The sequence below is a fragment of the Hibiscus syriacus genome, unplaced genomic scaffold (assembly GCF_006381635.1).
Source record: "Hibiscus syriacus cultivar Baekdansim isolate YM2019G1 unplaced genomic scaffold, ASM638163v2 tig00005712_pilon, whole genome shotgun sequence".
NCBI classification, from domain to species: Eukaryota; Viridiplantae; Streptophyta; class Magnoliopsida; order Malvales; family Malvaceae; genus Hibiscus; species Hibiscus syriacus.
Window position 1 is genome coordinate 299041 of NW_024062065.1, and position 65186 is coordinate 364226.

The 65186-nt window shown below is 34.1% G+C and overlaps 2 protein-coding genes and 1 pseudogene across 2 annotated transcripts; 2 read left to right on the top strand and 1 right to left on the bottom strand.

Annotated features, from left to right (window-relative positions):
- The first annotated feature begins 1367 nt into the window (after positions 1 to 1367).
- On the top strand, positions 1368 to 2117 carry LOC120199900 (pathogenesis-related leaf protein 4-like). The gene has a single exon (XM_039200875.1). It carries the CDS (start codon positions 1373 to 1375, stop codon positions 1841 to 1843), a length of 471 nt encoding a protein of 156 aa, XP_039056806.1. The 5' UTR covers positions 1368 to 1372; the 3' UTR covers positions 1844 to 2117.
- A 10016-nt stretch (positions 2118 to 12133) lies between these two features.
- Positions 12134 to 39136, top strand: LOC120199923 (plastid division protein PDV2-like). Its single transcript, XM_039200891.1, has 4 exons — positions 12134 to 12137; positions 14970 to 14979; positions 37880 to 38182; positions 38498 to 39136. Exons 2-4 carry the CDS (start codon positions 14977 to 14979, stop codon positions 39086 to 39088), a joined length of 897 nt encoding a protein of 298 aa, XP_039056822.1. The 5' UTR covers positions 12134 to 12137; positions 14970 to 14976; the 3' UTR covers positions 39089 to 39136.
- A 2032-nt stretch (positions 39137 to 41168) lies between these two features.
- On the bottom strand, positions 41169 to 42733 carry LOC120199922 (annotated as a pseudogene).
- Positions 42734 to 65186: the final 22453 nt, after the last annotated feature.

Here is a 65186-nt window from a genome sequence, read left to right on the forward strand (position 1 = left end):
GCATCAAACTGCGGCATCACATGATTGATTCTCTACTTACATATAGTCAAAAGTAACTTTATCAGCCTTTGATTTAATTTACATTTTTAATATAAATCTCGAGTATTGTATAAAAATCAAGCAGTTGAAAATTGTCGCATCAGATCAAAAACAGAATTCAGTGTATCTCCCTAAACCAATGCTAGCACGTCAAAATGCGGCTGCTGTGCCTGTGTATGCTCCATAATCTGCTCATCACATGCTCTACTAATTGCATATTCATCTTTATTATACGCACCGATAGTGATGTTGTTATTAAAAAATATAGTATTATATAGCAACCGCAATTGCCAAACACCACTTGTTTATGTGTGTTGGAGAACGACGTAATCTCATTATCTTCATCCCGTGACAAGTCGTGTTTGTCTGAATTAATCACTATGGCTTTTCTTTTTTTCTTTATGTATATGTAATTTGTGTTCACGTGATTACATTTCTGTTCGAAGCACAGAGTTAACTTACTGTTATAATCGTATTTTTGGTTATATTTTGTTTATCGTAATTACGGACATAACGTATATCATTGAGATCAATACAAGTATTGCAATCGTGTATATATAATAATTATTATTCTGATAATAAACTATTATTTAAATTCCTGATTTGAAGAATCATGTTGAGGAAGGAAGCCTAAGATTTTCGACCAAGTATCACACATGTCATACAGAAGCATATCATTGTCATTTCACACGTGGGCGTTGGAGTTTCATAAAAGGGTAAACTATGTATTTAGTACTTGAATTAAAAGTTTTGGCCCGTTTTAGTACTTAAATTTTTAGGTTTTTCAAAATCATATCTAAAGTTTAGTTTTTTTTTCATTTTAGTACCTCTCCGTTAAAAACTTAACGCATTTAGTACCTAAACTATCAATTTTGGTATGTTTTAGTACTTAAACTTTTAATTTTTTTCTCGAAAGTTAACGTTAAATTTTAAACGGATACTAAAATGTTAATTTTCACCGAGTTTAATTTTCTTAGATTACTAATTAGCAAGTAGATTGAAAAGAAAGCATACCATATATATGGCTTCATTTTGTTTTTAAATTGCAAAATTTTGAGTGAAGCAACTCATTTTGAAGCCGACAAAATGTTAATTGTTATTATACAATGCATGTGAATCCTAATGCATATTTTATTCTTTTTTTAAAAAATATGTTCAGTTGCTTCTTTTTCCTCTCTTTCATAGATTAATCTTGCTCTACTCTTGGAAGTATTTATAAATAAATATTCATTTTTTATTTCTTAACTTCCCTTTAAGCCATTTCTTCCTTGAGCTATTGCCTATATAAACCCTAAACCACAAGCCATCACACATAAAAGAAAGACCAGCGACAATGTGGTTCATCAAGCTTCTCTTAGCTACATGCTTCATGACCCTATGCCTAGCTCAAAATTCCCCTCGAGACTTTGTGAGCGCTCATAACACGATCCGTGCCACCGTCGGGGTCGGTCCGCTAGTTTGGAACCACACCTTGGCTTCCTACGCTCAGAATTATGCCGACGAGAGGATAGGAGACTGCAAGTTGGAGCATTCCTATGGACCCTACGGTGAAAACCTTGCTGAAGGCTATGGCAACCTGGACGGCGTCAACGCCGTGAAAATGTGGGCTAGCGAGAAGCCTGATTACGACCACGGTTCCAACCGGTGCAAGAGTGGCGGCGACGACTGCCTGCACTATACTCAAGTTGTTTGGAGCCAGTCGGTTCACCTCGGGTGCGCGAGATCCGAGTGTGCCAACGGATGGATTTTCGTTATTTGCAGCTATGATCCTGTTGGAAACGTTGAGGGTGAACGTCCTTATTAAGTACCTTTATAAAAAAAAATAGGCATTCATAAATATAATTTTTCGAATCACCTATCTCATGGGATTCAATATAATTTTATGCTTGTAACACGCACGAGGGGGAGAAAACAGACAAAATTGGGAGAGATCAGCAATTCACGGGGTCTCTTAGCGGTCTCAATATGCATGATAAAAAAGTATGTATGATTGATGCGGTTATTGAATATATAACGACATAAATATGAAGGATGGTTGGTAAAGGAGACATGAAACCTAGTTATCTGTTTTTCTTTGTCTCGTGATTATGAGGTAGTATATGTTTAGAATTTCTTAGTCTAACACACACCTTGCAGACGCAACTACTTAATTCGGGTCATTAAAACGAACATATGGTTCATTCGTTTTCTCCTAGATGCTACAACATTGAGCCCCCTCTATTCGGGTTTGATTTTCTACTCAACTCGAATATGAATAGAGTTTTTAATGAGACCCTTCTCCTTTCAAAAAAATGAATTTTTTTTGGGTAGTTATCCGTTCATGGTCTCTGTAAAGGGAGATGTAAAATTTGATTTTAATTTGGGTCGTTTTAGAGGACAAACATGGTTGCTATTTATTATATATATGTATCTTCAGTCAAAGGAGAACTTACTTTCTGGGATAAGACCAAGGAAACAATGCAAAAATGAAAATGTTCCCCATTTCATGCAATAAACTGCGGCATCACATGTTAAAATCTTTATTTACCTTCAAGTCAAAAAGTAAAACTTCACTTTGAAATTTGAATCATCGTTTAAAAACTGCAATTAACAGTGGTATTTTCGAGAGATAGGGAAAAAGTAAGTCCTTGTAGGAGTGTAAAGAGTTCAAAAAATTGTTGAGAAGAAAGAATTTATAAAAATAAAAATATACAGCCAGAAGATCAAATTGAATAAAATACAAAATTATAGGACTAATTTAAAAAAGGATAAATTTATAGTTAAAAGTAGGCTTAAATATACAAAAGGTGTTCAACGTATGTTCATTTTCCAGTTCAGTGTCTAATGTTTTTTTTGTTCCAGTTCAGTGCCTAACGTTTTTTTGGTTTCAGTTTGGTGTCTAACGTTTCATTCCGTAACTCAAAATGAGTCACACCGTGACAAACCGTTAATTTTAGCCGTTAACCCATTAAAAATGCCTCGTGACATATTTTTCAATATTAAAAAATAATTTTGCAAATAAAATATAAAATAAAATGAAAAAAATAAACATTTTAATGGGGAAAACCAATTACCTAGGCTCCCCCGATTTTCTGTGTGTATCCCCAAACGCCGCTAATGGCCTCAGCAACGACTGGCGACCCAACCCTGGAACTTCAATCGCCTGATTTGGCCATCATCGCGTCTTAATCGCAAGGAGAGCTTTCTTTTTTGAAATGGTTTCGCTTCATTTTATCAGTTTTGGAATTGGTTCGCTTCATTTTGTTGAAATTTATGTTGCTTTAAATGCTTTTGTTCTAATTGATAACTTTCTTAGGGGATTTCTTGAAGATTTCATTGGAAATTGAAAATTAACTTTGCTTTATTTTGTTCAAAACTGTTATGCTATCGGAACATGTGGCCATGACCTCCGTGTACCGAAAAATCTAAAAGGACCATGTTCGGATACATTCCTATATCCTGTCGCAATCGAGTCCAAGGAACTTAGTGTGGAAAGGACTAATTTGTTTGCTTAATATGGATGTTTTTCGTAATGGTCTTGATTTGTGGATTATCTTTTCTCTTCTCTTGGTTTCAAATGGATGATCAAGTCTTTAACTATGTTATAAAACCTTATTGTTTATGGTTCATCAATGGTCTTTTTATTTACTACTTCAAATGGTTCTTTGTATCATATGTTTGGAGTCTAGCATTAAGAAGCATGTAGTATGAAATTCTACGAGACTCGGACTCAAGTCTGAGTGTTGGTCACATCCGTGTACGAGAAGGGGATTTTCGTTTTCTAAAGGTTTTCATGTATTTGGGGGTTCGAGTATTGGACATTGTTGCTTCTATTGAACTAGGAGCAAATATAGATGCATTATACCCCTTTATTTGATTTGAAAACCTTCAATGTTCCTCTTTATCTTTTATAAAGTTAAATCATCTTATGCATTACTCACATCGTTTCATTTCATTTTCTTAATCCGATTTCCGGTGTTTTTTTTTGCTTTATTTTTCAATGTGGATCGACGATTCGCAGCCGAAATTAAGACGCGAAGACATCCAAATCAGGTGATTAGAGTGTCAGGGTTGCGAATTTCCTATAGCTCTGCTATCATATTTTATTGAACTGCTAATCTCTGGAGATGATCCAAGAAAACCTCAAGGCTTACATCATCTGTAAAGATTGTCTCATCCTGGGCGAGGACCATCTGAGTTATATGTCGATGAAGGATTCAACTTTGCAAGAAGAAAACTAGCATGACAACAAAACATACTTAACAACTATGCAAGAGGAGGAGGAAGAGAAGAAGAAGAAGCTAAGATTATGCGGAATGTTGTTCACTATATGTTTTCCTCCATTCTTTTTTGCACTATGATTCAACATGCATATTGAATAATCCATCCACCCATCATCTTTTGTTTCTTTAGCATATATACTAACAATTCTAGTCACAAAAAATACTTGTAGGTGTGCAAGGAATTTAAAATGCAAATAGGGGAGCAGTAATTTTGTTTCAAAGCTAAAACCCTTTCATCTCATTTCAAAAACCCATATACCGGCGATTCCAGCACCGACGATTCAACTATATCGATCAGATACAGGCGAAATGGTAACTGTAGACACCTAATTTCGTCCCTTTATAATATATAGTATATTAAACATATATTATACATATAATATATTTTATTACTTATTTTGGGTTTTATTACATATTTCAGGCCTAAAAAATAAGGCCCAATACACGTAAACCCAGCTGCCAACAACAGTGGATCCAAGCAGCCCAACACGCACCATTGAAACCTGAACATATTTGAGAAAAATGATTATGATATTTCTCTAACAACATATTACATCTTTTAAAGTAAGAATTAGTGCAAAAAATAGGAAAGAATCCCTAAAAATTAGGAACTACAATTAGAGACATATTTACACTAAGTTAACTCCTAAAAATAAGGAAGAAGATTCAGTCCCTTAATTCTAGTATTTCCAACACTCCCCCTCAAGCTGGTGTGTAGATATTTATCAATCCCAACTTGCCAATAAAATCTTCAAACACATTCTTACTCAGACTTTTAGTTAGCAAGTCTGCAACTTGTTGCTTAGTAGGAAGATAGGTGATACAAACTTCTCCTGAATTTACCATCTCTCTGATTAAATGAAGATCTATCTCCACATGTTTAGTACGATCGTGATGAACTGGGTTATGTGCTATACTGACAGCAGCTTGATTATCACAATATACCTTCATAGGTTTAACATAGGATACTTTAAGTTCCTTCATTAATCTTTGTAACTAAATTCCTTCACATATACCATGAGATAAAGCTCGATATTCTGCCTCTGCATTGCTACGAGCCACAACAGATTTTTTTTACTTCTCCATGTCACAAGATTGCCCCACACATAACTACAATAACCATTTGTAGATCGTCTGTCACTCATTGATCCTGCCCAATCAGCATCAGTGTAAAGTTCTATTTCACGACTGGTGTTTTTCTTGAAATGAAGACCTTTACCCGGTGTTCCTTTCAAATACCTTAGTATCCTGTAAACCGCCTCCAAATGTTTTTCCTTTGGAGCATGCATATACTGACTGGTGACACTCACACCGAATGCAATATCAGGTCAGGTGTGAGATAGATAAATTAGTTTTCCCACAAGTCGCTGGTATCTCCCCCTGTCTACTTCTTCCCCATCATCATCATTGCCTAGCTTAGAATTGAACTCCATTGGGGCCTCGGCATGTTTACAACCTAGCATGCCAGTTTCAGCCAATAAATCAAGAACATACTCTGGTTGGGAAATAGAAATGCTTGTCCGACTTCCATGCCAAGGAAGTATTTGAGATTCCCTAAATCTTTAAGCTCAAATTATGTGCTGAGGAAGTCTTTTAGTTTCAACAGGTCACTCGAATCATCCCCTGTTAGAATAATATCATCAACATAGACGATAAGAATAGAGTATTTCCCATTTCCCGAGTGTTTGTAAAATAGTGTATGATCTGCTTGCCCCTGGGTGTAATTCCTGCTGGTCATAGCCTTGGCAAACTGGCTGAACCAAGCTCTTGGGGATTGTTTTAGTCCGTATAATGACTTCTTTAATCTACATACACGCCTTTTTTCTTCTTCAAAGCCTGGTGGAAAGTCCATGTATACTTCTTCGCTCAAGTCTCCATTGAGGAATGCATTTTTGCATCAAGTTATGTTAAGGGCCAATCAAGGTTGACAACTAAGGAAAGTAGCACTCGAACAGTATCCAGCTTTGCAACGGGGGCAAACGTCTCATCATAGTCGAGACCATAGGTTTGAGTAAAGCCTCTTGCCACAAGCCGGGCCTTGTACCGATCAATACTCCCATCAGGCTTGACTTTTGTGGTGAAAATCCATTTACAACCCATGGTTTTCTTCCCTTCTGGCAGATCTGAAACTTCCCATGTCCCATTATTTTTGAGAGCATTCATTTCTTCAAAAATAACATGTCTCCATTCGATTGATTCCAAAGCCTCTTTCACATTTCTTGGAGTCTTTACACTGTCAATATTAGTTACAAAAGTTTTGTAAGCTTTAGATAAATTTCCATAGGATACAAACGAGAGATTGGATGTTGAGTACAAGCTCTTGTGCCTTTACGAACAGCAATAAGAAGATCCATATCCGACGAACCAGGAGACTGATCTGAAACAGGACAGTCCTCGGAGTTGGATGCATTTGGTACTGATGCTGTGTCGTTTTTAGGAGGAAAATGTTTCCGAGAATAAACAATGATTTTTGGATGCCGTAGCTGGGGTTTCTCAGAAGGATTAGGTTGTTGAAGCTTACTTCCAATGGGGATTTCATCGTTGGAAAATTCATTTCTCTCCAGTGGAACACTCAAATATGGTGTTATGAGGATAAGGTCACCCTTAGAATTTTTTGTGATAGTGGTGTTAAGGATAGGCTCAGGGGGTATAATAAGAAGAGTATGAAGAGTCTCATCTTCACTAAGAGTCTCCCCATGAAGATGAGTGGCAGAAAAATACAGGTCGGTTTCAAAAAATGTGACATCACGAGAGACAAATATGTGACGTAAGGTGGGTGAGTAACATTTGTATCCTTTTTGTGTGGATGAGTAGCCAACAAAGACGCATAGGTGTGCTCGGGGATCAAGTTTGGATTGATTAGGTTGGTGATTATGTACAAAGGCTTTACAACCAAATATCTTGGCTGGTAGGATAGGAACATGAAACATGGGAAAGTTTTTTTGTAGGACATATAAAGGAGTTTGGAGATTAAGAACTCTAGAGGGCACACGGTATTAAATAACATGCAGTAATGACAACCTCCCCCAGTAGGTATTTTGGAACTTTCATGGTAAACATTAAGGCTCGAGAAATAGCTAGTATATGTCTATTTTTTCTTTCTGAGATCCCGTTTTGTTGAGGTGTGTCTGGACAAGAGCTTTGATGAATAATGCCTTGTTCAAAGAGATAAGGGCTTAAAACAGAATTGAAATACTCCCTTCCATTATCAGTGCGGAGCGTGTGTATGTTTGAGTCAAATTGGGTTCGGATCATGGAGTGGAAATTCTGGAATACCTTTGGTGTTTCTGTTTTTTCTTTTAGAATGTAAACCCAACATACTCTAGTATGGTCATCATTAAATGTTATGAACCATCTAGCCCTCGTGATTTTTTTAACACGACTTGACCCCCATAGGTCACTATGAATCAAAGAGAAAGGTTTGGATTGTATATAAGGCTTCAAAGGATAAGGAACATGGGTATGTTTTGACAATTGACAGATTTCATATTTCAGGGAATTGATTTTTTTATTCTGACATAACATAGGGAGCAAATGCTTCAAATACAAGAAATTTGGATGTCCTAACCTACGATGACACATCATGATAGTGTCCTCGTTTGAAGCAGAGAGAGCAAATACTCCTTTTTTATTCTTATCCTTGTAGTCATCCCAAATATAGAGTCCATCATCAACCTTAGCAGTGCCAATCATCCTCTCTGATTTCTGTTCCTGTATAATACAACCATCAGCAGAAAATTCAGCACAAACATCATTGTCTTCAGTAAGTTTACTTACTGACAGTAAATTACAAGATAAATTTGGGACATGAAGAACTTTCTCGAGTGAGAAGTCCTTAGTGAGTCGAACAGCCCCAATTCCAGTAATAGATGAGTATGAACCATCAGCTATCCGAATTTGAGATTGGTTGTGGCATGGGGCATACGCATGGAATAATGATAAATTACCTGTCATGTGATCGATGCTCCCGAATCTAGAATCCAGGATGGATGGTTACTAGATTCAGAAGTAATATTAAAAGCAATACCTTGAATAGCCAATGAACCATGGCTTATTGGTGCACTGAGTAACTTGTGAAGAGTTTCAAGTTGGGACTTTGTTAGGCGAACATCCTGAACGGCTTCAGTAGGTACAGGGGTCGTAGTGGATGAGCTGCCCAATGATAAAAGAGCCTTATTTTCCTTTTGAAATTTTGTTGTATCGGGATAACCGTGGAGCTTGAAACATTTTTCCTTTGTGTGGCCGGTACGGTTACAATAGCTACACCACAGTCGATCTCCTGAGCGACTTAGTTTCGAATCATTCCCTGCTCAAATTTTTTGAGATTGAGGGCCCCTTGAGACCAGGGCAGATGATTCAGTAGGACTATGACCATAATTGGTCACATGTTTTTGTTCCTTGGAATCTCCCATCATTACTCGACGACGATTTTCTTCTCTCCGAACCTCTGCAAATGTTTCTCCAATGGTTGGAAGAGAGGTCCTACCCAGAATACGACCACAAACTTCGTCCAAGTCTTGGTTCAGCCTTACTAGGAACTCATAGAGTCGTTCTTTATTGAGATGTGACATGAACTTGGTGTGCTCCAAGCCTTCACCCCAGTCCACTTCATAGTACATATCGAGTTCCTGCCATAAGACTTTTAAGTTGTTGTAGTACTGCATAACTTCAAGAGTTCCTTGCTGAATGTCTTTTAATTTTAGCTTGATTTCAAAAACTTGAGAAGCATTTCCTAGATTAGAATAGTTCTCCTTGACTGCATCCCACATTTCTTTTATAGTCTTGAACAAGAGGTAGGTTTAACTTATGTGACTCTCCATGGAGTTGACCAGCCAGGCCATGACAATAGAATTATTGAGTTCCCATGTAGCATATGTAGGATCAGTAAGGTGAGGACGTGGAATTTCTCCACTGATATATCCTAGTTTCACACGACCTCGAATCACCATGAGTACCGATTGGGACCACTGTAAAATATTCTTCCCATCTAATCGATGATTAGTGATTGTGAGGGACAAATTAACATCACTATGAGATATTGCTTGGTTGACATTCTGAGTTACTTGTGAAGTCTCAGAATCAGAAATATTTCCAGTGTTTTCCATGATAGAAAAACAAGACACGGGAGAAAAATAAAGAAGTATAATGGATCAGAAATATCCCTACAGCTCTGACACCATGAACAGATTTGAGAAAAATGATTCTGATATTTCTCTAACAGCATATTACATCTTTTAAAGTAAGAATTAGTGCAAAAAATAGAAAAGAATCTCTAAAAATTAGGAACTATAATTAGAGACATATTTACATTAAGTTAACTCCTAAAAATAAGGAAGAAGATTCATTCTTTTAATTCTAGGATTTCCAACAAAACCCATTGGAGCTGCAACCCGGGCAGACCCGCGAACCGACCCAAGTCTCAAATCAGGTAGGGTTCCAGAACCTCAAGCACCTTCTGCACCAGCTGCCAAGCATCTCGACCGTTGAATCAAGGTGTGATCCAATAGTCCATGATAAACCCATTTAGGGTTTCATCTCTTTCGAGCCCTAGCCCATTCCAGTGTTGTTTGTGAAGATTTCATCCAGTCGCATATCTCAGTCAACCCCTTAATTGTCCGAAGATTTCCTTGGCAACAAACACAACCACAACGTTAGTGTTGTATATGGAGTTAAACTCCTAAAAATAGGACTTTGTTTTGCTATAAATCAAACACGACCCACACAGATTAGAGGGGATTACGAGAGGCAAAAATCACACACAATAGACACTACGCACGCACAATAATCATTGGAAATAGGCAGAAATATCCAAACAACCCAATCGTTTGTAAGGTTTTTCGAAAGAGAAATAAAGGCAAGGGTAACATTTTTTTACCTTTTTTTGACTCGTTCTTGGCTTGCATGCGTGTTTTCTTCATCATTTTGGTTCGAATAGAACCCAAAAGAAGCGTTTTTGGCCAATGAACGGGGGTGTTTTCGAGATCTATTTTCGTAGATCTAGCCCCCGAGGCTTATATTTTTAGGAAACTACTTGGATTTTCGGAACAAGGGTTCAAAGATCTTTCAGAAAAATGGAAATTTTTTTGATTTCGCCGCCGATGACAGACGACCGGCGCCTGTCAACAGCGGCCGACGAGGCGGTGCCACCGCCAAAATCTGGAAATACCGGCCTTTGTTCTTCGTAGGGAAGAACATTTCAGATAAATGTTTAAAAGATGGGGGTTTTCGGTTTTAAGAAAAGAGAAATGGGATTTTTTAAAAAAATGTTGGCTTTTATACACAACTCATACCCGACCTGGCTACCTGTGCCTGGACCCGACTCATTGGGTCCGTGTGTTTCCAAAATAAAAAGGGGGAAACCCGTTTTTGGTCCTTTTTACTTTACAAGCTTCTATTTTGTCCCTAAATCAACCTTTAAACCCTAATTTTCTTTTAATTTGGCCACTCAATTCATTTTTCCTTTCAATTTAGTCCCTGTAAAATTCAATTTGTGTTTTAATTTTTTTTAATTTTTTATTTAATATGTTACATTTTTTATTATATATCTTATTATTATATATATATATATAAATTATTTTCATTTGTTTTTTTATATTTTGACATTATATATATATATACACTTTTAATTCTTTTTTACGTCTATCATTACTATATATTTTAATTATTTTAATTATTTTAATATATGTATTTTAATTATTTTTATTTGACCATTTTTATTACATCATATTATATATATATATATATGTATCTTTTGTTTTTTTTTTCTTTTTTCCTTTGTTTATTTTTAATTTTATGTTTTATTATTTTCTTTGTTTTTGGCTTTATCTTTGTCTCCTTTATGTTCATTTTTTTTGTTTTTTTATTGATTGTATATAGATTGTTATTATTATTTTTATATTTATTTATTTTTTCCTTTTTTTTATTCCTTTTTATTCTCTTTATCTTTTTCTCTCTTCGTGTAATTTTCTTTATTTCCTTTGTTTTTTCCTATTTTATTTACTTTCATCTTTTCTCTAACACATTTCTTGATTTTCTAAGGGTACACCTTTAAAATTATCAGAGGTAAGCAATTCAGATCGTTATGTTACCTTTTTAATTAAACTTACAATTTTCTTAATTTAAGACAACTGGAAATTACGTAGTACCAAAAGGGCGGTTCAAGGGTCCTAACCCTTCCTTGACTGTAATCGACTCCCGAATCCAACACATCTTTGGTAAGACACAGATCAGGTAAGAAATAAGGTATCCGATCAACCCATTTGTGTTAAAATAAATGATCGGTAGCGACTCTTAATCCATTTTCCTAAGTCGAAGCCCAATTCTGGGTCCAACCGAAAGACGGCCGCGACAGTAACAAACTCAAAATCAAGCCTCAACGAGCTGTTGAAGTTGCTGTTGAGTGCAAGAAGGTTTTTACGTGCAAGATTGACAATTTTCTTCAAACAACTTAAGAATGGTTCTGCAAAGACAAAAAGATGGTGCAAACAACCAAACACTCCCCTTTAAGTTGTACAAAAAACAGTTGCAATTGTGAATTGTGATGATATAGGCAGCGTTCCACCATCATTTCTTGCATCAATAAACTTCTAGTGGTCATTTTTTATCTATCTCTTCTTCTCAACCTCCTCTTCAAAGAATTATTGTATATGTATGAAGAAAGAAGGAAGAAGATGATTCTAATTGTTTGGTGTCGTCTTTTAAATTCTGAGGAAAGAAAATGACTTCTCGAGAAATGAATATTTGGAGAAGGGGAGAGCGAGACGATCATTGTGGAGGGGAGAGAAAGATGGTTAACCATCTTATATTGTAAAAATTGTGTCATATCAGTCAGTTAACGTGCCACATCAGCTTTCCGTTATTCCGTTACTCACGTCAACGGTTGTTAACGTCAAGTGATCATTTTATAACAAATTGATAACATTAATGACCATTTTGTAAGTTTTGAAAATTCAGTGAGTAAAATGAAAAGTTACTCAAACTTTAGTGACTATTCCTATAATTTACCCTAAAATAAAGGGTAAATTAAAAATTTTATTATTTAATTTGTTTATTTTGATCATTATTTTAATTTAATCACTTAATTTTAATATTCTATTACTTTTATCAACCAATTGTTAAATAATAAACGATATGATAATATGAGACAGTTTAAATATAATTTTCATTTTATCGAAAATACCCTAAATCCATGAATGTAATTTATATTTAATTGAAAAATACCCTAAATCCATGAATATAATCTTATTTAGTTGTATTTTTTATAAAACAAATCTCTTAACTTCCCTTTTAAAACTTCCTTTTCAACCTAATATATGGTTGATATTTTTGTGATTTGTTGTTGGATTCATAAATTTCTTGTGGTATACATTTGTTTTTAATTGGTCTATTGTTTCTTGTGTTTAATATCTTTTTTATTAGTTATCAATAATTTTTATCTTCTAATAAGGGTGAAAGTTTGAGGTTTGAGTATTAAGATTTAAAGATTTTTAATTGATGATTTTTTATGTTTTTATTATAATTTAAGATTCATTTTGTTGTTATTCATTGAAGTCAAAGGTTAAATTATTAAGAATGTCAGATAAATGACTGTTCAATGTCAAATGATTGAGAGTGTTATTTGAACTTATACCATTGTACACTAACCCCATATTAATAAAAAATGGTAAACTACACAAATTTCATTTGAGTTCTCAACTTCCTCTTCAAAGAGTTATTGTATATATACGAAGAAAGAAGGAAGAAGTTGATTCTAAGGTGGTGTTTGTTTTTACTGTGTAAGGTCTGCAAAGCTCTTATGTCTACGCCGCGCAGACCACGTGCAGATATTGGGCTTCGCAGACCATTTGTTTTTTAGAAGACAGAAGTTCTTCTAACGTCTGCGCGGCGCAAACGTGACCTTATGTCTCCAGACGTCTTCTAACCTCTTCAAAGAGGTTTTATATTTAATTTTATATTATATTTGATTTTAATTTTAATATTAATTTTTTAAATAAATTAAATATTAATTTTTTAATATTATATTATAGATATTATTTTTAATATTATTTTTTAAATAAATTAAATATTAATTTTTTAATATTATATTATAGAAATTTAATTTTATATCATATAAATTATTTTATATATTATTAAAATTTTATATTTATTTTAATTATTTTGATTTGAGTTTAAATATAATAATTTTTTGGATTTGTTATTTTTAAATTATATTTAAACTTTTTATACAAAATGTAAGTATTTAAACCACATTGCTTAATAAAAAAACAATTTCATTGTTTGATAATTAAGATTTTAAAATATAAATTATGTTTTTAAAATTTTAAAATATAATCACAATTAAATAAGAAATAATCATAAAATAATTTTATAAATTAAAAAATATTTTCTAAAAATATCATATAATTATAAAAATAAATTATGAATATATATTTAAAAAATTAAAAGTATTACATAATTGCATATTTAAAAAATCATATAATTTAATGATCATTTATAAATTTTATTCTATAAAACTTATAAAACTAATAATACATGTGATTATGTGAGACTTATAATAGAATTAATAAGGTAGTGTTTCTTTTTCTAAAAAAATTATTATTGTAGTTGTATGAATTATTTAAATTTCAGTATTGTAAAACTAAAATTATTTAAATCTCAGTATTGCAAAACTCTTTTAAATTTAAAAAATCAGTTTATTTATATTTCAGTTTATTTTATCAGTCTGCAGACGTTAAAAAACAAACAATCTTCTTCTTGCAGACTGCAAACTTTTGGTCCATCTCTTTTGCTGCAGATGCCTGCAGATGTGGTCCGCATATTGCAGACCTTTTACCTCTGCAAAAACAAACACCACCTAATTGTTTGGTATGGTCTTTTAAATTCTGGAAGGAAAATGACTTCTTGAGAAATGAATATTTGGAGACGACTAATGTAGAGGGGGAGAGCGAGACGATCATTGTGGAGGGGAGAGAAGGATGGTCAACCATCTTATATGGTAAAAATAGTGTCAGATCAGTCCGTTACTCACACCAACGGTTGTTAACGTCAAGTGATCATTTTATAACAAATTGATAACATTAGTGACCATTTTGTAAGTTTTGAAAATTCAGTGAGTAAAATGAAAAGTTACTCAAACTTTACTGACTATTCCTATAATTTACCCTAAAATAAAGGGTAAATTAAAAATTTTATTTTTAATTTGTTTATTTTGATCATTATTTTAATTTAATCACTTAATTTTAATATTCTATTACTTTTATCAACCATTTGTTAAATAATAAACGATATGATAATATGAGACAGTTTGATGACCTATAAAATAGTACCATTTTAATTTTTTTTATAAAAGTTAAACTGTCACACCTCAATATGGGGTTAGATTTCTTTCAATTTAAATATGTGAAATAATATGAAGTTGGTTTTCAATTAATTATTTTATCATATCATTATATTATTAAACAAATTGAGAATGATATAGTAGGTAGAAGTGGACAAATTGTTGGGTTGGCATTCCATGATTGAAAAAAAATATATTATACAAAATCAAACATGAAGACAAAAGTATGTGGAGTCTGACAAAGAAAGCAACCAAATGAAGTGAAGACTTTGTATCATATACGTGTAGCTTGTTGTGTTAATTATCTAAGGGTAAAAAGGGGCACGTAGAAGAGGAAAAATGATAAAGAAACCAAACCAATGATAATGGAACAGATGAATCCAAGCAAAGCTATGAGTGATGTGAATTTGTTTATTATTATTATTTTTATAATATGGAAAAATGGAGACCACGAGTGAGGGAAATCAATCAACCACTCATTGCCTATTCGATATCTTCTTTCTGTACAAATAAAAAAATGGCTTCAACTGAGAACGTTAGTTGCAGGCAATCAAATACCTCTCGGCTACAAGATTTGGTGCCAAGTTGCTTGGTGTATTTGGAAATGGGATGGTACAATCTTTTATACATGCACGTGTATTAACTCCATCAAACATGAGAAAGCTAAAGTTGGCTTCTTAAATCGTTAAGCAACTTCGAAGGTTTCATCGAGTGGAAATTCTAGGTTCTAAAGAATCTCAACTATGAGTTGACCTCTTTAAGTTCTTTGAGAAAGGAATATAGGTTCTTGGATGGGATGAGCAACAGGTACGTTTAATTTTGATGGAGAAGATGATGAATTTTTACAGAACATGAGTTCTCCGAGACTGAGCAATTCATTTGAAAAGAAAGCCGATGCCAACTGGGAAAGAAGAAATATGTTAATCCTATATCATGAAACATGCATCAGAAAAAGAAGCTATGGAGGGTTTCTAGCCAACGTCAATCTGTCGTAGCTAAGTCTACCGCCTTTGGAGCTTCCTCAATTCAGAATCGGTCAAAGGGTCCAAACGATGCATCAATCACCAGAAGAATAAAAGAAAAAAATAGAAATTGTGAAGGTTGCGTGAAATGGAGAAGTGGTTTCATAATTACATTTGAAAATCACGTGTGTGTGGGGTGTTGAGATAGTAAGATGAATAAATTATAGTTTCAACCCTCTATGTTTGGTAAGGTTCTAACTTGTCCATCAGTTTTAATAAAATTTCAACCAAGTTATGATAGTTTAAATTAATTCAATCTAGTACCTGATTTTAGTTGTTATATATTTTAACGACTATGAAAGTTTTAGTTTTATCATTTGGTTCCCGAACTATTAAATTAGTTTCTATTAATCATTTTTTTATTATGAGGGGAATTATATTGGATTCAAGTTCGCGTATTTGATGGTCCGGGTTCGTGAGAGAAAAATTGGAATCTCGACCTTCTACCTCCCGATCCATCCGTATGCTTTGCTATGTATTCGAGACATTATGGATCGTGGAATTAAAGTTCGAGAACAAGAGAATGGAGTTTAAATGGTCGATCAGAATGACACAGAAATTGAGGTAATACTTTACTACCTCTTTATGCTTTATGGAACATGTTGATATCGGTAAATGCATGAATAAGATAATGTTGATCACTTTTGTGGATTTGAATAATTTATACACTTGATATGAATGTGGTAGAAATTCTGCAACTGAATACGGATCGAATGACTAATATAAGAGATTGATAATTGTTAGAATTAAATTACAAGTTTGTGATTGGTGATAAAGAAATCAGCTCTGGATTTGTAACTTATATTTTATATCATCAAGGGTTAAATGTTAAAGGTACTTGGATGGAAAATTATGAGAATACTCCGATATGGTAAAATTACGAAATTACCCTTATGTTGGAAAATGATCAGAATTGTCCCTGGAAGTTGATTAGTAAATCTAAAAAGACATATTGATCTGATAAAACTACTTATGTGCATAAGAAATGCTAGTTTTGTATAGGAAATGCGAATAACCGGTTTTTAAAACCAAGAGGGTTTGTGCAAGATACTAGAAGTCTGTTAAGGAATCATTTTGAGATAAGAGAATGTTAGGGAAAGAAATTAACCATAGGATCTCTAAATCATAGTTACTTTCGTTAAGAGTTATAACGAAATTATTTGGGTTAAGAAATTACGAAAATGCCCTTAAAAGGTAAAAATAGTCCGAGTTGACCCTGAATAAGAAAGTACTTTGAGGATTCGTACTTAACTCGATTAAGTACGGATTTGATTGTTAAGATCCTGACTTAGTGCAAAAAATTCCTGATAACATGTTTGTAACTTCTGAGAAGGCAATTGACCTGAAAATCTCCGAGTTAAGAATAAATTATCGAGGGTGCTCTTCTGTCAGAATTGTCCGTATAGAATGGAATAGATGATAAGTCTGAATTAAATAATAAGATCGGACAGAATGAATTGATTAAACTACGTGGGGTCTATAAAATGACCAAAATACCCTTGTGATGGAAATGACTCAAGAGTATCACCAAGTTCAGGAATGAATAGATATCCTCAAGCTTTGAAATGAATGGAAAAACATTGAGCACCAAAATGACCAAAATGCCCTTATGGACTATTCTAAGTAAATCTCTTGGATTAATTAAGAAATTTTAATAAACATGAATGTTGTACTACTTTTTAATGTTATTAAACGCAATTTAAGCCTGTCAAACAATGATAGTTCTATATCATTACTTGAATGGCATAGGTACCACTTGAATGCCAGTTCGTCTCCTCAAGTTTGGATTGATGATAATTATGGAAGTACTCAGCTCAGCTCAACGCTAGAGCGCATTCGATATTAAGAAGTGGATATTTGTGAGATAAATCAATTACGAATACCAAAATGATTTTAGTATATGACCAAAGTGAAATGAACGGAAGTAAAACATATATCTGAAACTCAGAAGTGTCTGAATTAATCTGGAAAACTCTGAAGTAACCGGGATAGACTTGCGTGCTAAAAGAACTAAGTAACCTCAATAACTGAGGATTTAATAGGTGATTGAATGAGTTTAGAAACACTGATAAATATACATGATGAATTGTCTTTATGGGTCATGAACCATGAATTAAGCACGTTTGTATTTTCTGATATCGTTGAAACGTGGAAATGAAATAAAGACCATAGGAAGATCTATTCAACAATGATTACGAAGATGATTTATGGACAAGAATTGTTGGTATTAAAGAGTGAATACTTGGAAAGTCAATAAATTGACGGGTCGACACGCATTAGTTCTAAGAGTTGTTCAGTTTGAATAGTTCGATAAACCGATCGATCAACATGAATTGTAATGTATAGAATCTATGTTTCTATTTTATTAGCTCAAATCACTCCGGTTATTCCTGAATGCTTTCCTGATGCACATGAATCATAGTGGGATTCTACAGTATCAACTTTAAGTGTTCGATTAGATCGGTTAATAATCGATTCTCTCCAATATAACCTCGTTCCTGTAATCTGATCAAATTGCACGAGTTTCGTGTTACCTTACCGATAATTACAAAAGGCCTCTGAAAAATACTTGGATCCTCTAGTGTGTTCCCTATGTACTACATAATTATTTTATCTGTTTTGAAATGTGGTACACTAAAATCTATGGTTATTATTTTATGATGCACCGACTTACCGGTGATGTTTTATAGACTATGACTGATATATGATTATTGGTTTTCACTGATATATGATAACAATGATTACGGACCTAATGTGACTCTTGAGTAGGCTCACGGGCCCCAAGATGCTCCATTAGGTTGGCTCCCTTTTGCCGTATGCTTAGGGTAAGCCCTATGGACTTACGAGCCTAAGGATACAGGCCCAAAGCCTATCCTTAGGTGGCTTCCTTTTTGCTGTGTGCTTAAGGTAAGCCCTACGGACGTAGTTCTGAGGAAATGAGGATGGTGTACATAGGCCTGTAAACGAACCGAACGCACACGAACGGAGGTATGTTCATGTTCGTTCATTTAATAAATAGACGAACATAAACGGACACGAACATAAACGAACAAAATTTTTTTTGTTCATGTTCGTTTATTAAGGAATATAATATGTTCATGTTCGTTCATTTAATAAATAAACGAACATAAACGAACACGAACATAAACGAACACGAACATAAATGAACACGAACATAAACGAACATAAACGTTGGAGACCCTACCTTCCATTGTTCTTTCATGAAAAATAGTCGACAATGCAAATAACCAAATCTACAGTGATAAATAGCGTAAGAGTTTATTAGCAGTGATGAAATGTTTGAAGATATTAAATATTTTGATCGATCTTTTAAAGATATTAAATGATTCACACAACTTTAATTTAACGCTATAACATTTATCTTAGTGGTCCATGATTACATATGAACAATAATTTTTCGCTATTACACTCTTTTCAGAAATTGCATAGAAACCTTTGTTTTGTTTTCTGGCAAATTCTATATATTTTTCTCTTTATTGATGTTCATATACTTTCGATTGTTACCTTTATCTTCCCATATATTTCTAGAAAGAAGTATGATGTTTTCTTGAGTTTTAGATGTGAAGATACCTGCAATAACTTTACATATCAACTATTAAGCCAAATAAAACAGAGAAAGAGATGAAAACATACCTGTAAAACTTCATATTGCACTATAATATAATTTGTTTTGAAGCTTTCAACGATCGTCTCCACTCTCTAGTGAACACTAGGGTTTGGGGAAAAAGGGGGAAATGAATATAGGTGCGATGTGCCTCACAGGTTAACATATTGGATTTAATCTCCAAATAAAATTGGGTTAATTATGGAGTTGGTCATCAGAATATCAGATTAATTAATATTTTTAAGATACTTACAAATTGGTCACCAAAATTGATTTAAGAAGATTGAGTTAAACATAAATGAATGAACATAAACGAACATAATCGAACGAACATAAACAAACATAACCGAACGAACATAATCGAACGTTCACGAACGTAAATGAACGAACGAGACCTATGTTCATGTTCGTTCATTTAATTAAACGAACAAAAAAATGTTGTTCATGTTCGTTCATTTAATAAATAAACGCACATAAACGAACTTCCCGCCGCACGGTTCACGAACGGTTCGCTGAACGTTCAGTTCATTTACAGGCCTAGGTGTACATGAAAAGGATTTAAACTACAAGTTTCAAAAGTGAAACTTCATTATGATTTTATGATGATTTACTGAACTATTACTCGTTTATTGTACCTACTATGATTTTATCGCACTGTTGGAACACACTAGAAATTCTATTCGATCTCATGAAAACGTGATACTATGAATGCTTCCTATGAACTGTGATCTTCATGGTTTATACTCGATGAACTACTAATGAAACCTCAGATTAGTCTGCAATTAGTATACGTTTGATTCAATACGGAAATTATGGCTTCCCATTTATCTGCATGACATGTAGCATCATCTGGTAGTTCTGTATTACTGAGCTTTCCGAAGCTCACTCTATTACTCACCATTGCAGGTTAAAAGAATTGTACTAGTGAATCTATCGAATTCAGTAAGGGAGCTCTTCTGGCATTATTTGCAGAGTATGGTACATGTGTTTAGGGGGCATGTAGATTGTATTTTGTTTTATATACGAGTCTGAAAATATGTTTTATTTCGGAATGCTGATAAAACAATTATGAGTTACATGTTTTAATAAAAGTTTTAAATTTTCTGCTATTTTTACAATGGGTCGCTCCGGTGACCCTAATGTGACACTCCAGATCGGATCGGGATATCCGCATCGGACTGAGAGGGTTACATAAACCTAATTCAAAATTATCTCGTATGAATTCATATAAAAATATTATTTTTATTTTTTCTTAATTTTTCTTTTTTTTTCGTACTTATTTTTCGTTCTCTCATTTTATCCTCATCGAACGATTAATTCAAATTCTCTTGAACATGAATATAATTTTCATTTAATCGAAAATACCCTAAATCCATGAATATAATTTATATTTAATTGAAAAATACCCTAAATCCATGAATATAATCTTATTTAGTTGTATTTTTTATAAAAAAAATCTCTTTACTTGCCTTTTAAAACTTCCTTTTCAACCCAATATATGGTTGATATTTTTGTGATTTGTTGTTGGATTCATAAATTTCTTGTAGTATACATTTGTTTTTAATTGGTCTATTGTTTCTTGTGTTTAATATCTTTTTTATTAGTTATCAATAATTTTTATCTTCTAATAAGGATGAAAGTTTGAGGTTTGAGTATTAAGATTTAAAGATTTTTAATTGATGAATTTTTTATGTTTTTATTATAATTTAAGATTCATTTTGTTGCTATTCATTGAAGTCAAAGGTTCAATTATTAAGAATGTCAGATAAATGACCGTTCAATGTCAAATGATTGAGAGTGTTATTTGAACTTATACCACTGTACACTAACCCCGTATTAATAAAAAAGAGTAAACTACACAAATTTCATTTGAGTTCTCAACCTCCTCTTCAAAGAGTTATTTTATATGTACGAAGAGAAAATGAAGAAGTTGATTCTAAGGTGGTGTTTGTTTTTACTGTGTAAGGTCTGCAAAGCTCTTATGTCTGCGCCGCGCAAACCACGCGCAGACATTGGGCTTCGCAGACCGTTTGTTTTTTAGAAGACAGAAGTTCTTCTAACGTCTGCGCGTGGTCTGCGCGGCGCAAACGTGGCCTTATGTATGCAGACGTCTTCTAACCTCTTCAAAGAGGTTGTATATTTAATTTTATATTATATTTGATTTTAATTTTAATATTACTTTTTTAAATAAATTAAATATTAATTTTTTAATATTATATTATAGATATTAATTTTAATATTAATTTTTAGATAAATTAAATATTAATTTTTTAATATTATATTATAGATCATATAAAATATTTTATATATTATTAAAATTTTATATTTATTTTAATTATTTTGATTTAAGTTTAAATATAATATTTTTTTTGGATTTGTTATTTTTAAATTATATTTAAACTTTTTTATACAAAATGTAAGTATTTAAACCACATTGCTTAATAAAAAAATAATTTCATTGTTTGATAATTAAGATTTTAAAATATAAAAAATTATAAATTATGTTTTTAAAATTTTAAAATATAATCACAATTAAATAAGAAATAATCATAAAATAATTTTATAAATTAAAAAATATTTTCTAAAAAATATCATATAATTATAAAAATAAATTATGAATATATATTAAAAAAATTAAAAGTATTACATAATTACATATTTAAAAAATCATATAATTTATTGATCATTTATAAATTTTATTCTATAAACTTATAAAACTAATAATACATATGATTATGTGAGACTTATAATAGAATTAATAAGGTAGTGTTTGTTTTTCTAAAAAATTACTATTGTAGTTGTATGAATTATTTAAATTTCAGTATTGTAAAACTAAAATTATTTAAATCTCAGTATTGCAAAACTCTTTTAAGTTTAAAAAATCAGTTTATTTATATTTCAGTTTATTTTATCAGTCTGCAGACGTTAAAAAACAAACAGTCTTCTTTTTGTAGACTGCAGACTTTTGGTCCACCTCTTCTGCTGCAAATGCCTGCAGATGTGGTCCGCAGACTGCAGACCTTTTACATCTGCAAAAACAAACACCACCTAATTGTTTGCTATGGTCTTTTAAATTCCGAAAAGAAAATGACTTCTTGAGAAATGAATATTTGGAGACGGCTAATGTAGAGGGGGAGAGCGAGACAATCATTGTGGAGGGGAGAGAAGGATGGTCAACCATCTTATATGGTAAAAATAGTGTCAGATCAATCCGTTACTCACACCAACGGTTGTTAACGTCAAGTGATCATTTTATAACAAATTGATAACATTAGTGATCATTTTGTAAGTTTTGAAAATTCAGTGAGTAAAATGAAAAGTTACTCAAACTTTACTGACTATTCCTATAATTTACCCTAAAATGAAGGGTAAATTACAAAATTTACTATTTAATTTGTTTATTTTGATAATTATTTTAATTTAATCACTTAATTTCAATATTCTATTACTTTTATCAACCAACCGTTAAATAATAAACGATATGATAATATGAGACAGTTTAATGAACCATAAAATAATACCATTTTAAATTTTTTTATAAAAAGTTAAACCTAATTCAAAATTATCTCGTATGAATTCATATAAAAATATTATTTTTATTTTTTCTTAATTTTTCTTTTTTCCTACTTATTTTTCGTTCTCTCATTTTCTCCTCATCGAACGATTAATTCAAATTCTCTTGAACATGAATATAATTTTCATTTAATCGAAAATACCCTAAATCCATGAATATAATTTATATTTAATTGAAAAATACCCTAAATCCATGAATATAATCTTATTTAGTTGGTTTTTTTTATAAAAAAAAAACTCCTAACTTCCCTTTTAAAACTTCCTTTTCAACTTAATATATGGTTGGTATTTTTGTGATTTGTTGTTGGATTCATAAATTTCTTGTGGTATACATTTGTTTTTAATTGGTCTATTGTTTCTTGTTTATTAATATCTTTTTTATTAGTTATCAATAATTTTTATCTTCTAATAAGGGTGAAAGTTTGAGGTTTGAGTATTAAGATTTAATTGATGAATTTTTTTTATGTTTTTATTATAATTTAAGATTCATTTTGTTGTTATTCATTGAAGTCAAATGTTCGATTATTAAGAATGTCAGATAAATGGTAGTTCAATGTCAAATGATTGAGAGTGTTATTTGAACTTATACCATTGTACAATAACCCCATATTAATAAAAAAAAAAAGGTGAACTACACAAATTTCATTTGAGTTCTCTAAACTTATGGTCACTAGATTCAAAAAACATAACATATGATCACTTTTATTTCGTTTTAATTAAGATATGATCATTGTGATGTTAACTTCCGTTAGTTTGATTACATGACACATTAGTAAAAATGTATAATTTTTATTTTAACCCCTGAAATTTAGATATTTATAAATTCAAAATAGTTTAGGGACAAAGTTCTAATTTACCCTTTCTAATATACCTTTCTTCTTCCCTTTGCTTCCCCTCTTGCGCCGTCGAATACCCCTTCTTGCGTCCATTACCTTCTTCGATATCACCAGTGGTATCTCACAATTTTCTGCATTCCATCTCAATGTCTGTTGAATTCTCTTTACTAGTACCATTTTCATCAGCAACAACACCATTCACCTTCTTCCAGCTCTTGTTTTTTTCTTCTCCGGCTTCTCGTCTGCCTCACAATCTTATTAGCGCCTTCAAGCCCATCCCTGTTCTTTTTGTGTTTATCTTTACTAAACCTTTTTGTTTTACGGATACCTGTAAAATTGGGTATCCACAACATCCAGATAGAGACATGGGCCGACCAATCAAGTATCCGAGGATCTGGGTAACCGGAACTTCGAGTATCTGAAAACCAGGTATCTGGATTTGAACACCCCTACCGGCCATCACCCTCCTTAGTAAATAAGCAATGCCGATAACTCTTGGACTATCACGAATCAACTCAGACTCAGTAAGTACTTTCATATGTTTCCCCTCCTTTTTTTTCAGGTTGGACAGAGCATTTGGCTGGACAGTCCAGGAGACTGCACTGGGGAAGGAAACAAGTTCAAGTGGTAATGGGATTTCAACAGGCTGCCGAGCAAGGACGGAAGTAAGATTGAGTCAAACATATATTATAAATAAAACAATATAAAATAAATACTTAGATTATATGAAAATTTAAATTTTTCAAAAAGGACTATTGTCTCTCCTTTCCGTCCATCACTAATAATAAATGGACTTTGTAGACTTTTCAATCAAGACGGGTACTTCCATATTTTGATATTAACAAATAGAAGTACTAGGTTAAGTAGTTGAGCCTTCTCCAATCTCCATGTGTCTCTTCTTGGGTTTCTAGTCACTCTCACCAATCTCAACGTTGAGATTCGATTCTGCTTCCTTGAAAACAAACTTCATTTCGCTTTGGGGTTTCGACCCTCTATATATATTGCATATATAATTATTATAAGGCTCATTGCAAACTACAGGCATGTCTGTCAGCTGCCAATGTCTGTCAGCTGCCATCGATCACTGATCGATGTAATTATGCTGTTACACACTTCATACATAGTTACGAATACCAGTTCAACAAACTAGATATATTCAACACTCAAATATTGAATTTCACTTTGATAGATCACGGGTCTATCGAAGTTTTTATTTATATTTTAACTAAACGAAAAATTAGTAGTTTGCAAAAGTGACCTCAAGAGGTATAAGCAGCTCCATTGCCTTTTATTTCTCCCATAATATTTCAACTAGCACCATAACCCATGAAAAGTGAATGGCAAAGAAAGCAGTCTTTTTTTTTCCCTTTCAAATAAGAACATGCCAATTGTAATCATTGTTTGACCTTCAACTTTCAGCCCTTTTGAGGGTTTTTTCGTTGTCCACTTTCATCTTAAGTGCGACCCTCCTTTTTGATTATGTTGAAAGGTACGTGCACGCACCCGCCAATCATGCATTTACTACCATCATCATTCCACAATGCACCCATACGTGCAAGACATTTTTTATTATAAAAGTTAGCTCACTCAATATGATTCCCCCCATGCCAGCTCCATCCATGCACTTGTGTGTTATTGTGCTTACTAGCTGTACCGTTTCTCTTTCATGAAGCGTTTTTCAAAGTTACATTTTCATGCACAAGGTTTAGGGTTTAAGCTCGGACAATGGCATCAAAGTGGATCAAAGGGTACAATCATCTTAAACAATAAATTTTTTGGTGAGAATGAATTTATTTGGTCCACGGTTGTCGGTTTAACTCTTCTAATTTAGACAGAGAGTTACAATCTACGAGAAAATGATTATCGATCGATTTTTTTTATGTGAGAAATGATAACGAGAAAGAAGATGAAGACATGGTAGAATGTGAGAGGTTTCTCTAGGGATGACAAACGGGTGGCGCGGGTGCGAATATCCCTTTCCCGTCCCTATACCCACTTAATATTTTCATATCCTTTTTTTTCTTCTTTACAACTTGTGTCAATTTTATTGATCAATCCAACTTTTTCTTCTTTAATTTTGTTTAATCGGCGGCAGCACCTGCACAAGTTTTAATGCAGGTTGCCGCCCGCATTATCTTTTTAATGCTGGTTATATTTTTTCCTTTGTTTTTTTTATTTTTAATAAGATTAATTATGTCTTTGTGACATGTTCTCTGCCTTTGTGGCATGTTTTTCTTTGTCTTTGTGGCATGTTTTTGTTTGTCTTTGTGACATGTTTTTCTCTGCCTTTTAGTAGCTTACAGTTTTTTGTCGTTGTTTATGATTTTTTGTCGGTGGTCTTTCAGTAGCTTCATCCTATTTGTGGTTCGTTTACCAATACAGTCAGATTTGTTAGTATCTTTATTTTTTTTTTGGATAATTTGATTTTATTATCCAAAGAAAGAGCTAATACCAGATACAACTGTAGGAAACAACCCACCAACAGCAAATAAACAACAACTCCCTACAAACTACCTAAGTAAAACAACTAAAGAAAGACAACTAAAGAGAAGCAAATAGTAAACTGCAAAATAAGATAAAGAAACGACCCATGAACAACCACCACTTAGGGACTTCACGCATGTCTGCAAGCGAGATACCAATAGAACAGTAGCAAACAACAAGCTAGCCGATGTTTCAGTCAAGGCAACGTTATGAATTAACCCTATCAACTTTGTTAATGCTACAACCATGCAACTTAACACTGATTGTCCGTTTGATAACCTCAAAGACCTCATCAAGCACCCGAGATCGGCCTCTAAAGTGTCTGAGATTACGTTCTTCCCGGACAAAGTACATAAGACTAATCCAAGCTAACTTCATGCAGACTATCAAGGATTTCCCCTTAAAGTTGGTAGCAGCCCAGGCCAAGGTATCATTCCAACACAACACCCTATGGGGAATTCTGCAAGTCTGCAGGATTTTACTCCAGAGACCAAAACAAAAATGCAGTCATTAAACAGATAATCCATGTTTTCTACCCCATCACTACATAGCTCACAACACCCATCTAACTCAATCCCCATATGAATAAGCATATCCTTAGTTGGCAGCCTGTTCAAAAAAACCATCCAAGCGACAATAGACATTCTAGGGATATGGAGAGGGAACCATATCAAGTGCTCCCAACTGACCTTCTCCCTCTTGTCTCTCAAATTTTCCCACACCCAGTAGCTTTTAACCAAATTCCAGTCAACTACACTACCAAATAAGCCAGCAGACTACATTCTAAGCTTAAACAGCTTCCTCAAGATCCAGCTGAGCTGAGGCTTATAACCAGCTTCCTCTATTCTATGCAATATCTTTATTTTCCCACACCCAATAGCTTTTAACCAAATTCCAGTCAACTAAACTGCCAAATAAGCCAGCAGACTCTATTCTAAGCTTAAACAACTTCCTCAAGATCCAACTGAGTTGAGGCTTATAACCAGCTTCCTCTATTTTATGCAATATCTTTATTTTATTTGAGTTTTTTGTTAGGTTTTTTAACATTTTTCTTCTTTGGTCCTTATGTGATCTAGGTGGCTAGTTTTTGTCTCAATTGTAATAGGAAAATGTCATAATTATATTTTAGGTTTACGATTAGCTTGTAAATCTTCATTGTAGTTTTGTATATTTTCTATTTTTAATAAAACTAGCGACTTTCTATAAAAAAATATTTTCGTATCCACCACCTACCCACCACCCACGACGGGTAAAATTTTTAAATTCACACCTGCCTATATGGGTGCATTCTCATACCCACTCTACTCACTACACAACTGGATACACAAGACCTATCCTATACCCTCCTGGCAGTAACATCACAAATTACATAAGCAACAAAACATAAAACAAAATGTCCATTTGGTTAAATTACAAGTCATATCTTATAAAATCTTAAGATTTACAGAATAATTTATGAAATTATACCTAAGTTCATAATTGTCCAAAATTTATATGGCCGTAGTTAGTGGACGAACAAATGTGGGATAGACGGATACAGGGTGGGCGGATGTAGGATTGAAAGATGCGGGACGAGTAAGATCTCAAATTCACCACCTTTCTACTGCCCACGACGGGTATGACTTTTTAGATCTACATCCGCCCACTACCCATTAGACTTACCTCGCCCAATTAGAGTGGGTGTGGTGTGAAATCCACGAAATTATACTTGTCTATAATCACTAGGTTCCTCCCCTTTTGCGATCTTAGTTTGAGATATTTATAGTGACTTTTAGCATGTGTGTCAATCGTAAGATAATTATGGATATTTGTAGAATAATGGGCTAAAAAAATCAATTATCACTTCTTGAATTGCGTTATTATAAATTACGTGGGTCATATTTAGATATCTTATCTATGGGTTGTAGCTACCTAAAGGTTAATGGCATTAGTATTCCCGGAGGTTAGTGATCCTTTAACAATTCCGGTGGGTGGATGAATCTATTTAGGGCTTTCAACTAGCGGAGAGTTTAGTAATTTCCGGAGGATGCACAACATAACTATTGCTATAAATAATCCCAAGTCGCCTCATTGTTTCTTGTCCCTTTGCTCCTTTTAAAAGTGCCCTGAGTTCAACTTTTTGGTATAGACCATCAGCCTGATCGGTCAATCAAAAAGGCCATCACAAAAGCACAACAAAAACTGATTTATACCCTTCTTTTAATGCAAGAAAAGGCTCACCTCTCCATTCCTAAAAGCTATCTTCAAAGGTGGCATAGCTTTCTAAGACAATGGACTATTCAAAAGATATGGCCACCCTTTGCGTCCATGCACATATTTGTATACAGCTCATATACAGCTCTTCTACCTATGCACCTTATCTTGCCCTCAGTCCACTAATTAATGTTTCTCTATGTTAAATCAACAATGGTTCTTCTTATTTATTTCAACCTATAAAAGAAATTTGTGTATATATATATATATATCATCAGTATAATGAGTAGTCTCAATCCATCATACTGTATCTGGTTTACCTTGTAAACCCAGATTTTATACTTTATTCTGCTGCAATTAACGCTGGTTTTGGATGATTCTTGTGACATATATTAATATATCTATATTTTTTGTATTGGGGTTAAGAATTTGTATATATCTTATGGTCATGTCTCTGGTGCATTTAATGCTGGTTTCAGTGAATTTTCTACTATAGCTTTAAAGCAACTTGGGGTATCACCATATTTGAACCAGTTGGAGTTCATGGAACCAACAACACACGAACGCTTTCCAACAGGTAATGTCTGAATCTGATTCCATCTTTATTTCATTTTGTGTTCTTCTCTTGTATTAGTCTTGTACTGGAAAAACATTGCATGCCTATGTTTTTTTCCTTCCCACTTATTTTTTTCAGGAAAATCATAGTTTTATACTGGGTTTTTCCTTAGGAATGAGAATCTCAGCTCTGTCTAGGGTTCTTGAGCTTTCTTTTATTATGATAAAAGTTACTTCCTCTGAGATGATATATCTGCAAAGATCAGACAACCCCGTTTTCAGCTCTGAACATACGGATTTTTCCCATTGACAGTGATCCATTGCAGAAAAAGGACAAGAAGAACAAGTTAAACACGATCTTTGAAGCTTCGACCATATATATCGTAGTTGTTTGATTGTATGAATTCTCTTACCTAGAAGGAAATGGGAGGAATAAAGGGTCATGTTGAAGCTAAGATCGAAACTTCGAAAATCGAAGTTCGAAGCTCGTTGAAGCAGGAGGTACAAATTCTCAACTTTTTAATTTATCTGTACGCGTGTGTATTCAAAGTTATAATATTTTCCATTTTCATTTTTCTGCAGATTCTACAGCTTCAAGAACGGTTGCAGGACCAATTTGTGGGTCGGAGTCCATTGGAGAAGGCATTAAGTCACAGGCCTTTTACCTATGATTTAGCAGCTGAAAACTTAATCCCCACAGTAAATTCATTAGTTTTTGTTACTATTTTCTTTTATTAGTAACATTTTTCCATTACTTAATTACATTTAGCAGGGGTAAAATCCCATTAATTTTGTTAATGAAATGGTGCTTTAATCAAATTCCAGGATGCCAAGGAACTTATCAAGGATATTGCAGTTTAGAACTGGAAGTTGTCCACTTGGAGAAGTATCTTCTCTCATTGTACCGTAAAAATTTCGATAAAACATTCTTGTCTCTAAAGACCATTGATGAAAAGCCGAAACCTATTAAAATATGAATGCAACTGAGTATTGAATGAACAAAGTGAAACAAGTATGCATTCTTTCATAATAAGAAAAGTTCATCGATTACAGTAAAATTGCTCACCCCCTTTATACGCAATGGAGGAGGAATATAAAATGGAGGGAAAAGACGTTAGAGATGAGAGAGAGAGTTTGTTAGATCTAACAGCTCTAACCACCTCACACTCTTCACACATGCATGAGATACATGCATACATCATACACTAACATTCCCCTTACTAATCCAAACTTCACTTTGTCAACTTCCTTACTGCATAGACACTAACATTTCCCTTACTGCTCCAGACTTCATGGTTTTAAACCTCCACATTTGAGCTGAACAATCAATAGTTTCTACCTATGTTTCACAAACAAAGGTGCCGACAGTGGTTTAGTTAGAATGTCAGCAACTTGTTCATATGCAGGGACTTCAAGAACCTGTAGCTTCCCTGCTGCAATCATTTCTCGAACAAAGAAGAGATCAAGTTCTACATGTTTGAATTTTGAGTGTAAAACAAGATTGGCACAAACATCAACTGCACTTGAGTTGTTACACCACAACGTAGGTTTCCCATGAGGAACAATGTGCAGTTCCCTCAACAAGGATTCAAGCCACACTATTTCAGCAACTGCACATGCAACACTTCTATATTCTGCTTCAGCTGTTAAACGAGCCACAACTTGTTGTTTTCTTGAACTCCATGCAACTAGATTTCCCTCAAAGTAAATACAATGCCCAGATGTAGATCATCTATCATCAACATCTGCTTCCCAACTCGCATCAACAAAGCATGTCAAAGACAATCGAGAAGAGGCCAAGAAATGCAAACCAAAGTCAATTGTTCCTTGTAAATACCTTAAGATGTGTTTCCCTATTTGAAAAAGAGTGATCACACAATTTACAGCAAAAGCAATGTCTGGGCGAGTGATCACAACATATTGTAATGCTCCCACAATGTTGCGATATTGTGAAACATTCTCAATAGGATTTCCATCCTTGGCAGACAACTTGCAGTTAGTAGGTGTAGGAAGACCATTTGCATTTTGAAAGCCATTGCGATATAATGGCTCATTAATAAATTTCTGCTGACTAAAAACAACAACACCAGAATCATAACTAACTTCAATGCTTAAGAAATAATTGAGAGAACCCAGATCTTTTAAGGCAAATTTTTCATGCAGCTTGTCAATGACCACCTGTACCTCACTTGTTTTATCACCAGTGAGTATTATAAGTAGATAAATCAAACAATCTTTATTATTTCTAACAAAAAGAGAAGAATCAGATTTTGCTACCACAAATCCTTCAGATTCTAGATAGCTCCTCAGGCTATCAAACCAAGCACGTGGTGCTTGTTTTAATCCATAAATGGCCTTATGTAATTCGCAAACCAATTGATCACCACCAAACTCGAACCCTGGAGGCTGAGTCATATAAACTTCTTCTTCAAGCACACCATTTAGGAAAGCATTGTTAATGTCTACTTGTTTAAGCTGTCATCTTTTCGATAAAGCCAAAGTCAAAATAGCTCGAACAGTTACTGGTTTAACAACCGGACTAAACACCTCATGAAAACCAATACCTGGTTGTTAAAGAAAACCTTTTGCCACTAATCTTGCCTTATAACGAGCAATTGAGCCATCTGCATTTTTTTATATTTGAACAGCCATTTACAAGCTACTGCTCTTATATCAGGTGGCAGAGACACGAGAGACCAGTTTTTATTTTTCATCAAAGATTCATACTCCTCCTGAACAACAGCTTTCCAATGTGGACTAGTTAATTCTTGCTTGATGTTATGTGGTTCTTCATTAATCCAAGCTATAGCTTGAAATATTTTAGGCTTCGAAATCCCACTCTTACTCCTTGTTTGCATTGGATGAAAATTTAAGGTAGAGTTGCAATCAACTTCAGCAACTGTTTGACTAGGAATATCAGTAGGAACAACAGTAGAGCTTGACACTGATTGTGTAGCTCCTAAACTATTTCCTTTATGACCAAGAGAACTACCAGCTCCTTCCTCATTGTACACACTATTCGCAGGTGATACACTATTTCCAACCAAACCATGATCATCACATCATTGCTGAGTTCGAACTTGTGGTGCAAAAACAAGTGGCAGCTCCCACGTTGAAACATGTGAATCTGTCCGATCATGACTCTTTAACCTACAAGCTTCATAAGGAAATTTTCCCTCATCAAAAATTACATGTCTGGAAATAAACATCATCCCATCATCATCTAGACAACAATACCCTTTATGTGAGGGATTGTACCCCAGAAAAATGCTTAGATCGATACTCAAGTTTATGGTGATTAAACGGTCTTACCAAAGGAAAACAAGCACAACCAAACACCCTTAACATTGAATAATCAGTAGGTTGTTTATGTAAGACTTCAAAAGGTGACTTTCCATGTAATACTCTTATAGGTAATCGATTAATAAGAAACACATCTGAGGTAAACGCATAACTCCAGAATTTCAAAGGCAAGAAGGCTTGAGACAGTAATGCCAACCCTATTTAAATAATATGACGATATTTACGTTCAGCTTTGCCATTTTGCTTAGATGTACTTGGATAAGAGATTCGATCTGAACTCTATTAGTTAGAAACCATCCTTTCAGTGCCTGATATTCTCCACCACCATCACTCTATAATATCTTAATCTTGACACCAAACTGAACCTCAACAAGTTTGTAAAAATTGAGAAAACATTCCATAACTTTTGACTTTCTCTTAATCAAATAGAGCCATGTAAATCTATTGTAAACTTCAATAAAGGACACATAATAGGAAAAACCATCACTTGAAACAATTGGAGCTGGTCCCCAAACATCAGAGACAACTAATTGAAAAGGAGCAGTGTACTTAGTAATTGAAATCTAAAATGGCAGCTTGTGAGCTTTACTTTGTAAACAAACATTACAAACAGAAGATAAAGTGCTTTCATTGATAACAATATTACATGCTTTCATTACTATTTTAACCACACTAATAGTTGAATGCCCTAATCTTTTGTGCCATAAGTCTAACTGGCCACACGACTTGGAGACATTATTTAATTGCATGCGCTTTATATTAGGTGATAGAAGCTGGTATAAATCTTCATCTGTGAGCTTCCCGGTTAGTAATACGGTCTGCGTCCGAGCATCCTTCACGAAACATTCAAAGGGATAAAATTCAATAAAGACGTTATTATCCCGAGTAAACTGAGAAGCAAATAATAAGTTTTTCTGAATATCAGGCACATGCAAGACATTTTGCAAAACTAATGGCTTCATTTTAGAAGGCAAACAACTTTGACCAACATGATAGATTTTAACACCTTCTCCATTCCCCATATAAAGGCAATGATTACATATATAAGCCATACCAGTATTAAAAAGTGACACATCATTCGCAACATGATGTGTTACCCCCGTATCTGGGTACCACACTGGATCAGCATTACCAGTGGACATAGCTGGCTGAGGTGAGTAAGAAGAGGAAACAAAAGCAGCTGAAGGATTCATAAATCCTTGGGAATTTTTAACTGAATCTAAACCACCATAAACTTGCATCTGAAAGTACCATGGAACCCCTGGATAAAAGGATCCTGAACTAGGCATTATGAAATGCATATTAGAATAAAAGAAGCCATGAGGATAGGGCAAAGATGCACTCATCGAGGGAAATGATGCACCAATTGCATGAGTGAATGCCTGAGCATTTGAAGGTAACTGCTGCTTGTTTGCAGAACCTTGTGATGACCTCCACTCTTCACTACTTCGAGTATCAGTGGAGATACCTGTAAAGTTTCTATCAAAACGATGATAGCATTTTTGCACTGTATGACCATATTTACCGCAAAGCTGGCATTTAGGACAATTCAAATTATCAAACCGTCCTCGACCACGTCCATAATAAGTATCACCCGATTGGCCTCGCATAGCATCATCTTGCTTGGTAGTGACAATGACCTCAGAAGATCCAGAATCATGCTCCTTAGTATCAGTAGACCTAGAGACCAGGTTAGCTGAAATTCCTTCAATGAGAAAAGCCTTATGTCGCGTTTCACAATCAAGCAACATTTCAGTGAGCACATCTAATGACAAACTATCTCGAGAAGCAATAACAATAACAGATTCAAATTCCATGGATAAACCAGCAATAATGACACTGACTTGCTCATGTTTAGTAATTGGACTACCTGCAGCACATAACATATCACAAATGGACTTGACCTTGGCAAGAAATTCACTCATCGTCTGGCCAGCTTTCCGCTGAGAGTGAAGACTATGTCGAAGGGATGATATCTTGGCACTAGACTGAGCACCAAATAATCAAGCAATAGTAGTCCAAATAGCATTAGCAGAAGTGAGTCCATTAAGATGAGGTAATACTTCAGTACTAACAGTAGTGAGAAACCACGATGCTAACAGCTTATCTTGCTGTTGATAGAGGTTGAACGTCGGAGTATCCGCAACATGACCCGATTCCGTTGATGTAACAGCCATAGGAGGCTTTCCTTCATCCGAAATAAATCGAAGCAAACCATAACCATCAATAATGAGAGATATCTGATGCTTCTATAGTAAATAGGTACCCTCAGAAAGTTTAACCACATCCTGTTTGGGTATGTGCTGCACGGAGGAGATCTCCATCATACACAACCACACGCAGCAGTAGATTAACGACGATGAAGCTCCCAACCCTTGGCGACTGATACCTTGTAAAAATATGAATGCAACTGAGTATTGAATGAACAAAGTGAAACAAGTATGCATTCTTTCATAATAGGAAAAGTTCATCGATTACAGTAAAAATGCTCACCCCCTTTATACACAAAGGAGGAGGAATATAAAATGGAGGGAAAAGACGTTAGAGATGAGAGAGAGAGTTTGTTAGATCTAACAGCTCTAACCACCTCACACTCTTCACACCTGCACACATGCATGAGATACATGCATACATCATACACTAACAAAACCTACTTCAATAGCACATAAAGAGATGTTTAAAAAGGTTCAGACACATGACACTATTCAACCTGGTGATCCGGTTTCGTCTCGGAATTCAATCGGAAATCATCCAAAGGAATGCAACGATTTTTGGGGTACTGCAGAATTGTTAGATTCCAGCATTTATCGAAGGCATTCTTCGCTATCTGATCAGCGATCGGCGTATTCGGTTAATTCTCCACGACGAACCATAGCTAAAGCTGTAGAACAATACCATTCTCTGCCCTTGTCCATGTTGAATGTGAATTATATCAATGTCAAATCCATTAGCACTTAGACATCAATGCTTATGATATTTTGAGTTCTGATTTTCTTTTTCCCTTTCAATTTCCAGCAAGCTCAGATGGATACTTCAAATGGATACAACTCGGCAGAGCATATTGGAATCGACATTGACGATCAGAGCCGTCTCAAATATTGGAGGAAAATATACTCCATTACTTTAAACAATTAATTTAATATCGTAGAAAAATTATTAAACTTATTCGAATATTAGTTTTATTATTTTGTTAAGAAAACATCTTAAATACAACTAAGAGAATAAGAAATCAAATGTGGGTATAAATTATGATATAGAGTTTTATTCTGAATAACAAATTAAAAAAATAAAGAATAATATATTATGTTATCATTAGATTGAGATTGAAAAAGACTAAAAATTAAAGAATATTTATTAAATTGAAAAATAAGATTTGTAAAAAAAAGAGACAAATATAATAGATTAAATTCAAAATTAAATGAATTAACGAGAGATGGAGAAAGGGGTGAGAAATTGAGAATTTTATGAAATTGTAAAAAATTAGAGGCCTTAATTATAAAGGTAGAAATTGATATTGAAAAAAATAGGGGCCTCAATTATAAATGTATAACTGAGATCGAAAATTCTTAGGGGCTTCAATTAGAAAGTTAGAAAGTGAGATTAAAAAAACTTAAGGGTTTATTTAATTATAAAGTTAAAAAAGTGAGATTAAAAAATTAGGGGCCTCAATTATAAATGTAGAAATTGATATTGAAAAAATATAGAGGCCTTAATTGAAAAGGTAGAAAGTGAGATTGAAAAAACTTAAAAGTCTCAATTATAAAGTTAAAAGTGAGATTACAAAATTAGGGGCCTCAATTATAAAGGTAAAAAATGGATTGAAAAAAATTAGAAATTTCAATTATAAAAATAAAAAGTTAAATTGAATAATATTAAGATCTCAATTATAAAAGTAATGTTTCCCCTTAGCATTCACCATTAATTGAATCTTTTCCCAATAAGTTGCTTGAGAACATGCAACATTCTTTGTTCTTACAGGTGTTTTTGGTTTGCGGCATTCCGAAAAACAATCTGCAGAGATTGTCCTTATTACTCAAGGTGAGCAAGCTTCTGTGGTTAGTTTAGCCGAAGATCACGGAATCGATGTTTACCATTGCATTAAAAGCCTATGTATGATACGGGCATCCTATGATGTGGGGGGACAGACCATAAGCATAGACACGATACAGAGTTCGATTCTGGGATGTCGGTTGCCTCGTCCCGGACAGGTACTTTTCCTTCCCCGAAACTTTTTTCCACGTATGCTGCTTAGGAAATAATGCAGTTACTTGTTTGTCACGATACTGAAAGAACTGATTTCTTACATCTGCTTGCAGTGGCTACGGTTTTTGTTTCCTTCGAAGACAAAATTTAAGGTCGGAGTTCCTCGAAGAGCATATGCAATCGAATGTGCAGAACCTCATCTTCATTTCGCGCTTTGTTCAGGAAGTTACTCAGACCCTGCGGTATGCAATTTGCCTTGAAATCATATTTTATGGCTGCAGGGTAAAATGTTAATGCTCAATTCATATCAATATTTACAGGTCCGTATATACACACCAAAGAACGTGTTCGAGGAAATCGAAGTTGCGAAAGAGGAGTACATACAGGCAAGCTGGAGTGTCAACAAAGAACAGAAAATCATGTTACCAAAGCTTATGGACTATTTTGCAAAAGATCCAAATGTTTGCTCAGCTGGTTTGTTGCAGATGGTTGAGCAATTTATGCCAGATTCACTGAGGAAGAATCTTCAGCCATCTTGCAAGAGGAAGACTGGGAAAACCATTGAGTGGATCTCCCACAACTTCGCATTTCGATATCTATTTTCGAAAGAATTAGCTCAGTGATTGAATTGAATGCAAAAGTTGGGATTTTGGAATGACAGATGAATCATAACTGCAACTTGCTGAAAACCCTTTGGCACTCGAGGATCAAATGAGCTGAAGAAACTAGTTTGAGGATATATTTCAAGCATTTGAGCTCATTTACTCATTATCCTGTTTGATCACAAAGTTTCTCCATTGACAAGGTTGTGATTTGGCTGTCCTTCCTAATTGTGTTTGAAGTTCTTGCATGCATCTTAATGCGAGAATTTGTTGTGTATAATATTGTATTGTAACTGGAACATCTTGATAAGTTTCATGATTGAAATCCATAGTTTAGTCTTTCAACCATTTCCCCCTCCTTATAAAAGATGTCCTAATAAGAACAAGAAAAGATGAAAAACATCAATAATCTGAATGTTGACAGATATTACAAGGAAAAGGAAAAGAAGAACCGAATAAATGATCTTACAAACAAGTCGATAAACAAATTTGTTCGTGAACATAATTCACACTCTTAATTATCATTGTTCAAGCAAGAGAGTAAAAATGAAGAAAGAAGAAGGGAAGATGATGTGGTTTCACAAGTGGCAGCATAGGAACCATATGTAGCAGAGAGAAAGAGCCCACATAATCTTATTTTTGTAAAGCAGAGGTTAGAGTTTGCTCTTCCAAATTGCTGTTGACGGCTTTGGGTTTATCAGCCCAAATTATTGGCCTTATTCTCCCCAAAAGGAAAAAGCAAACGACTAAGGTCTCTTAACAAACAAATCCCAGTTTCCTCCCCGTTTTCTTCTCTGTCGTTTCTTTGCCATTTAACGTAATTTACTGCTACTATAAACAGGAAACCAGAGTGAAAAGGGAGGGGGAAAAGAAATGGAAGAAGAGGGAGTAGGGTTAGCATTAGCAAGAGCGACGGAGCTGAGATTGAAAATCAGCAGCTGCATCACCAAAGCCGCCGCCGTCCCATACGAACAAACCCCACAAAACCAAGCTGATGAAAATGGTAGGTTGAACGGAGACAAAGGCCATAGTTCTCATCAAAGTCTCGGTGGAGCAGATGAAGAAGAAGATGACGAAGAAGCAACCGAGAGGCTTTTGGATATTCGAGATGCCCTTGAATCACTCGAATCACAGCTCCTTGCCTTACAGGTTTGTCTTATTCCCCTATAAAAAAACCCTGATTTTATTGACATGTATGCATGTAAATACGTGGAACGAAAAGAAACTACCCATTGGGTCCTGGTTTCAGGCCCTAATTTGTATGCTATGGAACTTAAGAGTGAAGTATTTTTCTGGAGTAGGGCCAAAGTGAACCCATTTTTATATGAAGTTACTTGAGGAAGAATGGATTCAAAGCATTAGTTGTTACTTGTTAGTCTTTTCCTTTAAATAGAGAGATATTTGTGTTGATAACATGCTTTCCTTACAAAAAATGGATTAGAAGTTGTCTTCTTGACTTAACAGAATCTGCAACATCAGCAAAGTTATGAAAAAGAAGTTGCCCTTGCCGAGATCGATTATAGCCGGAGAGTTGTGTTGGAGAAGCTCAAAGAATATCAAGGGAAAGACATGGAAGTGATTCTTGAGGCTTCTGCTTTTTTTAGTAAAACAGTGGAGAATAACAGTGGCCTCCTCCTTCCTCCATATCCAAGTCGCCCCCCTCAGTCCTTGGTTTCGGATAACGGCTCTTTGTCATACAAGTCTTTGCCAAATGGGATTTCCACCGGTGACAAGCAAGACGAATCCGAGAAATCGAGGAAAGGATTTGGCCACTTCGTAAGTTCAGCAGTGAAGATAGTGCTTCCCCTTGTTGGTGTAATGTACATATTAAGCCTGTCAACTTTTGTGCCGAGCATTGGGAAAGGTAACCCTATGAAGATTTTTGGCATGAGTCGACAACGTGCAAATGGAGAAAAGAATTCCGATTCTCCATGTCCACCTGGGAAAGTCCTGGTAATGGAAGATGGAGAAGCTCGATGCTTGGTGAAAGAGAGGATCGAAGTACCATTCAAGTCCCTTGTTTTCAAACCAGATGTAAATTACGGTTGCGGTTAGCTTGATATTACTTCCAAATGTTGTGTATGACACTACTTTTATTGTTCATTAGTTGCAACGAAGTTTTAGTTGAGTGTTTTTTTTTTCATAGTTCTAAGGAAATGAAATGGTAGAAAACTTGAATCTTTACAGTAATTCGACCAAAATTCACCTCAGAGTAGTTTAACAAAGAAACTTCGTTCTCTTATCAATCAGGAGCAGCCAATTTCTGGTACTCCTCACTGGAAATAGCAGGTGCCATGACAACTTCAGGGCTTATATCCCCTCTTTATCTTCCTTCTCCTCCTCCATCGCCTTTCCCAATATCTCTTCTCCACCATCCAATAACCCAATGTATGCCGTCACTTCCATTCTCACCCATCATCGCTCCAAATATCAGTGGTTCTCCGTCCTCGCACTCTTCCCCTCCGGTTTCACCCCTTCTCAGTTCTTCCTCTTCACCAACTCAAATCCCTCTGTGATCACAACCTCGCCTCCTATTCCACCATAATTCACATCTCTCTCGTGATCGACTCAAAACCCGTGCCCGGGAACTCGTCCACCTTGCGATTCGGACTTCAGGTATTGGAAACGAACTCGCTCATTTAAAACTATTTGAATTGCTAGTTAAAACTTATAATGAGTGTGGTTCTGCCCCGTTTGTTTTCGTTTTGTTGGTGAATTCTTGTTTGCTATAATGTTAATGTCTAGAGGGATTAGACCCCCAAGCAACTGTTATTGATACTTGTTAACGCAATTATTCGAATTTAGGACTTTTGTTGTAGACGCAGTTATTCGAATATGGGACCTTTGCTTATGTATATATTATGGTTATACATATGGCATACCCTTAAGCTTAATTTTTTTTTACCTTGGAGATCATCAATCAATCTTCACAGTTCCCTGTAAAAGAGAAGACTCATTAAAATTTTCTGAACGAATAAATGCAGGAATTTAAAAGCAGAAGACATCCAAAATTCATTTATTAGCATCATCTATTGCTCAGCCTCTATCACTGCAAATATGATCTAGGTGTTATCCCTTCCAATAGTAAACTACTAATAGGTAAATTGCTTGCAAACCCCTTCAACTTTCCCTCCGATTACATTCAAAGCTCAGTCATTTAGGTTGCTAATTCGTTGCATACTGGATTTTTCCAGTTTCAAGACAATGACTAACGGAGTTAAGTTGGAGTGGAATGTAATTGAGAATAAAATTGGAGGAGGTTGATGTAATTGACCCCGAAACTAAGGATAACTGGTCATAACCAGATAAACGAGGGATGAGAACGTAATAGACTGAAGAATCCCATGCAGGTGAAGAAAATATACCAACGATCTTCTTGTTTAATACTTTGCATGCCATGGCGGATGTATAAATATTTTTGAAAGGTGAATATATATATATATATATATATATATAAAATTTTTATATGAAATAAGTTCAAATGAAATTCCGGGACGTATATAATCAATAAAATAAATAATTATCTGAAGAAAATTTATATTTCAGTACTTACATCCACCCACCCTCAAGTCTCGGTGCATCTGTGAATGGCTTAAAGAATTCCATACACGTTATTAAATTCGATAGTATTGTGGATTTTGGAGGTTACTGGTTTAAGCTAACTTAAATCCTCGTATGAATAATCTAAAGAACGTACCAAAAATAAATTGAATCATGATTGAGTGGGGGAGCAAAACCTTAATATAATTTTTAATTAAAAGAGGGAAAAGTCTATGGGAAGATAATAGAACCTTGTTTAGAAACAATAAAAATAAAATAAAAGGTTACCCTAAAAAAGATAAAATAAAGGAAGGGTAATTTAAACCTCCAATAAATCACTAGGTAATTACAATTAATGCATGAATCTACCACATTCTGTGGTTAGTTGAACTTTGACTGTGTCATGACTGAATAATTTATTGTTCTACCGACGCTCATTTCACCAATGGTCTTACCGGCTATAAAAGGTTCAATATTTTGTATCCACCAGTACAACAATGACACCATATATATATAAGAGAGCTATGATAGCCGAAATTTAATCTCCCAGTCCTCCATTGAATTATCAGAAGACAAAAGAGAAGAAGCAAACCCATTTTACAAAAATGAACCCTTCAACCTTTCATAAAATGTATTTTCGAATTCAAATAGACTGGAACCAACCCAATGGCATTATATAGAACCCTTTGGTTCACCAAACTCCAACGCCTCTGCATTTATTGTCATCTCTTCTTCTCCTTCTTCAATCCTCGAAGGAAAAAAAATGGTGTGTCCGTCAATTTCGCTCATTAATTGTCTTTCCCCACCTTTCATTAATGCCTCCCCGCCTTTCCGCTCTCCTACCTCCCGCCGTTCTCTCCATCCAGCCGTCCACGTGTCCACTCTGGGTTTTCTCTGAAGAAAGAATGGCTTTTTTTTTTCTTTTTTCTTTATCTTCTGTTGAACCTCTCCGGCGAGAGCAATGCTTCTGGGTCGCCGCAACGGAGCCGGCTCGACGAGAAAGCCGCCACGCTTGAAGCGGTTGATCTTAAAAACATCGGACTCGCCATCGACTTACTTCTTCGCGACGAGCCGCCGCCGGAGAATCTGACGCTTGATTCCGACAATGGGAAAAACCCTCTCCGACGGAAAAATGGTGAAGTTTTAATCCCTCTGTAGTATCTAAACGAGAAAACCCTGGGTTTCATCATTAACGATCCAAACGGGGATGCCCTTCTGCTCCAAAACCCGTTCCCTCCTCTTCTATACCTCCAAGGCGAAGCCGTGTTGGGCTCCGTTATCATCATCCTCTCTGCTGCTAAACTCCTCTCGAAGCCAAAGGAATACGACCTTTTCAACACAAAGTAAACCTTTCCTCGTAATGATTGCTTCCGTTTGTTCTTCTTGGTGACGCCTCTTCGGTTATCTCCGTTACGGTGTTGTTCGGGAAAGATTGGAGAGGAGTTTCGGTCAGGGAATTCACACTGTTGTTGACGAAAACGGCGTCGTCAAGGCTCGGACGGATTCTCGCCGCCATTAACGGCGTGAAAGGAGATTCCATCGCGAAAATTCCAGCTCTACACAGCGGGCAATTAGCGTGTGATTTCAGCCAAACGTCAATGCAATCCACGTGGAAGGCATGCGAGCAAACGGGGAGTGTTCGGACATATTCGTTGTCTTCGAACTCCAACAAACACACGGCGCAGTCTTTGGGGCTGTTGTTGGGTCTGGTTTTCAAAGTGTAGAGAGAAAGCGGCAGCGTTTTGATGGCAGAGTCATCGAGGCCGTAAGGAGAAAGAGGGAGCTCGAACGGATCAGAGGGCGGAAGAGAGTCGAGGTCGGTCGTCGTGGATGGTAAATAGCGTCGCCGACGCCGACGGCGGATGAAGTTTAGTAAACGGAGAATTAGAGGGATAAGCCGTTTTGAGATCAGGCGCGAATACGTGACGATCAGAAATGCTGCGGCCACCACCACCACCATGGCGATCAACGGTGGACTGAAGTCAACTGGAAGCTTCGAAGGCGGCAAAGACGACGACGACGACGACGAAGACGGAGTAGTTGACGGTGAAGATAACGGAGAGGGAGAAGGTGTCAGCGATGGAGATGGGGCCCAGGCGATGAACCCCATAATCGGCGGGGACGGTGGCGTTTAGTAGAGCGGTGGTGGATGGATTGTTTGTCTTGCACTTACAGACCAAGTGTTAAAGTGTTTAGATTTGAGGGTTGACTATTTTGTCTGGTCTCACACCCAACGATTTGTCGTGAGGGATGGCGGGTAGACGAAAACAATTGATGAATTTAACGGCATCAGACAAGTTTTTATCCGCTGCGGATGAACCCATCTTGAAAACCGGAACACCCATTCTTTAGCAGCTTGACACGTAATGATCTCGGTCAACGGATAATTAAATCAGTTGTTTCTGTTTATGACGTGGTTCATTACTATTGGTTAATCGCAGATTGGGTTTGAGATTTGTAACGTAAAAGTATATGGCTGCCAGAATCAGAAAACATGAGGAAAAATGAAAAAGAAGGTTGGATGTGGTGACCCACAGGATTAGGATCTTTGAGGAAATGGAAGGATGTATGATCCCTTTCACATTACATACTGAGTGGTGATTTGAGACTTTTAACTAAATAATAATATTTTTTTATTAGTTTTTCTAGGGTAAAATATATAAATAGTCTCTCAATTATAAGATGTTATTTTTTTAAGTTTTTTAACTATTGAAAGTTATAAAATATTTTTCAATTATAGGATGTTGTTTTATTGAGTCTTTTGATTATTAAAAGTTATAAAATGGGCATCTAACTCTTCATTATGTTTCAAACATGTTTTTTTTCGTTAAAAAATAACGATAGTATGGAGATGGATCGTAACATGTTGTTTGAGATATGACAATCGTTTAAGATTAAATTTTATCATATCTCAAAAAGTAGATTAACATCCAACTCATACTACTTTTTAATGAAAAATGATAGATTTAGAACATAATGAATAATAGGTCAGGTGATCATTTTGTAACTTTTAATAGTCGATAACTCAACAAAGCATTATCATATAATCAAATATCATTTTGTAACTTTTGATAGTCGATGGATTCAATAAAGCAACACTGTGTAGTTAAGAGACCATTTGTACACTTCACCCAATTTTTTAATAATCTACGGTAATATAAGTTTAATAATTGATAACGCATATATCTTATAGATATAATTGTACAAATCAAAGACCTTAACAAAAAATAATATTTCTTTTAATCACTAAAATCAATAAATTTAAATATTTGAAAATTTAAAATCGAAATTAAATCAAATTTTAATAATCCCTATTGTAAAATAATTTTCCTTTCTTGGAGTAATGAAATACATTTATAAAAAAATGTTAACTGGACATTTTTATTAATGATTGAATAATCTATTGTGGAAATATCATGACTTGGAAGATCGAAAGATCTTACTTTAAAGCATGGGATAGATTTTCTTATTCATTGTACTTTAATGACAAGAGTTAATGTGCTTTAATGAGGTCGATTAGCAAAACGACAAATTTTAAAACTAATAAAACTTATCGTTTTTGTTTTAATGTGAGAATTGAGATGCATATCTATAAAAAAAAATTCAAATGCATATTATTCAACAACGTCTCATGATGACATAAGTTCATACTCGACCTATAAATTTTTGGGTAAACTACTTCAAATACTATTCATCTTTAGACGTTGACTCGAAAATATCACTGACATTTTAATTTTATCAATTTAAGCACTAACGTTTATGATTTACTCCAATGTAGCCACCCCGTCGTTAATCCGTTAACGGGTCACTGACATGGCACGGACGGACCGTAACGGTGATGACATGGACATCTTAGTTAAAATGATTTAATCCAAGTAGGATCATTGTTGGCATTTTAAGTATAATTTATCTGATATAAAACCCTAATTCCCAAAATCAGTTATCTCATTCTCTTCTTTTCTCTTCTCATCAGCGGAAAAAAACCTAGGTTGCATAGGGGAAGTTTGACGGTTGAAGAAGCACAAGAAGACGGTGGAATAGAGCAATCCGTTGCATATCAGGTCAGTGGGTGTGGATATCTGACTCAACTGAGGACATCTTGGTCCAATGATTCAAGAAGGATGTTTTTTGGCTGCAAAAATTATGGGAGTTTCATTTAACTAGCTTGTCGATTTTTCTGCTGGTTTGATCATCCAATGACTCCACGTGCACGGGTTGTTCTTGTAGGATTGTTGAAGAAAATCAAAGCAAATGAAATTAGAAGAAGGAATAAGGGAATTGCTTGGATTATGATTTTTGTTTTCTGGTTTGTATTGGTATGGTACATAAACCATTGATGTTACAACAATGGTGAAGAAATTGATGGCTAGAATTTATGGATTGTAATTTTGGTTTAGGGTTTGGGATAAAAAATTGAGGGTGAAATTTTAAGGATTAATGGTTGGATTTGGTTTAGGGTTTAGATGACTTTGTAACATTTTTTTGAATGATAATGAATGTAAAATGTCACCATTTGATTTATATGAAATTAACAAATATATATATATTTTGTACTTGGAAAACATATAATAAATGTAAAATAGCACCATGAATGGTAGACAAAATGATTCATTTAAATAGTGTTGTGATTGATAATAAACAAATGTGAACAAAAATTGGGGGTGCACATAAGCACTTAAGTTGAAACAATTTCAACATATAAAACCCACCAAAATATGAAACAAAATATCAAATTCAGTAAACACATGTGTTCAGATGACCATTGTTCATCAACTTAAGTATTGAACCCAAAATATCTAAGTTCTCAAACTATATCAACCTACCCCATCCTTTTTCATTTTGGGAAAATTTTAGGACAGTTTTCTTGTAAAGTTTGGGTGATAGTGCTTGGCTGCCTTAAATGCTGGTTGGCAGTGACATCTTTTTGATGATTGGTTATATATGACGAGTAGTCTGGAGTAGGGACAAAGACAAATGGACTTGATGATGTTGTAGCCCTTGATTATGTTGTGGTCGTAATAGTTCTTCTCATAACCTATATTCACATGTGTATAAAAATAAGAAACATAATTATGATATAAGGTTAAATTAACAAAATAAAATTAGAAACTTATACTTGTAGTTTTGTCATGCTTTGTCTAGATTAAACCCTTGTTTTTTTCTGTGTTGATGTTGAAATGAGTTTGTCTAGGTGGCATGTTGCCTCCAACTATCCCTTTGCAGGTCCTTTGGTTGTGTTCTGGTTGACCACACTTGGAGTAGTACATTATCAGACCTTTCTTGGTAATAATAGCTTGGGAACTTGATGTTTTATCTGCTTCATTTCTTTTATTTTTCTTTGGTTTTCTCGGTGGCCTTCTAATTGTTGGTGTTATAACTGACTCACAAGTTGTGTCAGTTAACCATTGATTAGGCCCTCTCATAGGTTCAATGAAGTGACTATAAATGTCTTGTTGTGTGGTTATTAAATAACAATTATGCACATAAGCTTCAGGCCTCTGATTATTGAACACCATTACAGAAACAACATGTATGCATGAGATTCTTATAAATGAAAACAATAAAATTGGTTAAATTAACAAAGAAAAATGAGAATAAAAATAGAACATAAACTACAAATGGTATATACCAGTGAGATCCCACTTTCTACATAAGCAGGAATGATTTTCCAAACCAACGATATATTGGTTAGATGGTCACAAGACACTTGGTACTTTTGTCCTCCAGCATGGATAGGCTAACACCTACACACAACAAATGATGAAGTTATGATTGGTCAAATAATAATAAATTTGAAATAAATAAATAAGCAATACCTAGTGGACTGTTAAATTGCAAGTTCAATTTTTTGGATTCTTAGACACAAACTTCCAGTGTACTTGTCTGCAACTTCCTTTTTCATATCTATTTTTCCATTATCTTGGTCCTAATCATCTCCAATAAAGTTATGATTGGTTTTTCTCGAGTTTCCAGAATCATCTTATATAGAAACAAAATTTAATAGTTAGTTTCAATAAAGTAATTATGTAACTACTTCTATTTTTATCATTTTACCATATTAAAACACTTAGACAAATTACTGAGCAGCATGTCAGATTTGCTCCTTGAGTTGAAATGAGATTTCGACCATTGGGAAGGATCCTTTGCATTCAACCAATCAAAGGCTGCTTGTGATAATGCTTTCAGTTCAGTCATTGCATCCTCAAACACTTTTTTGTATGTTGCTCGAGCTGTCTTCCACAATGTATCCTTTAGGTTTTTCCCTTTTAATTGAGCATTATTCTTAAAACTAGAGTACAAATGTCTCACACAAGTCCTATGCTCAGCAGATGGTAAAACATGTTGCATTGCCTCAACCAATCCCTAAAAAACAGTAAGCAAAATATTAGTCAAACTATAAAAAACTTGACAATTATGTAAGGGACAAATTATAATGACCTTTTGTTTGTCTGACATAAATGTGATATTATGGGAGGTTGCAATCTCCAAAACATTTGCCAACAGTAAAAGACACCAAGACCAAGATGATGAAGATTCACTTTCAATAACATAGGCAATTGGATAGATGCTTTCATTACCATCAATACCAACAACAACCAGAAGAGTACCTCCATAATAACCCTTAAGGTGACAACCATCAATACTAATTATAGGTATACAACCTTTTAAACCTTCTTTGTATTCTTGTAAACATATGTACACTATTTCGAAGACCTTATTATTCAGTTTAAGAATGGTTGTACTACCAGGATTAGAAGCTCTAGTTTCTCCAATATAGTCATATAGCTTTGAGTATTGACCCTTGTGACTCCCAATGATCATATCAAGAGTTAAATTCTTAGCCCTCGGACATTTACTCAATGACACTTTATACACATGATCTTCTAACATCTTGTCTTAAATCTCTAATCGAGTAATTAGGATCAATCTTAATTTTTAAAGATATGTTCTAGCCATCCACTTATATGTTGCATTGTTATTTTTAAAACCCATCAGACAATCGTGCTCTCCTATATAAGACTTAATCTGTCATGAGGTGTTTGTCTCATCTCTTTGATCAACCCTTGATGCCCAAATATACCATGAACACCCTTTCTTGCAAACAACGTGCACCCTTACATTGTCACTTCTTTGAATCTGATATTAGCCCTATTCTTAATACCATACGGCCTGACAACCTCTTTCAACTTCAACTTATCACCAAAAATCATCTCAACTTTAAATTGTGAGTTGTCCATATCATTTTCAATGTTAAACTTAGAACATCTACATTTTCCAAATATATCATTTGATTTAAAGTCATATTCACTTTCAGTTTCACTATATAATGACTCTACTCCATCAGTCTTATCTTCATCATGTACAACATTGTTTGTCTCATCTCTATTATTTAACCCATTAAATTATTTTTCAAACTATACTCACACATGACATTATGTACAGACCCCTATTCATCACCAAGAAGAACTTGTTTTACCTTGGCTATCCATCACATAAGGAGTTGGATCAACATTTCTAGTGGAAGGGTTCATAATGAGAAGAACTCGTCCAAAAAGAGAGAAAAAGTTCCTAATAAGAATAACTTGTTCAACCTTGGCTAGATTCCATCACATAAGGAGTTGGATCAACATTAACCTTTTGCTCGATTCCACAAATAAGGAGTTGGGCCAGCGCCGCCATTTGCTTGATTCCATCACAAAAGGAGTTGGGTCAGCATTATCCCACTTGAGATCGTTTCCCTTGAAACAAAACTTTATTAGCTCATCAATCCCAGAAGAAGGTGAATCAACATTTCAAGTAGAAGGGTTCATAATGAGAAGAACTCATCCAGTGAGAGAAAATAAATTTTTAACGAGAAGAGCTTGTTCAACCTCGATTCGTCCATCACATAAGGAGTTGGATCAACATCAACTTTTTGCTCAATTCCATCACATGAGGAGATGATCATCGTCACTCTTTTGTTAGATTCCATCATATAAGGAGGTGGATCAACACAATCATATGAAGAAGAGGTTCATATATGAGAGCTTGTTCAACCTCAACATGACTTTTGAAAGAATAGGCAGTTCATATAGGAGAACCGCACATATTTCAAAAAGAAGAGTCAATCATCCGAGATTAATTTTTAGTTATAAAAAAATTGAAAAAAAAATCAAAAAATGCAAAAAAAAAAAGAGAGAATATGATAGAAGAAAAATAAATAAATAATAAATTCTGAGATGTGCTAATTAGTGTCAATCTTTTGCAGGTCTATTGTGCTTGGGACTCGGTCAAATCAAATGAAAAGAGGTTCAGATATATATATAGCAGATCATTGAGTGGTTCAGATATATAGAACAGATCATCGAGTGAAAGGTCGATGAGAAAAACATCCAATCAAAAGTGGAGGAACCAATTAACTGAAGACTGGATCACGTTAGAGCCATGTGAGATTGTTACCAGATCAGACAAAATTAGGCCATTATTTTTCTTTGCCACATTCTTGTTTTCACAACAACAAGCAAATATGGGCAGCTGTCATACCCTAATTTTGTCTGAGGGCCTCTAAATTGAGTTCAAGGTGATTAGAATGAGTCGAGAGCCATATTATTAGGTTAAGTCAGTTCAAGTGTTCATCAAGGTCCAAGTGTTAAGCTCGTTATTAAAATGGTCGAATTACAAAATCTTCCGGACTCGAGTATTCTAACAAATTTGGGGTGGCCCATGTTGGGTGCACATGTTGGAAACAAAAAATATATTTCAATCCCAATAAACCCTATTTCAAATGTCAAGAGTCCATACCCAAATTGCAAATATCCGAGATATATCCAAACATGATTCCAAATTCAAATAGAAAACGAAACAAAAAAATGTGGCCCAAACTAGGCAAGGAAATCGTAAGGGTTTTGTCATCCAGTCGCCTCTCTAGAAGCTTCTAAGAGAAGCTGTTCACAGTTGGAGTGTGAACTCACACACGTCGTTTAGGTAACCACACACCAATAGATTGGTCCACATACTCTACTGGTATCCACATCAATTGCCACGATGTCTGGTCCCCTCTCTCTCATTTGAGCACTTCTCCTCGTGGTCCAAAAACCACAAGGGTTGCCCAACAGTGGTCCCCGAGCCTCCCATCGCCATATCAGAGTCATGCATGCATAAAGATACAAAATTTTGTTGTAATAAGTTTTTCTCTTCTTTTAATTTCTTTGTAATCATGAGTATAAAACCCCGATTGAAAACAAATATAGGAGTTTGGTTCTTACCTCCCCATTCCCTCTCTCGAAACATTGTAAACAAGAGGGTATTCCCCTCATTCGAATGAAAAAAGGAATACAAAATGCATAGCACATTTCAAGTTTTTTAGCTCTCCATTTTGTTCTTTTTTTTATTCTTGGAACTAAAAATAAAATATGAAAAGAGAAAAAGAGCACCTTACCTCTCGGTCAGAGATATTCACAGACACTTGGGACTTTTCGTTGGTAGATCTGGACAGTGAAGTGAAGCTCGTGGTTGACGTGAACGACATACTTCAAAGGCAGCTCGATCCAACGGCTGACGAAGAAGATCGATGAGATGAAAGTCATTTTTGGCTTATTTAACGGAGCTACAGGCATATTCACATAAAACGGTGGCTCGATCTGAGATCCCGACGTCGAGGGGAACATTCCTGTGAGCTTTGGTGTTAAATGGCCACCAGAGACGACGATCGAATGCGGTGGCCGACGGCGAAGCCTTTCCCCGGTTTCACGAAGGTATAGAGAAGGTTGAGAGGGAGAGTTAATGATTTTTTTAAGCTTTAGGATAAAAATGTTTTAAAATAAAAAATGACTATGTTATATAGGTATAATTTTTAGGAAAATTATTGTTTTCAGTTTTAGCGTGGTTTTGCATTTTAGTCATATGTAGTGGTTTTTTTCATGATTAATTTGATTATCATATTTCAATTTATTAATTTTGCCTATTTTATTTTGTTACTGTATTTTTTATTAAAAGGGAAAATTACGCATATATCCTCCTAGGTTTAGCGTATTTTTACATTTTGGTCACTATTGCATTGTTTTTTTCTTCTTTTCATTTATTTTAAATTGGATATGTTGTTTTATATATTTTTTTGATTTAGTCACTATTCTTAAACTTGTAGAATTAGTTTAAACTAGGTCCTTGATTGAATGTGTTGATTTTAATTTAGTCCCTGATTTGTATATTTTCGTTTTAATTTGAATTTGATCCCTGAATTATTTTCTTGATTTTATTTTAGTCTATGTTTTAATTTTGGTATTTATATTTAGCTTTTAAATTTATTGTATGTATTTATTCCTTATTTTGCATGTTTTCAATTTAGTTTTAGACTATTGAATTTAGACCGAACCTTTTAGATTTAGATCTTTCATATTTTAATCCTTATACTTTATATTCTTATATCTTCTTACATATGTAGTTATTTAGTATACATTCAATAAATCGAGATAATGCCTTTTTGTATAGTAAATCTATGGAAAGTCTCCCGACTACAAGGGAAGCATGTTTTCGAGGACTGTTCATACGAAAGGGCATTCTTTTATATGGGGAATTTATGGAAAAGTCTCCCAACTACAAGGGAAGTGTGTTTTCGAGGATTGTTCGTATAAAATAATTCCTTTTTAAATGGATCATAATTTAAATATCATTCAGATTTACAATTTTCAAACATAAAGATGACGTATAATCAAATAGATAATGATTTCGGACGTTGTGGGAGTGCTCATCCTTCCCCAAGCGTAATCGACTCCCAAACCCTTTTCAAAATGAATTTTTGGTTAAACGCGTGCTAGTTTTTGTCTTTTAACTTGATTTTTCTTAAAATTAGTTTAAAAGACATTTTTAGGTATTCGACCTACCTAACCCAAAGGTCGGTGGCGACTCCAGATCATTTCTTTCTCAAACCCCTATCTTTTTAAATTAAGTTGTTTCGATCCCCATTCTAGCTCCTCCAAAAAGCTTAAGGAATGTTGTTGAAAACATTTTGATATTTCTATATAACAAATTAAGTTAAATGAATTTTAAGATTTTACAAATGATTTTCTAAGGTATATTCGAATTAATTAATTGGATATCAAATTATTAGTCCAAGTCTTTCAAGATCAATTTTAATCCTTACTAAATGTGTAAAATTGTGATTTGTACTTAAACTATTTTTGAAACAATTTTCACAAAGTATTTTGAACCAAAATCAAGCCTAAAATCAAATTTTCAAAGTGATGCACCGATGCACCAATCCATGCATCGATGCACCATGGAATTAATTGAACATCGAATGCATTTTATGCATCGATGCACATACCATGCATCGATGCACATTTGATGCATCCAGTGCATTTGATGCGATGCACTCAGATGCACGATGCACAAGACAATGCATCGATGCACTCAGGCTTTCAAAACATCGAATGCATTTTATTCATCGATGCACTCTTAGTGCACCGATTCACTGAGAGTCCAATGATCAAAATATTTGAATTTTACACCGATGCACCTAGGGTATGCATCGATGCACTGATGCTCCTGATTTTATTAATTATTTTCACACTTAAACGGCTCTATTGACTCCACTAATCATCCCCAACGTTCAGAATCATTTGAAGGTGTATTTAAACAAGCTGAGAAGCCATTGATCAAAAATAAGAAACAACAAGCAACTAGAATCAAGAGAGAATTAAAGAGAAAGCATCAAACCTCAAGTTTGAGCATTTCAAGCCTATTTTTCATTCAATATTCATTTTGTTTTCAAGAACACTTATTGTGCTCAATTGTATTTATTCTTGAGTGTTCTTTCTTTATTCTAGAATTGTGCAAACATATTTGCCTTGTGAGGCTTTTCTTGTGAGCTTGCAAATTTGTAATATTCTCTTTGAGAAAAGAGTGTTCTCAAGAATTGGGGTATATTCTTGAGGGAGTTGTAAGGTTATCTATTTGGCCTCAAAAGAAAGAACAAATTAGTGAATTTGTTGGAAAATCCTTAGTGTGGATAGCTAAGGTAGTGGACGCAGACTTTGGTTGATAAAGTCGAACCACTGTAAATCGCTACAATTACTTTCAATTTTCTGCAAAAGCTTCCACCAAAAATTTTTATTGCCAATTCACCCCCCTCTTGGCCAATTCCATCGATCGATTAACTCAACAATTGGTATCAGAGCCTAACTTATTTGAAGAGTTAATCACCTTTGAGTCGATTCGGGAAAAGTTACATCGATAATCAAAGTCATCAATGGCCTCCACTTCAAACTTCGACTCCGGTCTCGATTCGATGCCCGTCAACAAGCCTTCTTTCTTCAATGGGGCTAACTATGCCTATTGAAAAAATAGGATGATGTACTTCATTCAAGCAAGTGACATGGGAGCATGGAATGTTGTAGAAGACGAATATATCAAGCTTCTTACTCATCCAAGAATGTGGAGTGAATGAGAGACAAGAATGTTACAGTTCAACTCCAAAGCCATCCATATCATATTTTGTGCTCTTGGACCAGATGAATACGGAAGAGTTTCATCTTGTACAACCGCCAAAGAAATATGGGACAAACTTCAAGTCACTCATTAAGGTACCAATGAGGTAAAAAAATCCAAAATTAGTATTCTAACGCATAGCTATGAAAATTTCAGGATGAAACCAAATGAGGATATCAAAGCTATGACGGATAGATTTTCAACGATTGGCAATGGTCTCAAATCATATGGAGAGATCATTTCAAATAAAAAGCTTGTGAGGAAGTTAGTCTACTCCATTCCAAAATCGTGGCAATCAAAGAAGACGGCAATCATCGAGTCTAAGGACCTAACGTCCTTAACTCTTGAAGAACTAATTGGTTCCCTCCTCACTCATGAAATGATACTTGAAGATGAGGTGGACCTCGATAAGATTGACGAGACACCAAAGGAGAAGGAGAAGAAGAAAAACATTGGAGTTGCTCTCAAATCCACAAAAGATGAGAGTGATTCGAATGACGATGATGATGACGAGGAAATGGCATTGTTTGCTAAACGGTTCAAAAAAAAATGATGAGACCTTACTGAGGAAGAAAATTCAAACGAACCAAAAGAGAAGGACCCGATCATTTGCTATGAATGCAAAAAGTTGGGGCATGTCAAATATGATTGCCTACAATTGAAGAGAAAGAGTCAATCAAAGAATAAGCACAAGGCTCTTGTGGCTACCGATGAAGCCGACAAGAAGCAAACTTGTGCTATTCAAACGAACCAAAAGAGAAGGACCCGATCATTTGCTATGAATGCAAAAAGTTGGGGCATGTCAAATATGATTGCCTACAATTGAAGAGAAAGAGTCAATCAAAGAATAAGCACAAGGCTCTTGTGGCTACATGGAGCGATGAAGAAGGTTCCGATGAAGAGGAACAAGAAGTAGCAAACTTGTGCTTGATGGCATTCGGGGAAGATTCTAAGGTACCTCTAACTCATCTGCTTTTGATGATTATCCTATGATGAGCTATTAGAGGAATATAATGGGTTGGCTTCGGATTATGAGAAATTATTTTTAAAATATAAAAATGATATTTCAAAATTGAAAAATGAAAACAAACTCATATCCAAAACCAACAACGATCTTAAAAGTAAAATCAAAGATTTGTAAATCAAACTAGAAGAGTTTGAAAAGAAAATTTGGATTTGCAAAATTTACTTTCAAAGGTCAATGATGATCATCAAAAAAAATTGATGATCTTAAAACTTATTTTAATAAAGTTGGAACAAAACGTTTGAAAAAGGAGAAAATTCAAAATCCAACTATTTTAGAAAAGATTTTAAAAACTACAATCATAGAGGTCCCCAAAGAACCTCTAATGGAAAAATTGTTAGAAGTATGTGGGTTCCTAAAGAACTCATTACTACTAAAGATAAAAATATCCTACACAAATGGATACCTAAGGGGACTAGGATTTTGGAAACTAATGAATATGGACCCAAAAGAATTTGGGTACCAAAAATCAAAAATTAATCTATGTTTGTAGGGAAAGGAGTATTTCTACAAGGCACGGGAAACAAATTCAAATTCATGGTACCTTGATAGTGGATGCTCGAGACACATGACCGGGGGAAAAAATCGGTTCATAGAGCTTAACGCCAAAAATGGAGGAGAAGTGACTTTTGGTGATAATTCAAAAGGTCACATTGAAGGTATTAGTACTATAGGTAATACCTCTTCCATAAAAATTAAAAATGTGTTATATGTGACTGGATTAAAGCATAATCTATTGAGTATTAGTCAATTATGCGAAAAGGGATTCAATGTCATGTTTGAAATTAATGGTTGTAAAGTCATTGACATTGAATCAAATCGGATTATGCTTGTTGGTCATAGAATAGGAAACATATACATGGTGCATTTAGACTCTATTGATTTGACTAATTTGTGCCTAGTTACTAAGGATGAACATGATAGTTGGTTATGACATAAGAGACTAAGACATGCTAGTATGTTTGCAACGGCTAATTCAAGGAGACTTAGTAAGAGGGTTGCCTAAGATTAAATTTGATAATGAAAATCTGTGATGCTTGTGCTAAAGGAAAACAAAAGCGAATTTCTTTTAAATCCATTAATGATGTATCAACTAGTAGAGTATTACAATTGATCCATATAGATCTTTTTGGGCCAACTAGGACTACTAGCTTGGGTGGAAAACAATATGCATTTGTCTTGGTAGATGACTATTCTAGATATACTTGGGTCTATATAAGTACTAAAGATGAAGCATTAGAAAATTTCATCACATTTTCAAAAGTAATCCAAAACGAAAAAGGTTACTCTATCACTAGTGTTAGAAGTGATAATGGCACTGAATTTGAAAATCTTGGATTTAATGAGTTTTGTAATTCTAATGGTATTAGCCATAATTTTTCAGCACCTAGAACCCCTCAACAAAATGGAGTTGTTGAGAGGAAAAATCGAACTTTAGAAGAAATGGCTAGAACCATGCTTTGTGAAAATAATTTGTCAAAGTATTTTTGGGCGGAAGCCACAAATACCGCTTGTTATGTTATTAATCGAGTAATGATTAGGCCTATTTTAAAGAAAACTCCATATGAACTTTTCAAAAATAAAAAGCCTAACATTAGTTATTTTCATCCTTTTGGATGTAAGTGTTTTGTTTTAAACAACGGTAAAGACAATCTTGGCAAATTTGATGCTAAAAGTGATGAAGGAATTTGTCTGGGTTATTCCTTAAATTCTAAAGCTTATCGAGTATTTAATAAAATAACTTTGGTTGTAGAAGAGTCTATACATGTTGTTTTCGATGATAATCTCCTTCCAAGGAAGGATTCTTGTTTGATGATGTAGGTATTATAAACACAAATGACATTAGACATGACATTGGAGAACCATCATCAAAGGAAGAAACAAAAGATGAGGAAACTCATGATCCTCTCGAGAATCCAACCATTGAAGAAAGGGAAGTATCTTATCCAAGAGAGTACAACTATGTCAAGGATGGTGAGATTATAGGTGATCTATCCAAAGGGGCGACAACTCGATCTTCTCTTAGAAATTTGTAATTATGTTCATGTTTTCATGAATTTAAATTATATCAAATGGATGTTAAAAGTGCATTTTTAAATGGTTTTATAAAAGAAGAAGTGTATGTGGAACAACCTCCAGATTTTGAAGATTCAAAATTTCCGGATCATGTTCTTAAATTGACAAAAGCACTTTATGGTTTAAAACAAGCTCCTAGAGCTTGGTATAAAAGATTGTCAAACTTTTTAATTGAAAAAGGTTTTTCAAAAGGAAAGGTTGACACTACATTGTTTTTAAAGCATAAAGGTAAAGATTTATTAGTAATTGTAGAAGAGTCTATACATGTTGTTTTCGATGATAATCTCATTCCAAGGAAGGATTCTTGTTTGAATGATGATGTAGGTATTATAAATACAAATGACATTAGACATGACATTGGAGAACCATCATCAAAGGAAGAAACGAAAGATGAGAAAACTCATGATCCTCTCGAGAATCCAACCATTGAAGAAAGGGAAGTATCTTATCCAAGAGAGTACAACTATGTCAATGATGGTGAGATTATAGGTGATCCATCCAAAGGGGTGACAACTCGATCTTCTCTTAGAAATATTTGTAATTATGTTGCATTTATCTCATGCATAGAGCCTAAGAATATTAAAGAAGCATTAAACGATGAACATTGGATTATGGCTATGCAAGAAGAGTTAAATCAATTTGAGAGAAGTAAAGTATGGACATTAGTTGAAAGGCCTAGTAATAAATCTATTGTAGGTACTAGATGGGTATTTAGGAATAAGCTTGATGAGAGTGGTAATATAGTGAGAAACAAGGCTAGACTTGTTGCTCAAGGGTATACTCAAGAAGAGGGCATAGATTATGATGAAACATACGCTCCCGTAGCTAGGATGGAAGCAATTAGAATGTTATTAGCATTTGCATGTTTTCATGAATTTAAATTATATCAAATGGATGTTAAAAGTGCATTTTTAAATGATTTTATAAAAGAAGAAGTGTATGTGGAACAACCTCCAGGTTTTGAAGATTCAAAATTTCCGGAATGTTCTTAAATTGACAAAAGCACTTTATGGTTTAAAACAAGCTCCTAGAGCTTGGTATGAAAGATTGTCAAACTTTTTAATTGAAAAAGGTTTTTCAAAAGGGAAGGTTGACACTACATTGTGAATTGAGATGAGCATGATGGGGGAGCTCTCATTTTTCTTGGGACTCCAAATCAAGCAAAGAAAAGATGGCATCTTCATCAATCAAGCTAAGTACGTCAAAGATATGCTCAAGAAGTTTGGACTGGAAAATGGCAAGCCTCATGACACTCCAATGAGCTCTTCAACAAAGCTTGACTTAGATGAATGAGGTAAATGTGTAGATGTTAAATTATATAGGTCAATGATTGGATCTTTACTTTATCTAACTGCAAGTAGACCGGATATTATGTTTAGTGTTTTCTTATGTGCTAGATTTCAATCATGCCCTAAGGAATCACATTTACTAGCTGTTAAGAGAATCTTTAGATACCTTAAGGATACTCCTAGTTTAGGACTTTGGTATCCTAGAGACTCTAGCTTTAGCTTGCATGCCTTTTCTGATGCGGATTATGGAGGATGCAAATTAGATAGGAAAAGCACCTCCGGTACTTGCCAATTCCTTGTAAATATGCTGATTTCTTGGTTTTCAAAGAAACAAAATTGTGTTGCATTATCTACCACTGAAGCCGAATACATTTCAGCTGGTAGTTGTTGTACACAAGTTTTATGGATGAAACAACAACTTTTTGATTATGGAATTGAAGTAGGTACCATTCCTATCAAGTGTGACAATACTAGTGTTATTTGTCTCACTAAAAATCCCATCCAACACTCTAGAACTAAGCATACTGAAATAAGACATCATTTCATTAGAGACCATGTCACTAAGGAAGATGTAGTTCTAGAATTCGTTGATACTTTGAATCAATTAGCGGATATTTTTATAAAGCCTTTAGACAAGGAAAGATTTTGGACACTTAGGAGAGAATTAGGTTTAACCAACCTATCTTCACTTAGTGTTTAAAATAATTTTAGCACTTTTAAAAATAAATGAAAAATGCTTATAATAATAATTTTTGATTGCATTCTATGCTATTAGTTAGGAGGAGTTTATGTTTTTTGGTGAAAATTAATTTTATGTTCAAATGTTGTTTAAAGATCAATTTGATTGATTGAACATGATTAATTTTCAATATATGAGTTGCCAATACCACTAGAGCTAATTAATTTAGCATTTTAAGTGTTTAAAACGGATTTTTGACATTTTTGTGCTTCATGCATCGATACACTTAACAGTGCATTGATGCATCCCTTTGAATGTGCATCGATTCATCTTGCTGATGCACCGATGCACGCCTTGAATGTGCATCGATGCATCTGTCGGGTTTTGGGTTAAAATGCCTCATTTCTTATTTTTTCAAACCCTAAAACTAAAAACTCTCCCAGCATTCGTCCCTCTCTCACTCTAAATCCTCATCTTGCTCAAAATCATTGGAAAATCATCGGTTTCTTCGTGCTTTTCATCTTCAAAACCTGATTATATCATTAAAATGTGCAAAACAACTCCTCATCCCTCTCAATCCGAATTTTCAAGGTAATATTTCTAAAAACCTCTATTTTATTGATTTTTGATTTTAGAACTAGTTTTGATTAGTTCTAGGATGAACATTATATCGGGCATTGATTGTTTGTTGGTTCTAACTAGATTTTACTACCAATTTCGTCAAAAACAAACAATTTTTCAAGATTTTTCTTTGAATTTCGAAATTTAAAAAAAAATTATGATTTCGAAAATTAGTAATATTTTTTATTGTTTTGGTTTCATGAAAACTATATTATGATTATCAAATATTATTTTTAAATAGTTTTCAAAATATGCCCATTAGGATATGGTTTAGAGAACCTTGAATTATTGAGGACTCATTTGAGTTTTGGGATTGATTGTGCATACATGTGTTTCAAATTGCAGGTGATATTCCTTATTCCAATTTCCTTTAATCATGTCAAACCCTAAACGACCTAGGTCATCTTCAAGTCGGTCAAACCAAAACCGTCTTCCCGTTCCTCAATCTCCTAATAACCTATTAGGATCTTGCTTTAATATGCCTGAACGTCGGAGAGAAGACTTGTACCATAGGTACATGAATTCTTTCTAATCTTATAGAATTAGGGAAGAACGTATTCCATCTCTACAAGCCATGATAGACTTTAAATTTGAATACCTCCCGATTCTTAGAACATGGAAGTTTGATAAACTGTTCTCTCTTAAACCTGTCGTTTTTCATCAATTAGTCCGCATTTTCTATTCTAATACGGTCTGTATTCAAAACGAAACTCAATGTGGAACTATAGGAATTAGATCCTACCTTTTAGGATAATATATTCTTATTGATTCCGCAACTATAGCTTCAAAATTTGGGTTAGATGACGATGGTGTCTATGATGAAAAAGAAACTGTGGATTATCCATATCTCCCAAACGGTAGTGTTAGTACCCTTCGATCTCATCTCGATCGTTTTCTTCATTTCATGATCTCATGGTGGTTTCGACCATCAGCATGTAGGTACTTCACACTACGTATTAGAGATTTATGGTGGATGCACTATATAAAGAATAAGAAGAAAATAAATTTTCCACATATTGTGTTCAGTGAGCTTGTCGATACCATAAACATTATTCTGTTCAAACATGTCGAAACCTTAGTTTATGGTTGTCTTCTAAGTAATCTCTTTATGAAACTGGGTTTATATGTCTCCCTTGACAATCCTATACCACTTCAAAACCCTATCAATATCACATCCTTGAAGAAATCAGATTGGAAATTGGATGAGGTAACTGGTTTATGGGCTTTTAAACTCGGGAAACAAACTCCAGGAGCTAGTTCCTCACGAGCTGCTCCTAGCTCCTTTCGTGCTCCACCTCCTCTGGCTCCGGCTTCTAACGATGATCCTGAATTTCAACAGCTTATGCAAGACATCGATGATCACGTACCCGATGACGAGCCTGCACCGGAACCAGCTCCACAAGAAGATCAAATGCCTCCATATTTTCGTTCGTTTTTGGAGACATTTGATTTACGATATGCGTCCATGGATTCACGCTTCACATTCATTGAGTCCCAGCTCTCTACCTTGGGAGCTCGACAACAAGATATGAATGATCTTTTGGATGCACTCACGCTTGAGATGAGAGCTTGTTACCCTCCTCCTCCTCCCGATCCTTCGATGGATGAATAGACTTATCTTGCTTTTATTGTTTTTGGGTTTGAACTTGAATTTAAAATTGTTAAAACATTTTGGATTGCCTTTCTTTGATTGTTGGATGTTTTTTTTATGGATATTTGAACTTTTATTTCATATATATTTTGGTTTGTTTCAATATATGCATCATTTACTTTTTAGTTTAAATGACCAATTTACCATTTCACATTCGATTTGAATATGATATGAACACTAATGGCTAATATCTCTTTTGATTGTGATCTTAGCAACTTAAGCTTTATATTAATCAATTGGCTTATGTTTTTCAAAATTATTGTTTAAAAACATTTTATAGAGTCTTTTTGATTTAACAAAAAGGGGGAGATGTGTTATACTAAAGGGGAGTAATAGTAATTTTGATTTCAAAAATAATTTTCTTAAATAAATCTTAAAATTACCCAAGTGTTTTGTTATATCAAAAAGGGGATATTGTTGAAAACATTTTGATATTTCGATATAACAAATTAAGTTAAATGAATTTTAAGATTTTACAAATGATTTTCTAAGGTATATTCGAATTAATTAATCAGATATCAAATTATTACTCCAAGTCTTTCAAGATCAATTTTAATCCTTACTAAATGTGTAAAATTGTGATTTGTACATAAACTATTTTTGAAACAATTTTCACAAAGTATTTTGAACCAAAATCAAGCCTAAAATCAAATTTTCAAAGTGATGCACCGATGCACCAAACCATGCATCGATGCACCATGGAATTAATTGAACATTGAATGCATTTTATGCATCGATGCACATACCATGCATCGATGCACAAGACCATGCATCGATGCACTCAGGCTTTTTCAAAACATCGAATGCATTTTATGCATCGATGCACTCTTAGTGCACCAATGCACTGAGAGTCCAACGATCAAAATATTTGAATTTTACACCGATGCACCTAGGGTATGCATCGATGCACTGACGCTCCCAACTGATTTTATTAATTGTTTTCACACTTAAACGGATCTATTGACTCCACTAATCATCCCCAACTTTCAGAATCATTTGAAGGTGTATTTAAACAAGCTTAGAAGCCATTGATCAAAATAAGAAACAACAAGCAACTAGAATCAAGAGAGAATCAAAGAGAAAACATCAAACCTAAAGTTTGAGCATTTCAAGCCTATTTTTCATTCAATATTCATTTTGCTTTCAAGAACACTTATTGTGCTCAATTGTATTTATTCTTGAGTGTTCTTTCTTTGTTCTAGAATTGTGCAAACATATTTTCCTTGTGAGGTTTTTCTTGTGAGCTTGCAAATTTGTAATATTCTCTTTGAGAAAAGAGTGTTCTTAAGAATTGGGGTATATTCTTGAGGGAGTTGTAAGGTTATCTCTTTGGCCTCAAAAGAAAGAACAAATTAGTGAATTTGTTGGAAAAACCTTAGTGTGGATAGCTAAGGTAGTGGACGTAGACTTTGGTTGATAAAGTCGAACCACTATAAATCGCTGTGCAATTACTTTCAATTTTCTGCAAAAGCTTCCACCAAATTTTTTTATTGCCAATTCACCCCCCTTGGCCAATTCCATCGATCGATTAACTCAACAAATGTTATGACAAATCCAGGTGTTATTTAGTCGACATATCTTCTGGATATATGACCGTTTGTCTTTTATCATTCCAACGGTACTTGAAACAAATCAATCTAATGTTGAAAAATCAAGATATGTCCATTTTAGTGAAGATAACACATGCAAAAATCTCTATACATAATTAATATAGGATTTTGTAAATATTACAAATTTTCAATATTTTTATTGATTATTTCTAATATAATTTAATATAGGACGATACACTATCTTTTAAGATTATATTTATTATTTTATTATGAATTAGAATCAAAACATGTTTAGTTTATTATTATTTTATTCCTAAAATCGATCAATCGTTGCAAACTAGCTCTGTTGGGTACTCTAGGCGGTTTATGTGTGCAAGAACAAGCAAGATTGATTGATTCTCTCTAAGAATCGATCTAAATCTGATACTAATTGATAGTAGATGGCAGCGGAGTGATGAACGTTGCTCGAAGTTGAAGAATCAAGCTTAGGGATCTATACTTAATCAAAGAACGAGATTAGATGAAATTAGTGTTTTTGTTGCAAACTATGGTATCTTGAATGGGGAAGTTGCTGGAAATCAAATAAGAAGATGATGTAATAACGACGATAACTATGTAAAAGAATTATGAAAAGATAAATAAAGATATGAAAGAACTCAAATTGAAAATTTTCATTAGCATGTATAAGCTTGGCATGAATATGGCTATGGTGATGTATTTACCGTGGGATGATGATGGTGATGATAAGGATTATGGATAAATAATAATAAACTAAACATATTTTGATTTTGATTCCTAATAAAATAATACATATACTTTTAAAATATAGTAAATCATCCTATATTAAATTATACTATAAATAATCAATAAGAAATTGAAAATTCGTAATATTTACAAAATCTCCAATTGATCCCGTATAGGAATTTATGCATGTATTGTCTTCACTAAAATGGATGTGTCTTGAGTTCCCGACATTGTATTGACACGTTTCAAGTACCGTTGGAAAGCTAAGAGACAAACGATAATATCTCTAGAAGACATGTTGGCCAAATAGCACCTGGATCTCATTCAAAAAGTCATCCATATCTACTACTATTTTGTTCTTCTTTTCCAAGGTTTGGATGTGTGAATCAATCGAAAGAATTAGTCCATCTTCCTTTAATGTGAGGTTTATGGTGCATTTATTACTATTGAACCAAGTAAGCTTTGGACATTCATAAACACCCCAAACTTATACCAACTAACAATGTTAGATACTTCTAATGAAATTTATTCCTACACAGTTAAATAATTCAAACAAAAATATAAATTTAATATTTTTTACACATAATCATAAAAATGTTTAAATGAAAATTTAAATAATATTATATTAAATTACTCTAAAATCTTATTTAAATATATTTAAAATAAAAATAACTACATTTTTCATAATTTATTAGAAAAATATTGAAATTATTAATTAAATATTATTTGATGTCGATATGTGACAATATCTTATATAAATAGTATTAATTTAATTATTATATTGAATTATTTAATATTTTTAATACAATTAATTTATTTTTAATAATACAATTTTATTGATATAATTTAATAAATCAAATATTTATGATCTAAATAAAAATTAGAATTTAATTTAATATTTAGAGTATAAATTCCATTTAAAAAGTATATGTAGTAGATACAATTATTAACTTTTTAAATGGTAATTGAATAATCATTAATCAGGCATATTAACACTCGTTTTTGAAAATCAAATTTTCAGTATTTTCTCAATTTATTACTTTTTATATTATTATTAAAAAATAATTATAGTTTTCTCTTGTGGAGGGTGAATAATACTTAGGTGGATGGCCCGGAGATAAAGAGTTTGGTTGGGTCGAACCCATTGGTTAAAGGAAGCAGACCACCAAGTCCTGGTAGAGATGAGCATGATTTGGGTTGGGTCGGATTTTTGGTCTATCCGACCCAAAAACAAAGAATACTCCACCCAAAATCTGACCCGATCTAACCCGACCAAAACAAAATTTCACCCGACTCGACCCCGACCCGATATATAACTTAAAAATTCGATCTGATCAAGTCGGGTCGGGTCGAAACCCGTCGAGATCAGGTCTCATACCCATCCCTAAGTCCAGGTTTTCTAGATTTAACAATAGCGACACAAATATTTAATGTCATTGAAAGTTGTTAAATCATTTGTGAAACATATAAAACTTTAATTTAGAAAAATAATTGATCAATAATTTATTTATAAAAAATATGAAAATATTCTAAATCATTAAGTTAAATTTAATATTTTAATTTAGAAAAAAAGCAATAAAGTATTTGATAATATAATTTACCAAAAGTATATAAAAGATAAAGAAAAAACGCTTTATAAATATATAGTTATAAAAATATTAAAATATAAAATAAGAAAATTAAGAAAAATAAAAGAGAAACGTACGAACCAAGTTACCTCAGTGGTTAAAGAAATATTTATTATTTCTAAAAGTCCTAGGCTCAAACACCAAAGACTATAAGGGCCTTGAGCTTTCATTGTCAAAATATTAAAAATATTTATAAAAGATACTACCTTATAATTACTTTAGATTAATAAAAAAAAAACAGCAATCAACCACTAATATCAAAATTAGTATTGTCACTTTTCAAATAAAGATAAAAAGAGATTGTAAGAAGCTATGGCCATGGCACCCGATTGGATCGATTTTTTTTGAAAAAAAATAGATTTGGGTCGAATCGGATTAGGGTCTTTAAAGGTTATTTTCGGGTCGGATCAGGTTCCAGTTTAGGGTGAAAAATACCCGAACTGACCTAACTTAAAAAAATGGTAATTTTACCTTATATATTTAGAGGTAATTGCATAATATCCCTCTATATATTATTTTTCTTTCAATTAAATCTCTATTTGTATTGAATAAAAATAATATTTTTTAATAAATATATTATTTTGGGTCGGTCAAGTTTGGATTTTATATAAAAAAAATTGGATAAGATTCAGATCGGGTGGACGATGTATATTTTACGGATCGAATAGAATATTTAATAATTTTTGGATCGAGTCGAGTGGACCGAAGATCTAACACGACCCAACTCATGCCCATTCCTAATCGTAAGTGACTTATGTTGAAATTTTTTCGTAATATTTATTAATTAAATATATTTTTATATAAAATTAACTAATTTTATACCATGGAATCAGTGGAATAAAGTTTCGAGTCCAAAGCATTAACTGCCTCCTTATTTGGTGAGCCA

Excerpts from the sequence above, each read along its gene's own strand:
- LOC120199900 (XM_039200875.1), top strand. The coding sequence starts at position 1,373 with ATGTGGTTCATCAAGCTTCTCTTAGCTACATGCTTCATGACCCTATGC.
- LOC120199923 (XM_039200891.1), top strand. Across the intron at positions 38,183-38,497 it reads CACAGCTCCTTGCCTTACAG|AATCTGCAACATCAGCAAAG; the intron begins GTTTGTCTTATT and ends TTGACTTAACAG.